Source organism: Ammodytes marinus, assembly GCF_949987685.1.
Source record: "Ammodytes marinus genome assembly, chromosome: 6".
In the NCBI taxonomy this organism is placed as follows: Eukaryota; Metazoa; Chordata; class Actinopteri; order Uranoscopiformes; family Ammodytidae; genus Ammodytes; species Ammodytes marinus.
In genome coordinates, this window is record NC_137235.1 from 32,889,490 (window position 1) to 32,955,297 (window position 65,808).

The 65,808-nt window shown below is 43.4% G+C and overlaps 1 protein-coding gene across 2 annotated transcripts; it reads right to left on the reverse strand.

Moving 5' to 3' along the window:
* Positions 1-13,053: 13,053 nt before the first annotated feature.
* Positions 13,054-57,062, reverse strand: mxi1 (max interactor 1, dimerization protein; the record flags this gene model as incomplete). Of its 2 annotated transcripts, none has more annotated exons than XM_080030059.1 (6): positions 13,054-15,442; positions 16,267-16,459; positions 18,495-18,609; positions 48,661-48,690; positions 54,133-54,235; positions 56,834-57,062. In XM_080030059.1, the coding sequence occupies 6 exons, from the start codon at positions 57,060-57,062 to the stop codon at positions 15,279-15,281; spliced, it is 834 nt and encodes a 277-aa protein (XP_079886185.1). In that variant the 3' UTR covers positions 13,054-15,278. The 2 variants fall into 2 exon arrangements, with proteins under 2 accessions (XP_079886185.1, XP_079886186.1); XM_080030060.1 differs by lacking the exon at positions 56,834-57,062 and adding an exon at positions 54,519-55,007.
* Between the last annotated feature and the right edge of the window lie 8,746 nt (positions 57,063-65,808).

Genomic DNA, 65,808 nt, shown 5'->3' on the forward strand with positions numbered 1-65,808 from the left:
TCCATTGTAATCTGTCAAATACTGAATGTTTTCCAATTCGTTAGCCTCATAGCATAATTGCCTAAATCATATTTACTCTACTATACTTTTACTTTACATCTATTCTATTCTACATCTACTTTACCCTACTCTCTAACCCTTAAAATATGACTTAGGCAATTATGCTATTAGGCTAACGAAAAGTAGATGTAGAATAGAATAGAATAAATGTAGAGTACAAGTAGAGCAGAGTAAATATGATTTAGGCAATTATGCTATGAGGCTAACAAATTGGAGGAATGCACAGTAAGAGAACATTGCATTTTTTCTTAATTAAAGTGTCTCAGGTATCCATCTTAACAATGTGTGATCACACAGCTGAAAGCATGCAAGGCATCTTCATCACTCATCCCAACGTTATGCTCTTTCAGGAGTGGACTGGAATGACAAGGACATAAGCTGTCAGCATCGACTGGCAGGGCTTTGTCAGGGAGAAAGAGAGACTCCATGTCAGAAAGTCATGTGTGATGATTTCAGCTGTGATATTAAATTGGTGACTGATCTTATTCTCTCCACCATGCCACAGTCTGTGGCTGGAACAGTCTTCAGATGGGTTTCCACTGATAACATTGAAGCAGCTGTCACTTCTACCCTGCATTCCAAATCACATACTCTTTCTTTTTACTAAACTACATACTAAAGTACAGAAGAGTTTAAGGGCCACAGGATGGGGAAAAAATCAGATAAGTAAGATTTTTTTTTCATCATGTCAAGAAATGTCAAGAATAAAGACAAATACTCCAAAATGCTATTGGAGTTAGTGGGGCATTTATGTATTTTCAGCAATTGACTTGCATGTATTGGGACATCCTAAATCTTTTTCTGGCATACTAAATAGTATGGAAGTATGGGGATTGGAACGCAGGGTTTGTTTCCCCATGTGCGTTTGCAAGGCCCGTCTGACACTTGCTTAAATAACCTGGTGGATGACTGAAGAAAGGGGCCGTCAGAATGCAAGGACTGCAACCTGTGTTTGTCCCAAAGCAACACAGAAGATGAGTTGAAAAAAAGGGAAAAGAAAACGTAAATTTTTCTCCTCAATCAAAATGTGTCACATAAAGAAACAAAGCACTTGCAGAGAGAGAGAGAGAGAGGGAGAGAGAGAGAGAGAGAGAGAGCTTCTCCATGCAAATATACTTGAGATGCTATAGTAAATCTTCCTGAGAGCAGTGAGGGAAAATAACGTGATTTAGATTTATGTGTGCTGGCATAACTCGGCTAAACAGGAAATGTATTTATGGGAGTGTAAATGGGCTACAGGTCCCGGTGGTGTTGCTAAGCTGCTGAGTGTCTCAGTGGTTCTCAATTATTTTCTGTCTAGGTTTTTATTTTTTCCACGCCCCCCCTAAATTTAAATACTGTTGAGAACCTGCTAATATTTATTTATTTATCATTACAAAACCACTGTATGAGTTTCTGGCATGAGCATTCTGCATACAATCACCTTATTATCAAATTAGATGTTAGATTATAAAATTAGCTTATAAAATTAGCTGAGATAACTTCTGCAGCAACTTAAAAAAATTCAAAGTTCAGTGTATTAGCTCAATTTGTAACATTTAAACAAGACTGCTCAGTCTGTGTGAATCTCAGGACAGAGAAACAAGAGCAAATGATTAACTGAGGTTTGCATTTCATTCAAAACATTTTTAAACTGTAAACATAGTTAAGGTGGTGTTTTTTATTATTATAGGCCAATATGCCATGATGCGATAACCTATAATTCATTATGTTAATATTAGTCTACTTGCTTGATTTCTTTTTAAATAGCATTCAGAGACACTTGGAGACACATGTGGACGTTTATTTACTGCAAATCGCGGCCTTTCGCGCGGTTATGACCATACACAAGCACACATCGTGTAAGCTAGCACAAAATTTAAAAAATTAAAAATTATGATTTTTATTTTTTATTTTTTTGAAAATCAAGGGCACCCGTGCCTGGGGGGGGCGCACCCTACAATTTGAGAAGCACTGGTTTAATGGATGCTCAAATTACAGATTTTCTTTTTTCTTTTTCAAGAAAATACAAATCAGCACCTTCTGTACAAGATGCTTGATTGAGCAACACAAAACAGAGGATAGACACAAGCAGTTTTAAGAAGTGTCTGGTCTGCTGTGTCTACTACACGAGGTACATTAGGTTCACATGCATGAGCTATTCTCTTAATTTTCTAAAGCGCGGAGATTCATTTTGGGGCCTACGCAAGTGAAACAATAGTATACTATACTGAAGTATATTTTAGTATAAATGAAGTATAGGTTCAAAGGTATACTTAAAGAGGACCTATGATACTTTTCGACTTTTATGACCTATAAACGTTGTTATAATGATTTATAGTCATGTTTAACCATACTAGAGTATTAAATAATTACGTACATGCATTTCGACGTATTCCCTGCTGACCGTCTGGGGTGGCTATGCAGAGCACTAAACACTATGGCAGCCGGTCGAGCCGAACTTGTTCAAATTTCCGGGTAGTTTCTGTCACGCTCGGGTAGTTTCTGTCATGTTTGGTAATGCTGCCGCTCAGGCAAGCTCCGGCTGCATGCCCCCACCTTCCTGAAAATCTCCCGCTACTGCAAGGAAGGTAACCAATCACAACGGAGTGGGGTTTGAAGCAGGGGGGGGGGGAGGGGCGGAGAAGCTCAAAGCAGTGTGTAGAGAGAGACTGCTGTGCTCGCTAGGGTAAGAGGAAGAGTGTCCCGAAAATCTACATAGTTTTTTGTGATGTGATTCGTGTCAGGTTGCTCTATAGCAGTTTTTAACAAGAAATTAAGACCAGAAAAGTAGTATAATAGGATCTCTTTAAATAGAATAGGCGGCGCCCTTTGCTCAGATGGTAGGGCGTCCCCCCCCATGGGCCTCGACCAGCAGCAGACCCGGGTTCGATTCCAGCCCGCGGTCGTTCTCTGCATGTCACTCCCCTCTCTGCCCCATTACAACTCTGTCTCTACAACACTATCAATAAAGCATAAAAATGCCCAAAATATATATATATAAAAAATAGTACAAAATAAGTTGTACTATTTTGGTATGCAAATGAGGTAAGAACGTGCTTAAGTATAACTTAAGTGCAACTTAAGTTGTTTCAATTTAACACAACTTAAAATATATCGTTCATAAACACACTTTAATATACTAAGTTTACTTTTAAAAAATCTACTTAAGTATTCTTTTTTTTCACTTGGGTATTTAAACATAAATGACCTGTGAGCCACTGCACAGAAAATCTATTCAAACACCTTCCTCATGAGTCACAGCTCCTTGTCAGACTGCTGGAGGAGCCCCTTGAGCACCACTGGTAACAAGCCACTGACCAGATCCTCACCTGCAAAAGCTCTCAAACCATTTTCGGTTTGTCTGGGTGAGTCACAGGTCACCGAGTGCAGCATTTTCATCCATGCGTTTAAGATTTGGTTCGCCACGGGCTGAAAGAGGATGGACTAGGAGATATGAGGGAGGAACCATACGTGCTATATGCCTGCTATAGGACTAGACCATGACTAACCCCACAGCAGAGATAGAGAGGGGGGAGGGAGGGGGCTGATTGGGTGCCCTGGACCAGCCTCCAAACCAGTCCTCCTTCCTGCAACTTCAATTACTCTGGCTGTCCGTCACACTGATCCACACGGACACACCTGCACACACACACACACACACACACACACACACACACACACACACACACACACACACACACACACACACACACACACACACACACACACCTGCCTCCTCTTTTGAGAATTACAACCACAACACACTTTGGGTCTCGACTACATCACCTCGCAGACGTGACGCCTAACTTGTGGTGCCGCCTCCCCCATCCAGTGAAGGACATTTGTGGGGAATTGCTTTTCTCCCCCTCTGATAAGGCCCGCTGTGATGTCAGAAGCAGAATCACCGTGGGGACGATGACTCACTCGCATCACTAGAAGAAATCCCCCCCCCTCCCGGTTTATCCCCACACAATCAGCCCTGCTTTATATTCCCCCTGTGGACTCTCTGTGCAGTAATTGGTTACATGGTTTTGCTTCCCTGTGAGGGGAGGTGGAGAGGGGCTGAAAAAACAACAACAGCTACAATATGGATATGAGGTCCAGAGAATGAGTCACAGCTCCTCCTGTGACATCTATCCAGCTCACAGTCAACCTCTCTTATGTCAAATCCAGGCACACACCAAAAGCCTGCCAGAAACGTTTTGATCGGGCAGCATAGACTGTTGCAAACACAACCGATGAAGAGCAGCGACACACACACACACACACACACACAGACAGACAGACAGACAGACAGACAGACAGACAGACAGACAGACAGACAGACAGACAGACAGACAGACAGACAGACAGACAGGCACACACACAGCCACACACCTGACCCCCGCGACCTCCGAAGGACCTTTATCTGTCAGTGGATCTGGGTGCTCTAATTTAAGCACAGCCAATTGGAACAGAAGCTGTCAGTATATTTAGCAGTTGGTCTAAAGTGGCCAAAAGATACTTTTGGGGCAACCCAAAGGACACAAGGACTCTGGGGTGTTTGAGGAGCTAGAGGTGACCTTGACTGAGGTGAAAAGCACAACCGCCACGCTTTCCTCAACTCACACTTGAATTTTTTTTTATGTCCAAATGCATGGTGCAGACTGTGAAGAAGGCTGTGTTACCATCCAGTTATTTGGTGGCATAAATATGAATGTACAGTATCTATGTCTCTGTGATTGGAAGGTTGATCTGAAGGAATCGTGCTAAAATCAGTTTTTAGCACAAACTGTCTGCGTTCCGATGGACTTTTTTCCCTCAGTGGTAAACAAGAGTCCTCTATGAAATAAATACATTTCATATCAATTTCATAAAATATGACCAAACATGACCAAAATGATAACGTAGTAGCTTTAGTTGCTATGGCAGCATTCAGCTCCGTGAAAACACTGCAGGGAAACAGTTCAACTCAAACTCAGATTTGAGGAGCTGCTGTGACACAATGTAACACGCACTTTGTTACAAATGAATGAGTTTTAGCTTCAACATGGTTCTTTACTGCAGCTCATTGAGTGGATTGTCAGCCTGAAAGGTGATCCAAAAATGTGTCACCTACTAAATGGCCTTTTTTCGAATTAACCGACAATAAGACATGAATTTATGATAGCCTATAGCTGCTTTTATTTTATTTTTTAAACTTTTTCTACTTGTGACAATGTGACAAAAATTCAGATGGCCATTCCTCTGATGTTCAGAGCAGTGGGTCCATCATGAAACAGAAGAACACTGCAATCTGTATTGCTCTTTATGATTCATGGTTTTTCTGTGGGGGCATAGAGAAAAAGTTTCCTTCAATAATCCTCTGATGTGTGATTTCAACAGCCGCTCTCAGTTGAAAATGCCAACCCACTGCTTATCAGGATTTATTTTTATTCGTTCAGCCATGAGATGTGGCCAGTGAAGTAGTGCTGTTGTGCAGCCTAGTGGTGCAATGAAATGTAGACAAAGACATGAAGCCAGAGTCAATCCTGCAGGTAGATACTTGTGAACATCTAAAACAATCTATATTCACAAATATGGAATCATATTTTCCATTTTCTACATTACAAGTTTTAATCATCATGTGGGTTAAACTTGCAGTTACTAGAACATTAACACTGCAAACATTGAATAACAATTCAAATGAAAAACGTCAGACTTTTTAGACCACCACGCTGTATGTGTTTTTAAATGTTGCCTGCATCTCAAGCTCAGATATGGCACAGCATCATGATGTCAATGTCGGCAATGTTTCAAACATACATTCAAACGTGATTTGATAGAATATGATGCATCGCTTGTAGAATAAACTACCAAACAGTTTATAAAATAGATTAAAAATGCTCAGCCTTAAAACACTTTTAGCAATTCAATTCAAAGTACGCATGAGTGCAGCAGGAATATTCATCCAGAAACATCAGAGAGAAACGCAATCAGTACTAACTTCTGCTATAGGCTACTGATAATACGAACACACTTTGAATTCAGAAGGGTTTGGAATGCTTTTAATTGCAGTGTTGTACTTTCCCTGTGTGGTATTGCTACACTTTGACTAAACTAAAGGATCTGAACAATTCTCCAACCACTAGGCCCATGAATCATTCCCAGGCATCTACTGCCTCCTAGTGGTGCATGATGTGTTGTGTGTTTAAGTAATAAGGCAGGTGATTCTGAAAAAAATATTTTAACAATTGTGATTTTATAAATGATGGCAGGTGGATGATTCTAAATGCTGGGTTCATTAATGTACTTGAGACCGTGGTTTAAGCACTTTAAAACAGCCAACAAGGTATTGCCTGTTTTTTCTTTACAAAGGGAGAAGTCACTTATTTATTTGGAACATGATCATTAACTCTGTGATTACATCTCCTTCATCTACCATTAATGATCATACATAGGCTACTTTTTTTGTTTTGTTTTTGTGATAGAATTAAAGCTTCAGTCAATTGGATTGCAGGCTGAGCAACATATTTTTGTATGTCCTCTAGGGGGCAGCAGGGTGTAGGATGTAGCCTGTGACACTGCCCCTACGTTCCAATCCCCATACTTCCCTAATATTTAGTATGCAAGAAAAAGATGAAGGTTGCGTTCCGAATCGCATACTTTCTACTATATAGTATGTAGAAAAAAGATTTAGGATGTCCCGATTCTTGTGGCCAGATTTAGGATGGTTAGAAGTACCCGGATGTCCTACCTGTTGATGAACTACCAACATATGAAACCATGTGATGCTGATAACTGAAGATTAGCCTGAAATGCTAAGAGAGGTAGTTTTTTCTCAAATTGTGGTGGTGGGGGAAAGTGAGCCACATGCTGTGGGGGAAAGTGAGCCACTGTCTCACTTTCCCCCACCATGAGGCACAAGTTAAGTTTAGTCTTCAACATATTTTAATGTAATATTACATAACATATGTTTTATTTTAATGTCATACACATTGTAGAAAAGCCATCATGCCAAGGAAATACACCAGGAAGACGACCTGGGGCAACCACACAGAAAGAGCACCTTCTCATCTTTCCCTGTAACCTTCAGGGCTGGAATGTAGAGAAGGCCTAGTTGTAGAGTATGACAGGCTGATGTTATAATCCAGTTGGGTCTTCTCCTGTGTTCTGAGTCCCAGGCTGATCTCGCTTGTTCTGATTTTCCTATGCTTTGACCCCCAGACACTAGCTGGCTCTAAGGGTCCTGTGTTCTGACCCCCAGACTGTGTTCTAATCTAACTGGTTCTATCTTTAATTTTAATCTTATTAAAACCTTTTGAATTATAATATGTTGTATTTGATTTTGTTCAGAGTTACTTTCAAGTGTTTAGAAAATTAGCTTTGCTTAATTGACCAAACTCCATCATTCTTTTACTAGTCCGACATAAGTTCTGGAATGTGTGGCTAGCTTTCAGGATTCTTACTGTTACAATATGTGTTGTTATGGTAGTTTCAGAGTGGAAAAAGTAAGTGGATCAGTTTACCCCACAGCTGGGGTAAAGTGAGCCACATGACAACTTTTTTTTAAACAATCGTATTTTCACTGCCCTTTGTCTTGAAAAAATTCTGCTAATGCCCATTTCTAGGAAACATCCTGAATTAATAGGACATGTGTACATTTGAGTGATAAATCATTTTAGCTCCTTTAGAGGGGAGTAAATGTAAAAAGTGGCTCAGATTACCCCGTTCTTCCCTACTTATCTGATTTTTCTCTCTCTCATGTGGCCCTAAAACTCTTCTGTACTTTAGTATGTAGTGTAGTAAAAAGACTAAAACTCTTCTGTACTTTAGTATGTAGTGTAGTAAAAAGACTAAAACTCTTCTGTACTTTAGTATGTAGTGTAGTAAAAAGAACAAGTATGTGATCTGGAACGCAGGGTATCTCCCAGAGTTACTGCACTGTGACTCACTGTGTCAACTAGCTTCATACTTTTCATACATTTCTGTTTCAAAATAAAAGTTATTTCCTTCATCTGTCATCGATACGTCAAGTCTAACGACCTATCCCTTTTGTATCCCAAAAGATGTGTAGAAGGTAAAGTCCCCCAAACCAAACACAAATGTCTAGATGAAATAATTACTGCTCTTAAAAAAACATGTGTCTATGTCAGAAACAATACACATTTCTTTGAGATTGACTCTCACACACATTATCAGATTTAATGACACTGATACTGCCTATTATGTGTTTGGGCATTCACTCCATTAAACCATTATAAAACATGAGATTGAGTGTGTTTATGAATCACTCATGAGACATGCACTTTGTATCCCATTTACAACACATCCATGTTTTTCAGAACAAGATTCAGCCAGTGTTCAGCATTTTTCATCATATTGTACATTTCATTTGAACTTATCTACTTTTTTTTACTTTCTATTCTATTTTATATATACTGTTTTATATTGCACAGAACATTCCTTTGCACTACCTAGTATTTAAAATGTATCTTGTGTAAATATTGTTTATGTTTATCTTATTTAACTCTATAAATATGTTTTTGTATTGTTCTAACTGCACTGTGGGCCAGAGATAAACGCCATTTTTAGATTATGATGTCTGTCTTGCATATATCAGAACTGACAGTAAAACTTTGAAAAGAAAACAGATCACTGTGTATCTTAGTGCTGTGGAACTCGCTGGTTTTTAGCACAACTTGGGAGGTCGAGCCTCGTAAGACATTTTTTTTTTCACAAGCTGCGATGGCTTGACAAGCATTCTCATGTGGTCTGTTAAGAGAGGTAAACAAGCCGTAACACTCACCACATCAGGGCTCAGATCACAAAGACCATCCCTGAGATTTCTTCAAAACATTTTTTTAATCCCGGTAAAGGTTTTTTTACTGGGAGTTTTTTCTCAGCCGAGCTAAGGGTGTAAGGGCAGGGTGTCATATTGTATCATGTTGTATCATATTGTATGGAATGAAAAGACCACTGAGGCAAATGTCAATTTGTGATATTGGGCTATACAAATAAAACTGATTTGATTAAGACATCATGTGATCCTGGACAGATTTAACACGCTGTGACAGTGTTGAAGGACAACACCTGAAAATACGTAGGCCTGAAATATGATTTATGATTGTTTTAATGAGAAGTGGTATAGCAGCAGACAGCAAGGAACAATAGGCCTGACTTTGAACTTTGACTCCACGCTCTTTAAAGCAGCTACGAGTAACATTTAAATATCTTTTAAACAGCCTCATGTTTCCTCTCATAATCATAAATTACCTTTAACAGCAAAGGAGACCATCAGTGCAAAGAAAGAAGTTTTTATTTAGTTTGTATTACTGCGTTTGGTCTGGTCGCACACCCAGTCCGATTTTAAGTTTGCGCGTGCATGCTCTATGGTCACATATTCGTATTGGTCGCAGATTTCAGTGTGGCGCTGCAACGCGATTTGAGAAGCCTATCCCTCCAGGTGAGGGAAGGGGAGCGGGAGCCTTGTTTGAGACAGTTATTTGTCGTTATAATGACTGATAACGGGGCTGAACCATCAAAGAAAAAAAAGAAAATGCAATGAAGAAAAGCTAAAAGGGAGTGGTAGACGGGCGGGAGGGCATTGCCGAGCAACTTCACGGGAGCAAACTAGACTGCAGTGTTTACTCCTAATGAATGAGCGGTAGCCTACTAAAACAAAGTTTACTTTGCCTCACCAGCATCATCAGCTGATGACCATTATTCATTTGAAATAGTCATTATTTACAACAACATAAACATATTACCTCATCGTGATCCATACTAACTGCCGTCTCTCGTTCATCCGCTTTGTGTGAGGACACGGAGTCTTTCAGCTCCTGAGAGTAGTTGGGTGACACTGCATCAACTCATTGCAATCAGGTGTGTGTGGCACTGACTGGCATTAGTTGATGCTGTGTCACTAACCACTCTCACGGAGCCGAAAAGAGTCCGGTGCCCTCACACTTTCAACACACTATATTGCTTCCTGATCATTTGAATCTTGCACGCCCGGCACGAGCTAGAAAACAGCTTCACGACAGCTGGCGTCGTAAAAATACTACCGCTTTTGTCCAAAGGGGCCGCCAACGGACAAAGTTACTCGTAGTGGCTTTAAACCTTCTGTGCATGATATTTCTGTTGAATGATATTATATTTCTAATAACAATTTTTTTTTAAAGAGAATTCAATATTTTACAGCGGAAAATACTTGGACAGGATTAAGATCTTTAAAAACAAAACTCAGTAGGCCCATCACTCACTACCTTCTGTCTGAATTGACTGATGGAATACGCTCCGTTGTGAAACTTGTCCAGTAAAGGCTGTTTTTATTATTTAATTATCAATTTGACAAACTCCATTTGCTGAATAGGACTTTAGAGCTCAGGGAAAACATCTTTTTGACTGCGTTCACTGCTGCTCATGTTGCAGTTTGAATACATAGCTACCAGCCTGAGGCAGTAAAACCATAGATATATAAAACGATGTACTTCATAATGAAAAATAAATGATTAGGGAAAGCTCTGGGAGGAAAAAAGCAACTTTCCCAGTTATCTTATTCTATCCATTAATGGGATCCTGAGCTTAATGCTGGGAAACACTGTGATATTAATTAAAGGGATAGTTCTGTCATTTTGAATTGGGTTTGTATGAGGTACCTAAGCATAGTTAGTCAGTAACCTAATGGAGATGGCTGTGAAAGACGTCAGTCAGCTGTTGCAGAGGGGGCCAGAAGAATGTTTTCCCCACATAATATATAAAGGCTTACCTTAAAAAAATCAGCTGTGAAAATATCTTAAATTAAGATTACAATTGAACATTTACATGCATTTACATGGCAAAACAAACGTTTTTATGGTGGCCCCCTTTGCAATGCTGACTTCTGCCACTGCAACGTCTCCCCCACACGTCTTAAAATGACTGCACAGACAATCTCCTTAAGGTAACTGACTAACCATGCATAAATACAACCCCCCTTAAAAATGCTGAACTATCCCTTTAAGTTCTTCACTGAAATGTTTGTGACATGGTCAATGGGAATAATTTGGCCAACAGATAACATGACAACTAATAGAAGTTCGATTTACAATCATTGGAGATTGAAACTTGGTACAAAGAGGCCGGTTGAGTCATTCAGGTTTGAAAATCTTGGTGTTTTTTATTGTAAGTATTGCATCTTCAACTTGACACAGCTAGAATCATCATCAGACTGCATGTTTTTACAAAGGATGGCCACAGGTTCAAAACAACAGGAGGACTCCCAAAAAGTGGGTCTGCTCGCTCGGTTCGAGGCCAACTAGACATCATGGACACTGGTTTGCTCAATGCCAACTTCCCGCGACACAGACGCGAATGGGCGTGGTTTACAAAAGACACTGCAACTTCCACTTTTTAAATCTGAGCTGGTATACACTTCTGGCCAAGCTGCAAAAAAAAACCAGAACTTGACACTGTGATGACCAGCTTTATGAAGATATGCTATAGTTGTGAATCTGCAGCCTAGCCAGACCTCCTGACTGACCTGGGCTGCTCCCGCAAAAAGTGAGCACTGATCTGCTGGTTATTGGATCTTACACTGGATACACTTTTCCTTCCATGACAAACCCCTCTCCAAAAGTCTGAGCCATTAGCAAATGGCCCAAACTGAACTGAGATCAGTGCAGACTATTTGGGGACCAGGTGCCTCTCTAAATTTCAGCCTCAGTAAGAACAAGGAGCGCACACGCACACACACTTTAAAGTCACATGAGAGAGAGGACACACCTGGCTTCAGTAAAATCAGTTCTTATACTGTAGTTTTATAGTTGGTTCTATCCCTTCTCAGAGTAGTTTGCCACATGCGACGACACAATGAGTGCCAGACAGTTTTCACACAATCTGTGATCAGTAACAGAATCAAGCACCGTCATCACCATCGTCCCAATGTGCTGAAAATATATTTGACTCCAAAGCAGGTTGAAACACTGCTAGGATAGGGATAGGCTAGGTTGTGCACGAGGAGTGGAATTCATTTGGACCTTTTGTCTGCCGTCAGCAGTGAAGGTTTCAATAAAAACCAACATATGAAGACAAAGAGACAAGGAGCGGTTGAAGGTTCATAACCTAAACAGGAGGAGAATAAATGTAAACTGTCCCTCGGAGAGAGAGAGAGAGAGAGAGAGAGAGAGAGAGAGAGAGAGAGAGAGAGAGAGAGAGAGAGAGAGAGAGAGAGAGAGAGAGAGAGAGAGAGGACACTGAGGTGTTCTGAGGTGGTTTTGGCATTTTCTTTTCTTTTTATATAATCAAGAACCAACTGAGGTGTCTTTCTGATTCAGTGCCAAGTCCAACAACCTCAACCTCAGCTTCGCCACAGAGCTCACACCAAACATCACACCTTCACAATGTCCTCCAGATTAACACCCAAGGATTTGTTCTGTGTATTTCTTTTCTTCAAGTTCCTCAGACTGAGGCCTTGCATTGTAAATGTAAGACACATTTTGTCAACTAAACCACAAGTCTAATAGAGACTACGATCCTCCTAATAGAGGACAGAGTGGAGTTTTAGACCCCTTTTATCGTGTAGTAGCTGGCTCAATATTAGCCAGTTAAGTCTTGGCTATGGATAAGCCTTGTGCAGGGATAACCCCTCTGCCCCTTCACTGGAACAGAACCAAAAAACAACCGGGCAGGAGAGTTTTAAAAGATGGTTCATTTCACCTTCTATCTATAGAAGGCTGGGAATGAAGGGAGAAGCCATTTTGTCCAGCAGCTTCCCCAGTTGTTTCAGGTCTGTTATCTGCAGTCACAGGCTAAAACGTGCTGTCAGGGGGGGGGGGGGGGGGGGGAGTCAGCTCCGGACAGGACTGGTGACTTTTAACAGGCGAGGGCTCAGCACTATGGGAGCAGCTTAGGGGCCGATTACATTTCAAGTGTCCATAGAATAAAACATCAGATAAAAATAAAAACAAAATGGCTACATTTCTCATTCCCAGGTCCCACCCACACACCCACCCTGTCCCCTCCCTCCCCTCCCGCACCAAACAGAAAATAATAACAATAACCCATAAAATATACAATTCTTAAAATAAGGAATGGCCATCAAAACGAGGAGTAGAGTAAGACAGAACCAAAATAAGTTAACTTCTTTCCCTCCCCCCCCACTGCTTGTGTTCTTTGATGGATTTAGAAATAAATATTTAAAAGGGCGGCGTTGTTGGCATTCACATACAAAAGGATTCATGAGAGCTTCATGAGAGAGAAAAAGACAGCGGAAGAGGGGAAACAAAAGAAAATCAACTGACAGAGACATGTGGCTTAAGTGCAATTCTTAATGCCAGTTGAGTTGGGATGGTGGACATTGACATCATAACACCCGTAATCCTATATTCACCCCACACACTGCACACCTTTCCTCCAGAGATCACCTGACCGCCAGTGGAATGCCACATACATCCCCCTCCTAATTAAAAGAAGAAAAACAAGTCTAATAAATAAAATCAGAGTGCCACACAAACTGGGCATTCTCCAACATGAAGTCCTAGTGGGGCTCTTTTTTCCATAACTGGATGGGAACTTTTTCTTAATTATTATTTTTTTTTTTAATCACCTCGAAGAATAGCTTTTGTTTTCCTTCTCAATAGAGAGTAACTTTCCAATGTTTCCACCGGCCAAACTGGACAACTAAAATAGGGTCCACCCTGCCGCTTACCACTCTGAAGACCAAAAAATCTTTTAAAAAAAATTCACAATATAACACAGGTCAAACAGCAACAGAGGCAATATTTTTTTTTTTTTTTTACCATGAGCTCTACTTTTTTTTTTTTTTTTTAACTCCTTTTTAAAGTTTGATTTATTAAAGTATTTGTATGTACAAAAAAATAATTAATTTTTGGACGGGCACACAGTCAGTTTAGGGTTGAAGGAGAAAATTAAAAAAACAGGAAGGAGATCAAACTGACAAGACAAAAAAAAAAGGATTACAAGAGTTATTGCTCGTTACTGCTGGAAATAGGAGACATCTATTCCAAAGTTTGTAGTTGTTTGGACTTTTTCCCATGTTGCCGCTTCTTGTTTTACTTCTTGGTTTGTGCTGTTTCTATGGACAGCTCTAAAGTAGGCGAGTGCAGGAAAGCTTGTTGTAGCTGCTTGTTGAGGGAGAAGACACCAAAACAAAACACACACACACACACACACGCACAAAAGTTAAAATTGTCAACTCTTTTGACAACGCACTGAGCACCCACATTCAACAGGAATGCTTTTTTCTCCCCCCACACACACTCCATTCTTCTGGTAAGTTTTTCGTCCGAGCTCACTTTGGAACCAATCAAGGCAGATGCACTTTGTTTGCTTTGAAAGCTTTAGTGGTGGTGTATCTGACCTGCTTTCTCCGTTGGTATTGTTTCACAATAGCACCAGTTGGAGTGTCTGAGCTCTCTGAGGTGACGAAGAAACAATAAGACAAAGGATTCAATTGGGGGGCGGGAGAGAGGGGGGAGGGGTTGGGGGGACGTTTTGTCAGGGGCCAAGCTGTGTTGATATGGCAAAGTTCACCCACAAGTGTTCATTATAGTCCAGATAACATGTGCTCCCGTTTATCCAGGCCCAACACCAGAACCTTAAGATGGGACACACAAGGTCAGCTCTACACACACAAACACACACACACACACACACACACACACACACACACACACACACACACACACACACACACACACACACACACACACACACACACACACACACACACACACACACACACACACACACACACACACACACACACACACACACACACACAGGGTAGCAGAAACGCTGAATTCATCCAACATCATATGGATGTAAGTGCATTTTGGAATCAAATAAGGGGTCGTGTATCTTAAAAAAAAATCTGACATTTCATTTGACAGTTCGAGGACATAAAATAATAAAAAATGTATTTAAATTGCGTTGGTTTTAAAAATTATGATGATTATTATTATTATTATTTTTTAAATCAACCATGTCTCTGAGCTGCCTTTTAAATTGAGATTCAAGCTGATTGGCAGTCTGGCATCACTGTGTTTGGGGGTTCCCTGGTGTTGTTTTTGGGGCAGCTCAAAGTTTCGGGGGGGTGGGGGGGGGAACTCTTAGTGGAGCTTCTCCAACAGTGGCTTCATCCTCAGCGCTGGAGGAGGAAGAGGTGAGTAGATGTATATGTGCGTAGTAGGCATGGCTGGATGGCTGAGCGGACAGGTGGGCAGGCGGGGTGGGCAGGGAGAAGGTGTTGGAGAGGTGGTGGTGGTGGTGGGGCTCTAGGAGGAGAAGGCCAGTTTGACACTGCAGGAGGAGTAGCCCTCATCACTGGCCATGCTCTGCAGGCTGCTGTGGTCGTCCAGGTCGCTGGTGCTGGCTGTGCTCACACTGTCCAGCTCTCCATGGGAGAACTCTGTGCTTTCCACATCCACCTCGATCTCCTCTGCAGCCACAGGACCCAGAGATGGAGAGAGAGAGAGAGAGAGAGAGAGAGAGAGAGAGAGAGAGAGAGAGAGAGAGAGGTACCAAAAGTTACCAAACAGATTCTGTGAAGTCCTCAGGCAATGCTCGACATTAGATGGTTGACTTTACTGATGCTTTAAGGAACAGAATATCAATGCAGATTGGATCCTTTAAATCATACATTATTAAATGGATAGATAATGATTTATTATACAACCATATGATTAAATAGGAAATGCTACAGAATGTGTCGTCTAATAGTCAAAACACTCTAGTTTAATCACTGTATTGCAGCAGTGCATGTCAATAAAATAGGGATGGATTTAACACTGTGCAGTTTGAGTCATTAGGACCGGGATGGATTAATAAAGTTGACTTTAAAGCCCTATAGGGAGTTTTTGCACTTTGAACCTCTATCCAGTAAAATGTGTGTTGATTATTTTCAGCAACACCTCACTCTCCACATACGGTCCCAAAGGGGCTCTGACCGGTGCCTCCTCCATGTGGTGAAGGAGGGTTTGATGGCCTTGTAGTCACTCAAATAAAAAGCCTGATTAAAAGCCTGCAGCCTGGGGGCACTCCGGTGGTGTAGTGGATAGAGCGCGTACCATATTGGCTCGGCCTTCGTTGCAGTGGTCAAATTGGGTTTGACCGCTGCGGGTTCAAATCCGACCCGTGGACCTTTACTGCAGGTCATCCCCCCTCTCTCTCTGTCTCCCCATTTCAACTCTGTGTTATCTAATAAAGCTTGAAAATGCTAAAAAATAAACAAAAAAGAAAAAGAAAAAAAGCAGCCTGGCTCACCTTGGTCAGAGTCGGAGTGGTCTGAGCAGAGGGTGGAGCCCACACTGTCCATGCGTATCCTCTCCCCTTCCCCCGGGCTGCTCTGGACCACAGCGCTCCCACCCAGCAGCTCTAGCTGGCGCTGGAGGTGCCTCTGCTCGCGCTCCAGGGACTCCAGCTGGTACTGGCTCTTCCTGTCCGCATCTTCAAGTTTCTGCACAGAGGGAAAGAGAAGAGGGAGATGGAGAAAAGGTTAAAGGTGAAGTAAGCGATTTATTTATGTTAATATAAGTGTTAAATCGCTCTTTATTCATGTGGATCTGAGATGATGCTAGATAACTCGCTGCTGTAATACAGTGTTTTGGAGTCATCGAGTGGTGAAAGTTCTGGATTGCAACGCTTCTGTGTCAATCCCGTCCCATTCAGAGAATTTACAGAAGCTACAGTGACCTTCAAGGACAAGAAGCTAGTTACTCAAGTCTTTCCACAATATCTAGTAATGAGGTGAAGATGTATCTAGTTATTTATTCTTTAGTACTTCTTCTTTGGCTTCCAAGAGATGAAATTCCAGTGGACACCCTCTAATAAGGTGTTAGGCTGTTAAGTTTGTATATTCTGTACTATTGTAGAAGCATGGCCGTGCAACATAGCAGCTTCCATGGAGGGTGCCCCGATCCTATGTAGATATAAAACGCTCATTATAAAAGGTAAATAAGGAAATAACTACGTGTAACACTAACTAAGTGTTTATACACTAGTTAAAACATACATGATGATTATTACATTCCAGTTCTACCAAGTCTGTTCTGAAAAAATGCCAATTTCCTTTACACACTGCACCTTTAAGAAAAAAGGTGAGACACAAGAAGAGATGTGTGAGGAGATTGAGAGGCTCGGAGCAAGACAGGGAAGACATATGGAGGAGATAAGAGTGAGAGACGAAAGCTGGTAGAACAACCTAAGCAACAGTGCTGAGATACTGAAGAGATAGATGTTGGTAGTCTGGAAGGAAATTCCTTTCATATCAAACGTCCGTCAGAATACAAAGACAGCAGCCATAAACAAACACTGTTGTGGAGCTCCGGTGGCGTAGTGGATAGAGCACGTACCATTTTGGCTCCGGCCTTCGTTGCAGTGGTCACGGGTTCAAATCCGACCCGTGGACCTTTATTGCAGGTCAACCCCCTCTCTCTCTGTCTCCCCATTTCAACTCTGTACTATCTAATAAAGCTTGAAAATGCCAAAAATGTATCTTTAAAAACAAAAATAAACAAACACTGCCCAGCGTTAGTCCACTTAACCTGCTGTGTGAGCCCTGAAGCCCCCCCTGAAGGAGTTCCCCGTCCTGCCTTGTTTACAGTGTGTCTCCTCCTTATCTCAATGTGTCTGTTTAGGCCTGGTGTCATTAGAGCCAAGGCCGCGGAGGCCCCTGACACAGACGTGTCGCGCTCTAACCTGGTGTCACAGTCGCTGACAGTGACGAGCGTGACTCCCCGCCAACCGAGCGAAACAACAGGCCATCAATAAGCCATGGAGAGACTGGACTTGACAGCAGCAGAAGTGTAGAGTGTTGGCGGTAGTAGGGGTTTGCGGGGGAGGGGGAGGGGGGCTGAGGCTGGGGAACAACAATATCTGCTTTATTCCTCCCCTCACGTGAATGCATGCAACGCTAGGCTTCCTCACATGCACACAGCTCAATCTGAGGCAGTCACATGCCTCTTACTGAAGTGGACGGGAAGGCGTGAAGCAGAATAATGTCTGTTACATGCTCCTTCTCAACTTGATGATCATCAGGCAGGGCAAACGATTCCCCAGTGACCAGCTGGATACTGATGACATTTGTTTTGCTGAAGACAATTTTTATATTCTGTGTTGAGATGTATTATATTAACACATCAGCAATATGTTTGAGGACATTTATGATGTGGCATCCATGCAACACAAAGTAATGAATAGCATGGGGAGAGTGATCCCAGCAGCAGGTAGTTCAATCTGGCAATACATCAAACACAATCCAAGAGGGGACATACAGTAACACATCTTTATCTGCTTTTCATCTTTGCTCAGTGTTGTGGCAAAATACTTGCAAGTATAAATGCGTGTATCGTCGTCATATGGTGAAAGGTATTTCAGGTGCCGCTGGTCTGGCTACTTTGACTTTCTTCTGTCACGGTGTGGTGGATGTTTCTGTGTTAAACCGTGTCAGCGGGACCCACCTTAGCTCTGGTAGGGCTAGTTATCCTCCTCACCTTTATATGTGCTTTGGCTTTGTTGAGCAGGCCCAGGGTGGTGTGGCGGTTGCAGTCTGGTCCCAGGGGTATGAGGGCCTTCAACCGCTCCAGACACAGTCGCAGGTGAGCTCGTCTGCAAAGGGAAGACAGCAACAGAAAAGATTAGAGACATTAATATATGGGAACCAACAAAACAATCTCTGATTTTAAGCACATTTTGAACATTGAAACACAATTTGAAGTACAGCTAAAAGGTTCTTACAAGGTAAAGTTCGCCCTAAAAAAAGGCTATTGGCGATACACCTTGCATGCCTCCATGTATTCTGACATCTGGGACTGTAGGCTTATTAAGGCACACTGTTTTCTTACTTTGTGAGAATCCACCAGCCACAGACTGGCTCATGAATTGTAAATCCCCCGGCTTATAGTGCAGCTACACAGCAGGTTACATACAATTCACGTCATAGGGGCACTTTACATGGTGAAAACGTGACAGTTTTCACATTTTTGGTTTAAAAAAAAAAAACCTGTTCAGACGCAATTTATTTGAAATATTCACTCGTACACAAGTTTTCAGAAATCAGCCGAAATCGCTGTAGTAGGCATGCCAAGCCAATAGTTAGCCTGCCTAGTAGATAGCTATTCCGGTACAATTTGATGCATAAAACCTTACTGTAACCGAAAATGAATGCCACTAACGTTCATAAAGCGGTTGGTGTAAGCATGGGGTTACAAGTATTGTAAATTACAAGCTTTCTGTCCTCTTATTTCGAGTAGAGTCTAGCTGCAGCCCCGGAGAACAATACTGAGTCGGGCGGGAGTACTGTGGCGGGGCTAGTAGCCTATCGGTCTGCGGTCTTTTTTATTGTTTGACGTGACCTTCTCAAGATGGCCGCCGCGGTGTTCCGTTAGCCGAGTGGAGCTAGCGCCGTGGCTAATCTAATGTTCTATCTATATTCTAACCTCTCCCTGTCCCCTTGCCCTAACCCTAACCACCCAGCTGTGATGCCTGAACTTAATCTAATGTTCTATATATATATATATTATAACCTCTCCCTATCCCCTTGCCCTAACCCTAACCACCCAGCTGTGATGCCTGAACATAATCTAATGTTCTATATATATATATATTATAACCTCTCCCTATCCCCTTGCCCTAACCCTAACCACCCAGCTGTGATGCCTGAACATAATCTAATGTTCTATATATATATTATAACCTCTCCCTATCCCCTTGCCCTAACCCTAACCACCCAGCTGTGATGCCTGAACTTAATCGCCAAAACAATATAATTTGTCTAAATAACGTTCGAAATGTATTTGTAGGCTATTTTCTTCCGCCCCGACTCAGTACTCCCGCCCCGACTCAGTATTGTTCTCCGGGGATGCAGCTGGATACTATTGCTTATTTCACCGCATTGAACTTGTGAAAACTGAAGACTTGCTGATAGTGAAGGGGCTTTGTGAGCGGCTACCTTCCTGTTAGGCGTACTTCAAAATAAAAGTCAACTCACGTTTGTCCAGTGAAATGTTATTAATGTTTAGCCAGTGAAATGCTTTTACTGTGAAGCCGTAGCCTTAATGCTCCTTTTGTTGAACAGTAACTTAACTGCTGCGCGCTGAACTATGGATAGTGTTTTTTAATGTAGAGAGAGACGTGTCCCTGGCATATAGAAGCTACACACGTTTATTTTGCTAGAAAAACCGGCAGAGCACAAATCTTTCCCCAGACAAAGTGGCGGGTGGTCTCAATAACTTACTAATCGCTTAGACTAAATTGGCGAGTGTTATATTTGAGCCCTGCACGACACTCTCGGCTGATCACAGTGATGGTGCCGCGGAGACACCTTGCATGTTATGTTGTCTTCTAACTTTATAACTAGCGTGTGGGTATTTTGACAGCAAATGTTATAGACTACGCATCAGCTACACATACGTGAAGTGGAGCCGTGACGTCAGCGTTACCAGGGAAAATGGTTTCGGTGTTTACAAGAAACCAAAACCGTTGTGTTTTCCAAAAAATCCTCCCTGGGAGTTGATCTCAAAAACTTGAGGTTTCATGCCTGCGTTTGCTGTTTTCATGTAAATGATATAGTGCATCCGCGTAAATATTTTCACGTATGCACCGTTTCGTGTTGTCGTATAAACAGCCCCTTAGTTACTCTTCTTGCCTACAAGTTTACACCTTTCTGCTGAAAAAAGGGGAAGGGGGTTGTAATGGCCTTTCCCGGACCTTGCTCCACTCGTATGCTCCATCATCCTGACAGTTGCTTCTTCTGTGACTGCAGACAGAGCCGGGGTGCTATCTATCCTGCTAATGGCCCCCCGGGTTGAGAGGTAAAGAGAGATAATTGTGCCTATAACACAATCAGCGCTCCATTAGCAGGAGCTGCCCTTGTTGCGGCCTGAAGGGAAACAGTGTAGAGGCTTTAAAGGGCCAGTGGAGTGACCCAGACTCAGGGAACTTTCTTTCAGGGGGCCCAAAGGAGACGAGCCCAGGGGAATTCTGTGCACTGATTCCACTGGGCTAGACGGCTCTACGCTATGCTCTGCTGCTTTAAGGCCGGTGGAGGCATGTGAGCGCTGGCTATCTGCCTGCGTGCATGTCAGTGTGCGAGTGAGCAGGGGAGGTTATGCCTCAGATATGCATGGATGGTGCTGATAAGAACACGAGAGTGGAGCAAGCCATTACACCGGTACTGTATGCGTGAGTGTGTGTGCTGCTTTGACTACGCAAACAAGACAAGCGCTGTGTGTCTGCGCGGGTGAAAAGGGAGGCGCCCTTATTAGGTCTGCAGGGCACAAAGTTTGGAAGCCACAAGACAGATAGAACACACACACACATTTTCAGTCTGGGAGTTTGTGGTGATGACTATCTCTGTCTGTAATCTGTTCCATTCACACAAACAAGCAGAGTCCAAATACACACAGTCACACACACACACAATAGCATGTGGCAAATAATCACATTCCTCTCTTTGGCAGGGAAACACGTAGCTCCACCTGGGAGCTGTCTAGGACATGCTACAGAGAGAACAACATGGCAGAATATAGGCTGCAGCAAATTGCAATGCATGCAGACCATTCTGTTCCATGCTGCTATTGTAATCATAACTTGATCATGTGGGAACAAGGCACTATGTGTATTTTACCGCAATTTGCCATGTTTGATGTATGACCATTTTCATATTAAGTAGGCCACGTACAGTACATGGAATGATTCAACATCCCTAATATGCCAATAAATTATTTATCGCGCAGCTGTAGCCAGGGAGCTGACGCAAATATAGTTTCAGATTACATACAAGGACAAACCCATACATTCCCATTAAAAATCCTAAAACACTTTCACTACTCATGTGAGTGTACACGACTGGTGCTGAAGGCGATAGCAGAAACCATCTTCACCAGCATCACTCAGAACAAGCCTCTCCGACCAGCAAGGCAGGCCATTGCTTTCATTGGAGCAGGGGAGAAGCCTAAGCCCCAGCCAAGGGGGGCAGGGGGGACTCCTTGGAACCGCACCGGACTGGCAGATGAAGGCCGACCTGGGAGAGCAGCTCAGAGTCCCAGAGCACATCGTGGAAACCACCCTGAGACCAGACACACTTCTGCTCTCAGATTCAGCAGAACAGGTGGTCCTACTGGAGCTGACAGTTCCCTGGGAGGAGCGCATGGAAGAGGCCAATGAGAGGAAGCGTGCCAAGTACGCCAACCTAGTGGAGGAGTGCCGCAGACGGGGGAGGCGTGCCCGGTGTGTGCCAATAGAGGTTGCAGAGGCTTCGCAGCGCCATCTCTCTGCAAAGCATAGGTCACAGGTGCACGCCAGAGAAAGGCCATCAAGACCACCACAGAGGCAGCTGAGAAGGCCTCTAGATGGCTGTTGATCAAGAGGGGTGATCCGTGGGTACATGCTACTTAGACACAAGTTGGGACTTGATCAATCCCGGCTGGGTGAGGGTGTATGATGTTGAGAGACCCGAAACACCCAATGACCCCAGGTTCCACCACTGATGATGTGTCTAAGTGCATCAATAGATGTATATTAAACTGAGTGTACAATGTAAGGACATGAAACACAAACAAAATCTTCCCCAAGTGGGCCGTGTTCTGCATGATAAAGAAGGGCAGGGCAGGGCATGCTGGTCATGTTAGTAAGGGCTTGTACGTCCGGGCTGGTCTGGTCTGTCAGGCGTCAAGTGAACAAACTCCAGACACCAATCTTCTCCTCCACTCCCATTGAGATTAAAAGGCCCAATCTCGGGCAGACAACCCCAGATAACCCGTCCCCACTTACAACCACTCCTGCCTGTCTGCCGTCCTCCCCTTCTCTCTGACCCAACTGACTGAAATGATGAATGTAGGGGGGGAGGGTATGCTTCTGACTGCGCACAGTCAACCCATTGTATCACCACACCTCCCCTGGCCATGACTATGACACAAATATGGACCCATTGTGGATGGAAGGGCCAACAAATCTATTGGTGAGTGTGGTGTGAGGGCTCGTTCGCTGGGCTGACCGATCACCACTTTTATCCGAGTCAGTGTCAAACCACATCCAAAACAACAGAGTGATGATGATGATGATGATGATGAGAAGGAGTATGCCTCCTCATTCAGACTGTTGAGTCTTGGCTCTGTCCTCTTCACAGTTACCTTGTGCACTGAGTGACCTGCTCTTACAGTGAGACATGCTGCTAGCTGGCATTCAAAACACCCTCCCTGCGTCGGCCCATTGATAGACCCACACGCAAGACATGTGCATTTGGTCCTAATCTTTGGGTGCATGACGCGCTGTACCGCAGAGCCTTCTGATAAATACAGATGGCAAAGAGGCTCTAAAAAGGCATACGAGGGAGTGCCTGGGGAACTGTGTGTGTGTGTGTGTGTGTGTGTGTGTGTGTGTGTGTGTGTGTGTGTGTGTGTGTGTGTGTGTGTGTGTGTGTGTGTGTGTGTGTGTGTGTGTGTGTGTGTGTGAGAGATACGGAGAGTGATATTGTGTAATTCAAGGCCATCACATTGGACTGCCTGGTAACAGGAAGTCAAATGGGAGGCATGTATTTCAGAAATTAAATACATGAGACCTTCTTCTTCAGATTGCGTCCCCAGAGACACAGCGCACTAAAGATAATGGGGGAGACCGCTTTATCATATCAGTTTGCACCACCACTATCTCTTAACTGTCTCACTAAGAGGTTAAAGGTCATAAGATACTAGCTACTGGTGATGATGCCCCCAAGACAGGTCCCTAATCCCTGTGAAGGAAGGCCATAAATACCTGCGTGCCCCCTCCTCTAGTAGCCACGTGACACAGCCACAGAGGGTTTCCCCAGTTATCTCAGAAAAGCCTGGTGCTAGTCACATACACAGCTTTGGGTTTGCAATGCCGCCCCATAACTTTGGAGAGAATCCTGTAATGTGGCCATACAGGATGACAGGCAGTGTCAGTAGATTGCTGTTAGTAGGCTGATCATTTTCTTCAGGGTTCAAACTGCTCTCCTGAGAGAAGGTGCTCACTCACAAAAAAAATCATAGATAAAATGATGGATGTGTTATAGAATGTCAAGTTTAGATCTAAAGAAACTTAATGATATATATACACAGTACATGTATAAAAATAAATCACACCGTTAAAGGTGCAGTGTGTAATATGACATCATCAAGTGGTACAATTCTAGATCACAACAGTTCGTCTCTATGGCTCCCGTTCAGAGAAGCAACAGAAATTCTTCAACAACATTCCAGCTGGTAGTTCTGATGGACACAGTGTGGCCAACTGTTCCATTCTGTGCTTCTGTAGAGCTGATGACATTCCAACTATGACGCTTCCAAAATGGCGGCGCCCATGCCTTGGTCCATGGTATGGAGAAATATGGAGACATAAGACCCTTTCTAAGGGAAATAATAATAATTAAAAAAAAATCAGTTATTATGCACTAAATTAAACGTACTTGTGGATATAATAATTATTTTCTACCAAGTCTGCTATGAAAAAAATCCCAAAATTCTACACACTGCAGGTTTAAGATTTAGAAATAATCAGCCGAAGCAAAACAGCTAAAAAACAAATCTAAATGACAGGATCAAAACCACAAGAGACAGGATGGACTATTTCTGGAAGGCCAAAAAGATCAACAAAGTGCTGAAAATGTGAACATGAATTCAAATATCCCTAATGCACACGTATAGCAGTGGAAGCTGTTGCTATGCATTTTGTATTTCCAGTGTCAAATGAATGGCACAGCGAACTGTATGTTAGCTGCATGAAGAACCACTTCATCTGTAGCAGATGACATAACACATGGCCAGTTGCTACCAGGACCTGTGCTCTAAACTGTCAAGGGCCGCGTTTCCCAGAATCGTTAAGAGCCTCTTTGGGCTAAGTACTTCTTTGGAGCGCTCTTAAGAACGCTGTGAAAGAAGAATGCGTTTCCCAGATTCGTTCTTAGCGAAAGTAGCTCTTTCACTAAGATGGAACTGTAAGACGGAGCTGACCCACTCTTTCAACCTTCTTAGCGACCAAATCGTCAGTGATCATGCCGCGTCAGGGAAATTTATTTCCTCCACTTTTCGAAGTAATAAAACAATGCTCAATGCGGACCTGGCGCAATAAACATAGACTAATAGTAGAGAAAAAAAATGTTTTAATGAATTAGACGTTTACGTTTTCCACACACATGTGAGTTTATAGTACTACTACACATACAAAAAAAAACATCAACAAGCCTGTGGCATTTCACAGATATCAAAGAAACAGATTTAATTGAACTCAGCTGAACGTCATTCAGAGCGGCTCCACCTGCTAAAGTCCGCGCGTGTGAGAAACCATGGCTGCAATACAACACCTTCTCGCTGCGAACCAACAGCCTCGCCGTGCGCGAAGCCAGACGGTTTACATAAATGCATACGTGCGTCTGCACTTCTCCCCACTGGACGTGCTATCAGACCGGGCCGTCCAGGCAAAGTACCGGCTGCCCCGTGCGGAGATCCAACGGCTGATCACTCTGGTGTCTCCACACATCCAGAGCAACCCGCTGCAATTTTGCCTTCAGCCCGGTCCAACAACCCGCAGCCCCTACCTCTTCACCACCAGTCACCAAGCACTAAACCATAAACCCACAACCACCACACATCACCCATATCAACTCTCAGGCCTGAAGGCTGAAATAAATAAACAGAACCAGCAGATGTAGGCTACATGTAACGTCCTGCACACTATGATTATTGCTGCAGTGTCCGGGTGCTTTACCTGAAAGTCTGGCATTGGAATGCTGTTGAAAGGGTGCACAATACGCACACGTCATTAACCTACGCTTAGATACATTACAAATTGCCTGGGACTTTTTGTTGCTATAGGTTTGACACCCTCATTTCAATGCAAAATGATCCACACAATACATGGTTGAAAAGAAACCAAAATTGTTTATTGAAACCATATGGGGGAGGGGTTACTCCGCGCTGTCTTTACTGGGCGTCTGCATCACCTGCAACGAAGGGAGATTGATTAGTGAAACCTTCTCACTCTTCCTTTTTGTTTGGTTCTGGAACTCCTGCCACTTCTTCCTCACAGCACGCCAGTCACGCAGGCCACATGGGCTGGAGGGGGACATCTTTTCGGCTATGGCCTGCCTAACACGGTTCTTTTTGCCCTTTGTTCCCCCGAATAAAACTCCCCGGTGCTGCCAGACCTCGTCCACTAGGACGCCCATCTCCTCCGCGGTAAACGACGGTGCCCGCTTGTTTCTTTTGCTGCCGCTTTCTTCCATTCTCACATCACATGTGTGTGCCTATATCCACGGGGTATATATGCGCTAATGGGCTTGATTACTACTTTGATACACTTGTTGCCACACACACCCGCACCCACACACCCCCCCCCCCCCCCCCCCCCCACACACGATACATGCGTAGCCTAATTCCACCTGTGTGGGGGAGACCACGGGGCGCTGTGTGTGACTTATGCGCTGATAAAGAGGTGGGTGATCGATTCGCCTGGCATCGATTTATTCAGTTTCAGCACGACCGCGGTGGACAGCTCCCACCAAAGAGCTTCTTTCGCTTCAACTTACGCGTTCTCCAAAGATGGCACTTAAGAAGCCATCTGGGAAACACCCGTATCTTAACGCTCCTTCTTTGGCGAACCCTTCTTTCGACCCTTCTTTGGCCCCAAAGAACGATCGATTCTGGGAAACGCGGCCAAGCACAGCAGTGATATCAAATCCCAAAGGACAACACAGCAACACAGACAGAAAATACATGGGTTTTCCTCGTATTCAGCCGATGGAGACTCCTGGATTTGAAAGCGAACACACCCTGCGTTCCAATTACCGTTAGCTTAGCAAACAGCTGCCTTTGAAATCCCACACTCTCTCTCTCTGGTTGAGAGCCAATGAGCTTCAATGTACTTGAGTCTTAATACAGATCGATTTATAAAAGGAACTGGCTGTTCAAAGGAAACCACATCTAAAGCTGCTGCTGATCTCCCACAAGTTGATGGGAGTTACCTGGAACCCACAGCGTGAACGTGTGCAGCCTGGAACACAGTCCCTGCGTTCCAATCCCCATACTTTCCTACTAGGCCTATTTAGTATGCCAGAAAGGGATTTAGCATGTCCCAATACATGCACGTCAATTGTAGTATGCTGAAAATACATAAATGCCCCACTAACTCCAATAGCATTTTGGAGTATTCGTCTTTATTCTTGACATTTCTCGACATAATGAAAACAAAAACTTCCTTGTCTGACTTTTTTCCCCCTCCTGTGGCCCTAAAACTCTTCTGTGTAGTATAAAGAGAAAAGTATGTGATTTGGAACGCAGGGAGTGTATCTAAAAAAAGATGCATGGACAGGAGATTTGAGTTCCTTTACTTGTTAACCCATTGATGACGGCTGCTGCGCGATGCCACATTGTATCTCCTGCCTGATGCTGCGTCGCGCAGCATTGTTACTTTATCTAATTTTCATGGCGCACCATCATTGGTTCAAATACACATGAGGTGGGTTTTATTGATTTTTTAAGACCACGTGACCAACCAAAAAATTTGTGGTTTGCCGAAAATCACGCCAATCAAAAAATTAATAAATAAATAATAATAAAAAAAATACCCCAGCTGTGTCGGCGATAGTGTATTACAGAACAGTTAGTGGCGTTCTGAGCACAGAATCAAGGTCTAGGCTACTGACGAAAATCACACAACACATTGCATCTATTTATTAACACTATTTATGAATTTAGGCTATATTTTGCTGCTCCAACTCAAATTCAGCCCAGCCAGGCGATAGTTAAGTTTCAGTTTCGTTTTCATCTCCGTGGTATACAGCCGTTTGGACCAGCTGATCGACAGCAGGAGTCAGTCTGCTTTCCAGTTGTACTGGGAAGTCAGATTTATGGTGCCAGTGATAACTGAACTAAATAATAAAATAAAGCTATCTTCTCCTTCCTATAAATGTCTATCTTTATCCCTCCACTGCACACTCAGTCACTACTATCCATGCTAAAAGGAAGCAGGATTATAACCTCGTTTAGCACATTATTTTTAAATATTTTATATTATTTATTCTTTTTTTTCTCCCCCATCTAATTTTGACGATTTTTAGAAAAATGTGTTGGTTTGTAAGCGCTAAGGGAGCATGTTTAAATAAAACCTGTGAACCTTAACTTTTAAATGTATTTTATTTCATGTTCGACTGTGGCTCAGGTGGTTAAGCGGGTTGGCCAACGATCCAAGGGTTGGCGGTTCAATCCCCGCCCGGCCACCTGTGTCATGGTTGTTGTGTCCTTGGGCAAGACACTTCACCCACCTTGCCCTGTGTGAATGTGTATGATTGCTGTATGTTTGAGGTGGTGGTCGGAGGGGCCGTTGGCGCTGAATGGCAGCCACGCTTCCGTCAGTCTGCCCCAGGGCAGCTGTGGCTACTCTCATAGTTTACCACCACCGGTATGACTGAGTGTGAACGAATTGAACCAGGAAATGTAAAGCGTCTTTGAGTGCCTAGGCAATAAAGCGCTATATAAAACCTATCAATTATGTTTCTATGTGCTACACAGGCTTAGATATTAAGGTTTTGGTAGACTTTACAATTCATACTATTTTTTCAGAAAACCCTCAGGCATAAAGGACATGCATCCTAGATTGCCATAGTCATCAATGGGTTAATAAAGATGGCTGGTTTATTCCCAGACTTCTACTTAATGGATGGATACTTCATTAATGTGACTTTTTTTTCTTTCTATCATTTAAAATTGGGACAAATAAAACGCCCTTATGAGGTATATGCATATAAGCTCTTCACTATATAACATGTACAAATGTATAGTACTTGGTTATATAATATTCAAGACATATAATTGTGCCATACATCTTCATTTGTTCATATGGCACATCTTCAGTTCTGCTGAAAACTAGTAGATACACCTATCTGCAGGTCATCATGATTAGAACAATATTCTCAGAACATGCAAGAAGCAAATCATAATTACATTTTGCCCTTGACGTTTCAATACCTGTCCATTCACCAACATTGAAATTCAAAGATTCCACTGGGAATCACGGGTGCAAAATCTGGGAGACACGGAGACATCTTGCCCTCTCTTTCCTCCTGAGACAATGGGGAGGCTTCCACTCAACCAGTGTGTGTGTGTGTGTGTGTGTGTGTGTGTGTGTGTGTGTGTGTGTGTGTGTGTGTGTGTGTGTGTGTGTGTGTGTGTGTGTGTGTGTGTGTGTGTGTGTGTGTGTGTGTGTGTGTGTGTGTGTGTGTGTGTGTGTGTGTGTGTGTGTGTGTGTGTGTGTCTTGTGTTCCTGATGGTACACAGGAAGGCAGCTCTGCCTTTTGGCTTTGACATGTGAGTGAGCAGCCAGCCCGGGTCACTTTTTTTTTCTCCCTCATCCACCCTTCTCTCTTATCCCTCCTCCAGCTATGAATCACATGCAGGACTTGCCCTCCAACAACTTTCATTCTTTTTTTCCTCCAATTCACTGTTATACAAATGTAAAGCTCTGCCGCATGTTATACTCCCAATGACAAAGAGGAAACACAGAGAAGTGGTTCACCAATTATATTCCAGATTGGTAAAGGATGAATATATACACTCAACAAAAATATAAACGCAACACTTTTGTTTTTGCTCCCATTTTTCATGAGATGGACTTAAAGATCTAAAATTCATTCCAGATACACAATATTACCATTTCTCTCAAACATTGTTCACAAATCTGTTTAAATGTGTGATAGTGAGCACTTCTGCTTTGCTGAGATAATCCATCCCACCTCACAGGTGTGCCACATCAAGATGCTGATCTGACATCATGATTAGTGCACAGGTGTGCCTTAGACTGTCCACAATAAAAGGCCACCCTGAAATGTGCAGTTTTGTCTCACAGCAAAATGCCACAGATGCCACAAGCATTGAGGGAGCGTGCAATTGGCATGCTGACAGCAGGAATGTCAACCAGATCTGTTGCTCGTGCATTGAATGTTGTCCTTTCCTGTCATTCAAAGGCGTTTCAGAGAATATGGCAGTACATCCAACCGGCCTCACAACCGCAGACCACGTGTAACTACACCAGCCCAGGACCTCCACATCCAGCAGGTTCACCTCCAAGATCGTCTGAGACCAGCCACTGAGACAGCTGCTGAAACAATTGGTTTGCATAACCAAACAATTTCTGCACAAACTGTCAGAAACCGTCTCAGGGAAGCTCAACTGCATGCTCGTCGTCCTCATCGGGGTCTTGACCTGACTCCAGCTCATCGCCGTAACAGACTTGAGTGGGCAAATGCTCACATTCGATGGCGTCTGGCACGTTGGAGAGGTGTTCTCTTCACGGATGAATCTCGGTTTACATTGTTCAGGGCAGATGGCAGACAGCGTGTGTGGCGTCGTGTGGGTGAGCGCTTTGCTGATGTCAATGTTGTGGATCGAGTGGCCCATGGTGGTGGTGGGGTTATGGTATGGGCAGGCATCTGTTATGGACGAAGAACACAGGTGCATTTTATTGATGGCATTTTGAATGCACAGAGATACCGTGATGAGATCCTGAGGCCCATTGTTGTGCCATACATCCATGAACATCACCTCACGTTTCAGCAAGATAATGCACGGCCCCATGTTGCAAGGATCTGTACACAATTCTTGGAAGCTGAAAATGTCCCAGTTCTTGCATGGCCAGCATACTCACCGGACATGTCACCCATTGAGCATGTTTGGGATGTGCTTGACCGGCGTATACGACAGCGTGCACCACTTCCCACTAATATCCAGCAATTTCACACAGCCATTGAAGAGGAGTGGACCAACATTCCACAGGCCACAATTGACAATCTGATAAACTCTATGCGAAGAAGATGTGTTGCACTGCATGAGGCAAATGGTGGTCACACCAGATACTGACTGGTTCTGAGTCCCCAGACCCCCAATAAAGCAAAAAAATGCACATTTCAGAGTGGCCTTTTATTGTGGACAGTCTAAGGCACACCTGTGCACTAATCATGATGTCAGATCAGCATCTTGATGTGGCACACCTGTGAGGTGGGATGGATTATCTCAGCAAAGCAGAAGTGCTCACTATCACACATTTAGACAGATTTGTGAACAATGTTTGAGAGAAATGGTAATATTGTGTATCTGGAATGAATTTTAGATCTTTAAGTCCATCTCGTAAAAAATGGGAGCAAAAACAAAAGTGTTGCGTTTATATTTTTGTTGAGTGTATCTTGCTGCAGCCATTACACTTCAACTGGCTCCAATGTGATTGAAGCCGTCCTCTTTAAAGAAACACTTTGAAGCTCTCCCTGTTGGTATGGGAGAGCTGCCCATCACAGCTCTTACAGAACCTACGCACATCATATGTACATCTCTTGCCGGCACAGCTAGCACTCAACCTCCCTCGTCCTTGCATCACACACACACACACGCACGCACGCGCACGCAGGCACACACACACACACACACACACACACGCAGAGCGCATGTGCCTTTGAGTGAAGGACACACACAGTTCTGAAATCAGATATCGCTGTGGTGTGAGAAAACTAGTGTCAGACACAAACTGACGGACAAACATTGCGTTAAATATCTGTCAGTCAGAGGTTAAAACAAGTGTATCGGCAGCTACAAGCTGTAATTGGGACATGATACATAAAGCCACTTTTGAAGCGTTGTGTATTGGGCCTTTTACTATCACCAAAACTTTCCAACAAATCAATGATTCTTTGTATGAACCTCAGTCACCTCACCTGCATGTCAGTGTAGTCTACACTGACATGCAGGTGAGGTGACTGAGGACAATTCATGTAGACAATTCATTCATTCTCTTCAGTGTCTTTTGCCAAACAGTATTTCACAAACCTAGCCATATGTTTTCATCCCTAAGCAATTTTCAAAATATATATTTTGTAGGACAGCAATGCACATGGAACAAGGACCTCGGGAAGAGCATATAATCTTCCAGTATTTGATTTTATTTTCCTCCATTTGACTAAATACGAGCACATTCCCTAAATGGTCCTTGTCTTGTTTAGTGATGTCATTTTGTAGGTAACTCAGGTAAAGACGTAATATAGTCCAAAGGGAAATGTAATTTACTTTCAAATCTAATACCATGCGCTTCCTTTTGAGTATTGTGATGGCAAAAGCAGGGGAGCATAATAAAGGAAAATGCATATTCATGTATGTGTTTGATGTGTGTAAATACACCTGAAAGAACACCTGGGCCTGAAGAGTACAGAGACATAATAGTAGTTTGGCCTTCTATTCAGGAAACAAGAGGAGCTGAAAACCCGCTCTGACAAAGCAGCTTGAGTTCCTGCTCATTTTACATTCAAAGTCCTGTTGAGCCAACAGCATTAGAGTGGAGGCGAGAGAGTGGTAGAGAGTAAGAGAGAAAAAAATGGCTGTCCTAGATTCCAAACTTGTGATTACATGAATAATGGATAACTTCTCAGGCCCATCCAAAGACGCCTGACATAATTACTGGACATGCTCTTAAAGGGCCGGGTCAGATTTCCCCAGCCAGATACCAGTCAATATACTTCACTTTGGCCGATCCCACACTCACTCTCAAACCCATTTAAACACACACTCCCGATTTGACCTACTTCTAATATGTGCATATAGGGGGGGAAGGAAATCTGACCCTTCACCCAGTTATTACACTAATTACATGTCGCTGATGACCGTCTCAGTGGTGAATCCACTAAATTGACACGCAAAAGGAAAGGAAGGCATCATTATACAGAGGCCCTCTTAGGGAGGAAAAAAAAATAAGAACTTGACTTTTTGCGAGAGGGCTCTATTGTTCCTCTTCTGCCTCACTCAAGTGTAGCCGCCGCAGATCACAGGGATGTCAAAGATTATTGGAGTGATTAGAGAGTATTTTGTAATGCAGAGCCTCATTTAAACTAGACTAAGCCATGTACGCGCTGAGAGCTACATCAAATCAAAAGGCAAATGAACTGACTACGTGGAGGAGGGTAATTCAATCACTCACAGACAATGTTAGCACACATTTTTTTTTTTGCGCTTTGAGCATTATATTTACAAATGAATTATTCCAAATAAAAATAGCAAGTGCAGGTTCTGGTCGCCAACATGGACCAGACTGGGTCCAATACTCAAATCGCATGTTAACGTACATTTGATTTGTTATGTGTTCATATAGGCACGTTACTGTCGTTTAATTTGTACATAAACACTTTACTTTTATATATGTTCATATTCTCTTAATGTATACCTTCTTTTTCAGAAGAGTTATATTTGCTTTTGCCTATACTATGTGTGCTTCAAATTTTATTTTTGTACTACAACATTTTTATACTTGCTAGAACTGGTTCTAACACAACATAAGCATTGAGCCCTCTGTAAGGATCCCCTGTCCACAGATTACATATAGAGAAACACCATGTGAACATGTGGCACACTGATCCATACTCTGCAGATGGCGACATACAATATACATGGGGAGGGGAGGGGCTCTCCACCCATACATGTCTAACCCCCATGGTGTGACAGTAGAAATCACTGTTGAACAAACTACAGGAAACACAACAGCTCTCTGTGTTTGTATACTGGCTCGCTGAGTAAACACAATGAGCACGGTTGGGTTTTGTGCTAAAGCTGCCTCTTCTAGGATTCTCTATTTTTTTATGTCCCCTACGTCTTTCTCTCATCCTCTCTTTTATGTGAGAGGGGGGGGGGGGGGTTGTCATTCTCTCACTCCCTCTCTCACATGACCAGGCTCACATGCTTATCCATACAAACAGTGGCACCTGACTGAATAGTTCTTTTTCATTTTAGGGGGAAACTACCACTCAGTAGGTTGACTGCTGGAAAAGTCATTAAAGTGCCAACCAGCCTGGCTACAAACCTGGCGCCCGCCGTATGTGTTCTAGCCGACCAAGCTTTATGATGTGGGCTGTAAACGCTGGCTTGAAGAAATGACAAATGCAGATGGAGACAAGCTTATGTGTTAAATGGGTCTGGAATACCATGGCGACAAAAACATTATTCTAGGTTTCCCTTGAAAGGTAATGATTTAGTAGGACTCGACAGACATGTACCAGCATCGGCTCATGGATGACACGTGATGGGACGTGTAACTGGTGTAATGATGCCACTGATACCCACTGGACAAGACAATGCATGGGACTCCATCTCTAACTGTTGAAACATTTGGGACTTTACATGTCATCCATGTCACTTGAGCTGCACATTTAAGGTAGTGTGCTGAAAGTTAAGATTCCATCCACTGCTGATGGTTCTGTTAATGCGTCACGTTTCTACATGCACACACACAACCACACACACACACACAACCACACACACACAACCACACACACACAACCACACACACACACACACACACACACACACACACAACCACACAACACACACACACACACACACACACACACACACACACACACACACACACACACACACACACACACACACACACACACACACACACACACACACACACACACACACACACACACACACACACACACACACACACACACACACACACACACACACACACACCAAAGATTGCTCTAATCTTTGCTGTAGGCTCCCTCCTTTTCTGACAAGCTGATGCTTCCCTCATCTCCTTTATGAAACAACGACAGATGGGATAGACGCAGAAAGTCAGAGTGAGATAGAGAGGTAGAGAGGGTGAGAGATATAGAGAGTGGGGGAGGAAGGGCAGTGTTATATCTGTGTAATCTGCCCAGAAACTAGCCACAGACCAGAGCCACTCTGTCAAGAGTTCCACTGGGTTAAGCCACGACAAAAATCTGCACGTCATCGTGACAAAAATGTGTATCCTAATGTGACATATTATGAACCACTAGGAAACACAAGACAGACATGCATGGTGCAGCATTCATTTAAAGTGACAGGCAGGGGCACATGTATGTTCTACATGTGGGCTGCCACCCATGGATATTTAACCTCTAACCCTGGAAGATTAAAAGCTATACTTTACGAGGGGCTAAGTGAGCTAAGCCAGGAATAGTATGTTGTTTTTGTTTTCACGGGGAGAGCAGGTAAGGGCACATGAGGCTGCTTCAGTGCTGAAGAAAAGTTGTTGTTGACTGTCTACACATCTTAATCTTTCACCCGGCAGGGAACATGAAATGAAAATAAACAAGAGGACAGGAACATACTTTAACAGAAGGAGCTAGACTCCATACGGAACAATAGGAAAGCATCTTTGTGCTTGTATGACAGCAAGTGGCCAACTTCCACTGAGGGAATTACAACATTGTCCAACCTGACAGCACATTGTGAACTTTGGCAAACAGGGCGGAGGAATGAGGGGAATGCTAATCTCAACAGAGAGAGAGTGCTTTTTCGTCTGAGAAAGGAATCAAACAATTATTAAAAAGTCTTGGGATTCCATGGGAACCATGCAGGATGATGATGACCCATATTCTGCTAAGATGGAGAGGAGAAGGAGGGGGATACATGCTGAAGGGATGAAAGTGCATTTCTGCATGTGGGTGGGTGGGAAAGGCACTTCAATATGTCTGAACATTCAGGCAGTTCCCAAAAAAAGAGATTTGGTGTGTGTGTGGAGCATAGAGATAGATAGAGACAGTATATTTCCGACTGTCAGCAAAGCTTACTGTAAAGAACGCATATGGATTCACGGTTGAAACCACACTGGAAAGTGGTGGCGATAAAATGCAAATGAGGGTTCGAAAATCAATTTGGACTCGCCGGGGGAAACCCTCCCCGACCAATCCTAAGGCCACAGGCAGTAAATAAAGTGACACACAGTTGATTACTAGGCAGACCAATGCTGTTGTCACGCTAAACCCGCCGAAGCCACTCCAGGCCACAACCAGCATCAGCTATGACGCATAGCAACAGAGCAGAGGAGGGGGGGGAGGGGGGGGCCGAAGACAGAGAGGGGAAAAGTCAAGAGAGACGGAGACCAAGAGAAAGACGAGTGAGTTTGAAAGGAAAGACATAAAAGAATAGTGCACAGTTATTTGCCCTCTACTAGCAGCAGCCACATAAATGTGCACACACACACACACACACACACAACACAGTTCACTGAAAGGCAGGGGGGGCACACGCTAGCTGTGCGGCATGACCAAAAGACTCTGGGGCGGATGTCCATCACTAACACACGGATTAGTTCACACGTGCACACTGCCTTTTAATCTGCTCCACTGACACAGGTTGGAAGAGAGAGAGAGAGAGCGAAAAAAGAAGGAGAGAAACAAATAAATGGCATTAACAAAAAAAAGATGGCCATAACAGAAACAGGGCCAGAGAAGGGGATGGAGCTATAGTGGGACAGAGGGGGAAATGGTTAAGAGGACGGGACATGCCTTTAGGTGCACTGTAAAAAGATGAAGAGGGACACAAACATGTCATTTAATCAATACACACATAGAGATAATCATGTACCTGGTAAAAAAAAAAACAGTCCTAATCCATCAGGCCAACTCTCTTTTTGACTGCATGTTGGCTTTATTATCACGGGTGGAGGGATGACATGCAACCAATCAAACTGGTCAAACTAGTGATTACACATCAGTGTCAGTGTCTTGAAGACCCATGGATGTCCCCATCTGTTCAGCCCTCCTTTTCTTCTCTTTCTGAGGGACACACAACACAGCCCAGTGCTGCTGACTGACCCACCTAAAGCCCTCACTTTCCCCTTTTGCCCCGAGGTGCCACTCCAGACAGAGCTCAACGATAAAGGTGCGAACACACGCGTTACACGCGTACAGACGCGTATAAAATCGTCAATTTTTCCATAGGGAACCATTGGTTTACGAGCGTACATGGCGCGTAGATGCGTTACTCGCGCTAAAGCAACACTTTAGGCGTGTTAGCCGCGTATATACGCACCTAACACGTACGACAGCAGCTCGGAAATAGAAGACGTGGGGAAAGTAAACCAGGAGAATGGACTTCCTGGTTAATTCAGTGAATATGTGCGGCTGTGCTTTAGCCGATAAAACAAGTTAGCGCCGTATAGCATTAGTTAACTCACCCGGTTGTGTGCGGGCGGCTAGCGCCTCATATTATAAACCCAAACATGACGACTGTCCGCGGGACTTTCACGACAAGTACAGTGAAGCACAGGTGTTGATCTACGCCAGCCACAGTCCCCAGTCACAGCCAGGTAGGGTAATGTTGGCTACTTGCCTTTATTTTGTGCCGCCGTGCACCGATGCTGCTGTAACTGTGTTTGTTATGTAGCTGCCGTGAATAGGCAATGCTGTTTTAATGCTAGGCTATTTGTGCTGTTCAGTTTGTCTTTTGGCACAGTTGTTGGCCGTGTTGTTGTTGTTTTTGTGCGGACATGCACGCTGTTGTGTCGGGTCTGTTCTGATCGCAGCCATGGTTGATTAGGGAAATACAATATCGGGAGGGAGACTAGGCACGTTACGCGCGTAGAACCATTTTTGACACAAAATGAACAAACAACATTTTAGCTGCGTTACCCGCGTAAAGCTTACGCGGGTAACTCTTACCTTTGTTGCATTTTTACACTTTTTTTGGATTAGGTTAAAATGGTATTAATAAGGTAATTACACTCTAAAATGCAAGACAGACCCACCAGGAGTAAAAACAAACAATGATTTCAATCTCATAATATTATGAAAAATATATATAAAATTCAACCAATCAAATCGTTCGGTCCGAACGATTTGATTGGACGACAGACCTGTCTGTTTGCGGTCTGCTTCTGTATTGCGCATTCTCAACTAGAGGGTTTGTTTTGATTCCACGGCAGACAGTAGCGAGTAGCGACCATTGTAGAAAAGGCCCCAACGTTCATAAGTTACAGTGTTGTTATTTCTTACAGTGTGTTAAGATGTGTTTTGTTCCGTGTGGATAGCAGTCAGTTAGGGCCGTGACGTCAGTCGGACAGAGAGCCTGTTTAGTTTCCTTTCTCTTCTCCCTCCGTCAGATGTGTGAGCGTTGCCGCAGTAAGCGATCATTCCACATGGAAATGTGTTTATCTGAGTTTAAATGTGAATCACCCGTGTGTGAGTATGTACATGCAGTCCCGATCGCTGTTATAATATAGTTTGCATGTTATTAACGGCTGCGATTCGCGGGTCGCAACAGCTGTTTAACGTCTCGTCACGAGCAGAATTTAAACCTTTGTTCTTTTCCCGCGATCTATATGCGACTGTGCCTGTGAACGAAGGAAAATAAAGAGCGGATAAAACCCTACTCCTCCTCTCCTAGTCTCATGCTTATAATCTGACGCCTTTGGCCATAAGTGGTGTTCTGGCCGACACCTCTGAAGTGAAACCAGTTATACAAGCATGGAATGAGGGTGTGGGGGCATTGGAGGGAGGCGGGATGGTATGATAGTGCTGTAATTCTCAATTGCAGGATCGGTAAGAGTCCCTTTAAGGATTGCCCGACGTCCCGGGGCAAGTAAAATGCCATGTTGGGCCAGTAACTATGAAAAGGTTCCGCTGAAATTCTTGAATAATATTTAAAAAATAATATATCTATGGTCTATTTTCATATTTAACTGGTGCTAATTATTACATTAACGCTTATGTTATTTATCTAATTTTTGTGCGCGTAGTGTCTGCTACGTTCTCTCCTCTCCTATCTCCGTTTTGTGAAGGGGGGGCGGGGCTCCACCGCCGACACACACACATACACACGCAGACTCGGCACAACACCGGTGAGCACACGCACACACACACACACACACACACAGTCAGAGAGGTAGAGAAGAGAACTATACGCGTTACGTTAGTGTGACAGAAAGTCCAAAAGCCAACGAGTAAATTATAAATGTAAATGGAGTGGAGTCGACCACAACCGTCTGAAAATCTGTGAAAATGTCCGCGGTTTTTAAATGCATCATGCACCCAAAGTGAATCTAGTAGTAGCGAGGATGCTAACGTTAGCTCTGCTGCTAGTAGCCTACTACCAGTTAATGTGCAGTTCAACAAAAACATCAGCCACAGTTAGCAGAGGAACATCTTTACAGCCGGCATGTAGATCTCAATAAATGGGCCAGAGGTGTCTGACTTCACATACCAGGAGGCAGTGGAAGCTTAAAAGTAAACTACTGGAAAAGTGTTCCAAACAGCCTGTCCTTAGCCAAAATCTAAATCAAAATCACTCATAGACACATTAATATAATAATAGCCTATAGTAAAAACATTTTTTTAAACAGATTGTTGTAGGCCTAACAAAATGCAGAAAGAAGTTTGAAAGAGTTGCTGTTGTGAAAGGAATAATGTAAAACTAATGAAAAAAGGGGTTTTAAAGTTTTTACATGATTTTTGTTTGCACAAAACGTGTCTCATTTGCAGCTAATTAGCATAAACTGAAAAACAGGGTTTTAACCACAACTTTCTAAAAATGTACTGTATCAACACCAAATTTCACACAAAGCCCCGGGGGACTATGACGCACGTCTCCGAAAAATATTAGTAGGATAGCTTGAAAAACATGGCCGCCATTGGCCAAAACGTTTACGCAGGGGCGGGGTTTATCAGCAAATTTATCATCATAAAACTTGCCCGATATGTGCAGAAGACATGTGGTAGCATGTCCCTCAAAGCTTGTCAGGATTAACCCATAGGGGGCGCCACAAATGCAAAAAACATAATTCAAAAATGCAATGTTTGACAGGCCACGCCCCTCGCCCCCTGACTCTGATTGACTTGAAATTTCTTACACTTGTACAGCTCATGGTGCTCTACAATAAAGCCTCTTGGACCATAGGGGTCAGCCATGATTTTTTTCTTCCCTAATTTACATGACCTGAAATACAATCAAGTGACATCTACTTTGTGGATTTCCAACCTATCATCACCAAATTGTGCACACAGCATCAGGGGACCAACATACACACATGTATAAAGTTTTAGCGAGATAGCTCAAAAAACATGGCCGCCCTTAACGAAAACGTCTTCGCAAGATTTTTCTGCAGATTTGCCACGATTGCAACCTTCAATCGGCCACAACTCGGGACTCGAGTTTGGAAAGCGCGCAGCGGCGGTTCGTAGAAGCGTTCGAGCCCGGCCGACGGGAGGGGCGCCGCCGATGCGGGGCTGGCGGTCGGCGCCGGGCAGCCCGTACTTTCAAAATCTCTGCGGGATTTTCTAGTTTGAATATTAGCCTTCCACTTTTAGTATGACAATTTAACTCATATAATACTGTCCATGATGCATAAACATTGTCAATAAAGAGCAAATATAAAAATTATTTGAACACGCCTAATTGAAAAAAAATTTGTATAGGGGCCAGTAAAAATTGACTTTGGGCAAGTAGAATTCAGACCCACTTGCCCGACCGGGCCAGTGAAAAAAAACCTTAGCGTGGATTAAAACACCAATATGGCCTGGCTTCTAAAATGGGCCTGGGGTAAAGCCTGGGAGATCCAGCCAGATGTTGGCTCTCTGGGTGCAGGGAAGGGGGGTGGTGGTGGATGGGGGCAGGGTGTTGCCCTGTCAGAGCATGTCCTCTATACAGCTATGGATGGGTTTGAATACATAGATGGTGGGGGGGTGCAATCCAAAATGATCTACAACAACCTAAAATGTGCAAACACACAGAGGCACTCACTATCTCACTGAGCAAAAAGTGAAAGTGGCTAAGTTAATTTGCTTAGTCACATAACATGAAGTAGGTCGTTCCACTGGGGTTGACCTTCAGTTCTCAACACAGAAATGGTAAAAAAAAAGACATTGGGTTTGTTGTATATTTTGCTGCTCTCTTCGTTCGACTACTCTCATTGGTGAGAAGCTAACCTCTATGATTGGTCAGAAGGCAGCAGTGTTTCCCCCTTTTTCCCCAGCTGTATGGCTAAAAATAGAAGCCATAGTCAGATTTAACCTAATTGAGTCTGCCTTCAACAAGCATCCTATTTTCCCCCTTCCTCTCTCTGTCTCTCTCTCTCTGTCTTTCTCGCTCCCTCCTTAAGGGACAGATTAAGTTAGCTTGACTAACGTGACAAGGTGCTCCGTGAAAGTGGACGGAAAACAGGGGAGCATTTCTTCCCTGAACAGTATGCATTCACGCAGCCCCATCCATTTGCTCCAAAGTGGGCTTATCAGCAAGCCTGACACAATGCCGTTAATGGCACCGGTTAAACGGCACACTATGTGGTATAGCAACAGAATACTGCAGTCCAAATTCAAGATGATTCATTGGAACACCGACATAAACATTTTTTTGACTGTTTCAGTCATTTAAAAATAAATACAAGTCTGCTGACTGAGCCCATCCGGTCCTTGTTCCGTTTGGTTACCCTGTCCCTCCACACAATGCTGTGCTGCTGATGCACTTTTGCAGGATAGGGGCACAACAAGAAGGCGCCAAGATAACATGAGTCAAGGGTCAGAAGAGTGAGAGCAGATTGGAGTGATGGACAAACCTTCAAGTGCACACATCCGATCCCCCGTGTGTAGGGTGACCAGATCCCAATTCACCAGATGTGGGACAAAGACTACGTTTGTGCGGGACAATGCGGGAAGGTGTGCCGTTTTTTTTAGCAAAATAAACTTGTGTCACCACTAGGGATGTAACGATATGAAATTTAGAGTACGATACGATATTGCGATTGATATCACGATACGATATTAAGCGCGGAATTCATTTCTACCCCCTTAAATGAAATGTTGTACCGCTGATTTAAATAAAACACACGTGAATAATTACATTTTTTTTTTGATTTCTGAGAGATTTAAACAACTTATCACCAAAACAAAGACACTGCTTCTCTACTATTTTTTTAAAGAAGCATTACACCTATAATTTTAAAATGAAATAGGAATTTTAAATCTAAACTTTAGGCACTTGTCTGTAACTGTAAAAGTATGCATAAAATAAAAGAATTTAACAATAGTGTGATAATTTTCCCATGTCTTATTTGCTTATCAACTCTATTTTATTCAACACCTTAATAGACCTACATTATGACAGGCACAATGAACTCAGTAAAATGTTAAATTATGATTTTCATTTGTTATTAATTAAAACTGTAGTCTCAAAATCAATGTTTTTGCAGTGCACTCCTCTCCCTCCTCCCTTCCTCACACTTTTGCAACGTCACCTATGCTTGACAGTAGTGTCACCTAAGTTTGACCTAGTAGGGATTCCATAGTATTGCGCAACATGCCGGTGTTACGCCGAAAGCTGTGACCTGCCAGAATGTGTGATATTCTGGCAGGTCACAGATTTCGGCGCAACACCGGTATAGCTCGTATAGCTGAGTTCCTATGCTAGTTCACGTGAAGTTGTGATGAACATATCAAGGATCTTTGGATTTATTTCCTTCATCTGCCTTTCACCGAAGTTCGCCGACTTTACCTGGGATTTAACGCGCGGTGGCGGTGGATGTTTTTTTTTTTTGTATCTCATTTCCTCACGTTCACCTGGATTCATAATATAACTCACCCGCGAGCAACTTTCTCTTCAGTCTGGTAAGCTACTATGCCGATCTTTTTCTCTATCTCTCCCTTTTCTCTTTCTCTCTTCTTCTTTGCTGCTGCGTGACTCAATGTTGTGAAGCTGCACGTGCTGGTCTGCGTAGTGTAAACAACGGCCCACGTGAGACGTGACTGTTCAGTTTAAAGTTAGAAGTCATGTTTCAGTGATAAGTTGTTGTGTCAATGTGTTATTGTTTGGTTTCCAATGTTGATGTGACCCATACAGTGTTAGATTGAGTGCTACGTTTATGACAACGTTGCTTACCAAACTCTCCACAATGACGGAGCGCATTTACCATGCACGCTCGCCTCAATACCGTGACACGGTATAACAAGAAAAAACGTACGGTTGACGTTCGTGGCCTTTTCATATCGCGAACGACCGTTTTGCGGTATATCCCTAGTCACCACGGGTAATGCCAGAGACACGGCTTTCTATATCTTTAGATCAGCGCGCAGCAGTTAAGTTACTGTTAAACAAATAGAGCATTAAGGCTGCGGCTTCAAATTAAAAGCATTTCACTGGCTTCACATTAGCATTTCACTGGACAAACGTGAGTTGGCTTTTATTTTGAAGTAACAGGAAAGTAAACGCTGAAGCAGGCAGCACCTTCACAGAGCCCACTGAGCCCAGCAGCGCGACACAGACAAACGGAGACACACACAAACGGAGACACACACATACAGACAAACGGAGAGAAGCACACACACACACACACACACACACACACACACACACACACACACACACACACACACACACACACACACACACACACACACACACACACACACACACACACACACACACACACACAAACGGAGACTGCTGTCTCCACACAGCTATCCGATAAATTATTATATTATTATAAAACACGCATTTAAAAAGGGGGCTCACTGTCAATAACAATGCGGGACAACGTCTCAATTTGCGGGACGTGTGAAAAGTAATGGAAATGCTTGACTGTCCCGCACAAAGTGGGACATCTGGTCACCCTACCCGTGTGGGGCCGTTTTAAACCTGTCTACAGTCTGAGGGTGGGAGGCAAAAACCATGGCCACCACATATTCAAAACTGTCTTCTACCAGCTGACGGACAGCAAGCCAATGGGGATGCTCTACCAGCTGACGGACAGCAAGCCAATGGGGATGCTCGGAAAAAGTCAACAGAACTGTACAGGCCATCCTTCAAAGTTATCACTAGGTACTTCTCTAGAAGCTGATGAAAATGATAGCATTTGACACTGATACTACATTACGAGATGATATGTCAAACAGGATGCCTACATTGCTAGATGTCTGCTTATTCTTCCTTTGGCAGTGCTCTACTCCCTTGAGGTACACTGTTTCTCTTACGGCAGATAGATTTTTCAATTTGTTGATGTTAAAGGTGCTGTAAGCCGGAATGGTTCTTTTAGCTAACTTCCTGTCAGTTACTGCAGTTAGCAGTCCCCTCCCTCGTCCCCACGTCACCACATTAATGCACTGCGGTCTTCAAGCAGCGAGTTATCTAGCATCATCTCAGATCCATAAGTGTGATAAAACATGATAAAAACCATCAAAACAGACATTGGGAAGGATTTTTACCTGCTCCGCCATTGTAGGCGCATAAACATTCACCCATCTGTTGCTCTGGCGTGCACCGGCAGTGAGACCATGAGTGAGACGGGTGTCTGTTTGTAGCGTTCTCTCTTCTGATTGGATAAAAATTTCGGGATCCTCCAATACGTTTATTTGCCGATTACATGCAGAGCAGCTGAATGAGAGATCGGCTTTATGAAACGCGCACATTATGTAAGTGATCACTGTATGAATAAAGAGCCATTTAACACTTATATTAACAAAAATAAACCGCTTACTTCACCTTTAAGTGCCTTTCTTATAAAAGGTAATGTGACTGCACTGGGCTCCTGACAGTCACTGCCAATCCCCAAAAACACTTTCCATCAGCAACCTGGCAACCCAGCTGGAAGGTTAAAAAGGAAGCAAGTCACTCACACGGTACAAGTGAAACTACAAGTATTGTGTCTTGGCTGCTTCTGGGTTATTCAGTACACAGCTTAAGCAATATGCTTTCATTATCTTTTCCAACGCTTCCTTTGAACATTAAACAGAATAGGAGCTCCTAGCTGCACCTGCTATACTGGTTGGTGGAGGAGGCAGATGTCTAGCCACAGACGCAATTAGTCACCACCTGATTGTTTGTGGCTGTTCCACCCAGATACCGGCTGGAGTCTCTTACAGAGCGGAAGTCCTTGCTGTGTGCACACTGACACAGGGTCAGGCTTTGAGTGCCTCTCAGGGCTTCCCTTAGTCAGGTGTGTTTGACCCTATCCCTCTGCTCATCCCATCAGCCTGTCAAGTACTTCCCCGTCCTCGGACACTCTTGCTAGCTAAGCCAAAGTCAAACTAGGCTATTAAAGAGTGGTTCTGGTTGAGGTGTGTGTGTGTGTGTGTGTGTGTGGGGGGGAGGGGGGGGGTGTAACGTGTGCTTTCTCTGGCTGGGCTCACCAGACCAAAGATCAAGTCCCTTAAGCTTTTGTGAGCCAAGAAAAGCTTAGAAGTCGTCACGTTGGTCAGAACAAATGGTCCCAGTTGCAGGCCCTGCAGCAGAGCCTGCACTCACTGGGAAGACAACAGAAGGACTGGTGAAGCAGTTTGGCTTTCTTCTCGGGAGCATCAGCACAGCCGGTAAAAAAAAAATGTGGCCCAGGCTTATTCATGTTTGACTGCTCATCCAACCCTAAAGGCTGGCAGTGGAACAACAGTACTGAGTGTATGGCCCACTGGTTAGAAAGAATGGAAATATAGAACAGTCTTCAATCTCGACAGAGATGTGGACCATTTGGAAAACATGTGACACCTAGTTAGTTCAGTGGTGTGTTTTTCCTGTATCACATGTTTCTGGTCCATCCCAAGGCCTGTAGTTGCAATTCAATAGAATACTTTGAATTAGGGTAAGTTGAGTAAGACCGTAATTCTGACCATACATCTTATCAAGCCTCTATGCGACCCCTCTCACGCAACATACCACACATAAAAACAGACATCCGTGAAAAACCCACACTAATCCAAAGTTGATGGCAGAAGAGGTGTAACTATCTTCACATACCAGTGAGCCAAAACAAATCCCAAGAGGGCAAGCCTCACTGATGCTCCTCACATACCACCCAAGAACAACAGCCCCCCCGACTCTAATGGGCCTTTTTAATATTCCACCGGCACACACTAAAAGGTGTGTAACCTACACTGTTTACCCAACTCTGCTCATAAAGAATTGAGCGGAAAAGCTAATATTGCTTCCACCGCCTAGGCCAGGGGTGACAAACATATTCTATTGTCCACAATAATCACACAACACCTGTATAAAAATAAACCAGTTGTTAGGGGGCGCCCTTAGCTCAGTTGGTAGGGCGTCCCCCCCCATGGGCCTCGGCCAGCAGCGGACCCGGGTTCGATTCCCGCCCGCGGTCTGCATGTCACTCCCCTCTCTGCCCCATTACAACTCTGTCTCTACACTATCAATAAAGCATAAAAATGCCCAAAAAAATAACTTAAAAATAAAATAAAAAATAAACCAGTTGTTAATGAAAGTGAAAAGCATTTCATTTTAATTCCTTTGGCCTCTTTGTGGTTAAATGTGTTGTGCTAATATAGATCCCTTGTGATCCGTGATTATGTAGGCTACAAATGCAGGCTGAATGATAAAGCATAGTACTTTTGTATGTGTATCATAAGCCTGGATTTTATAAACCATTTCAAATTGAATAGCTCATGGCAGAGGAGGAGGGTGTATGATAAGTTTGTGTGGATTTATTGTAGCAAGTAAAAGCCGGTTGCATTGATTTAACATAATCAATTCAACCGGTCAAACAATTCACCTGAGACGGGGGAATTTATTATCAATGTTTTAAAAGGAAAAAAGGACAAATAGGCAGAAGGCTTTGAGATCAAAGCGGTGAACCTGCTACGTGCATACCCAGCCTTTACTGTTAAACCTTACTATGGCAGTGTAGTTTAGTAGTGCCACGTGGAAGGTAAATAGGGCTGTTAGGACGTACATGATCAAAGCGTCAGAGTCACCATGTTATCTGGTCCCGCCGCACAGTGTGAGAATCTGGAATGTGGATCTCTCTCTCTCTCTCTCTCTCTCTCTCTCTCTCTCTCGGTCCCTTTTATCCCAGTCCTGTGCTCTTTGCTGTCAAGATGAGTCTATACGTCTCCAAAGGTTATCAGGTAGCCATGCAAGGCAAATCGTCTTGCCAACAGACGGCAGATAACCAGGGTTGATAAGTGTAAAAAAATAAAAGGTTTTTAAAAAGATAACCCCAGTCAGGCTGGAACATAAGCTGCCTCCAATTTACAAGACTTCTGCTGGGATGGAACCAAAGCTGCCGCTGCTGCCTGTCACACTCGGGCGAACAGCTATGCCTGATACATATAGCTTACAGTACAGTGAGGCATGTGCTTAAAAGGGAATTGGATTAACGGCAGGCAAAAAAAGGAGGATTATAACCGATTTTGACTTTAAGAGTGCTTCTAAAAGGAAAAGATGGATTACCATTTCAATTTATTTTCTAACCTCTTTCTTTGCTAATGGATAGTGGAATTAGCCTTGTACTGGTCAACTACAAGGCAAGAACATCACGTTCACTATCCTCAGCTGAAAATCAAGCCGAGAGTTGGGGGAGAAAACGGTGTCAGTATCTGTGTTTTGGTGTGGGACAGGACGGCCTGATCCTAGCACACACTGCTCCACTCTCTCAACTCTCTCCCTGAGTCTGCACCAACAGGCAGGGTAGAGCCAGGAAGAGGGGGAGGCAGAGGATGCTGTGCTCAAGTTATGACGGGAATAACAATCATTTAAAAAAACACAGTGGTTAAAACTTAAGCTGTCAGATGAGTGGGTCAATCACCTTTGTAGTATCCTTTTTGATTATAAATTATTTATGCATGAAGTTCCATTTCACTTGATTCAATGCATTAACCATAAATTGGTACTAAAGCAAGTCAGAACTGATCCCCTCGCTCTGTCATCCATTTCTATTAGTCAAATGTGATGAGCAGATGAGTATGACTATGGTCCACCATAAATGGCCACACTACCAAGTGGCTGGCTGCAAGAATGTGGAGGGAGTCACACAAAAAAAAACAGCCTTCATACTGTGTTGTAGGAACAAACAACTTGTTCTGAAACGCACTGTATCTGTGTGGGTGGAACAGAGGAAAAAATGCAGCCCCGCATGGGTGCCGCAATCTGCCGAGGCCGATCAAGCCGACCGTCCAGCCTTCGTGTGGCATCGCGTATGAGAGCACCGAGATGACACATCAACTCTGGTCTATATTTAACTCCACTGGACGCTTCTCCTTCCAATGTTCCCATCCTTTGAGAAGAGGCTGCCAGGGAGAGGAGCGCGAGAAAAAAACAGGCCGAGGTGATATGTAATTACACTGAATGGATACAGCCTCCCCCCCCAGCCTTTCACTGTACAGACACACCGTCACAAGATAATGAAATGGAAGGCAAGCTTTTCTTTTCTCTTCCATTTTCCATAAATCCTGGAAGTCTAGCCATTCTTATTTACGGTGTCTGAGAAACCCCTTTACAGCTCGACTCTTGGAGCCTGCAAAGTCACGGAGCATAAACAGCGGGCAGGGCACCCTATGTGGGTGGTGAACTCCATCTGATAAGGGCTTCTAAGAAACCAGTGTTTGGCTTCTCTTAAGAAAAGCGTGCGGTAAACCACCACCAGCCAAAGTCCCTCCAATACCCCACATTTCTCCCACTGGAGATACTATCCTGAATGCACTCATTATAGAACTATGTTCCAGCTGGAAAGCAGTAGGATGTACTACTACACATACCGATCAAAAAACATTGTTTGTGTCACAACAAGCGCTGAACTTTTGACTGTGCCCTGCCTGCATGGACTCTTGCCTTGCCCGTGTAACTCAAAACCCCTTAGCCTGGAAAGCAAACTTTTACATAACTATTAAAAGGGGGTTAAGGGTGTTCGCACGAGAGGGGGAAACAAGGGAGATGAAAAGAGGGAAGGGAATGTCCTGAACTGAGCACACTTAACTTTTGGCTTTAAGGACCTGTTGCTTACTTGAAGAAAAGGCTCCATTAAGAGTGGAACATGATGGACTTGTTCACATGGCAGGGTGTGCGTGTGCTTGCAGGCTGTGCCCTGTGATTTAAGGGGGAAATTTTTTTGAAAAAGCGAATGCCGACTCACCTATTCTTCTCCAGCTCATTATGTGTGGACCTGCAAAGACAGAAAACAAAAGGATGTCAAATGAAGAGCCAAAGTAGACAGTATGCATGCTTACGGAGCAAAGCACATACCTCCTGAAAAGGCAATGCATTATGTTCACGGAAATAATATTAAAGCAATAATAAAGTAAATAACTAATATGAGATAGACAAACAGGGGCCGAGAGAAGCACAGTGAATAATAACCCTGGCGAAAAAATGTATTTATAATTGTATTAATTAGTCCCAAAAGAGACCAACTCCAGGCCCTGTGCACTGGAGCCTTTACATCAACAAACATCATGGTGACAGCCGGGCATTTACTGTGGCATCACACAGCAGCCTCTCCCTCAATAATGTACAGCAAAGCTGGGAGGATATGTGTGTGTGTGTGTGTGTGTGTGTGTGTGACACTGCATCAGCCACTTATACTCACTAAAGCATTTGCACACACACACACACACACACACACACACACACACACACACACACACACACACACACACACACACACACACACACACACACACACACACACACACACACACACACACACACACACACACACACGCACACGCACACGCACACGCAGCAGTCAGTGTTCAGTCCTCTGTTAATAATGTAAAGTGAATCAGCTGGTTCTTGAGAGTCTCTTTGTGTGGCAACATACTGAAGGGAGACAAGCCCTCCTCCCTAGGCATAAATGGCCAAGTTCCCGTCCACCCAAACTGCACTCACACACACACTGCTTGCCTGAGAAGGGGGGGGGGGAGCTGATGATGGACACTCAACCCTCAACCTCTCCTGAGTCATGTACACAACAGCACTTCTCTCAATTGTAGCGTATCAATACTGCAATATGCTCTCCTCGTCTGTTTCCTCTTTCTTTCAATAACTGAGCTCAGCTCACAAAACCAGCAATCTCTTTCATTAAGACGGAAGAAGGAAATATGGAAAAGTTGGAGATCAAAATGTGTGGAGGAAGAAGGTAGAGAGGGAGGGGGTTAAGAACAGAGGGCCTCACCACTGTCCAAGGCTGACATGTTCTTTCCCCCCAAGTTGAATTATTTACACCAATTAAAAGAACCATATGTTCCTATTTGAATCCATTACTGTTCATGTAGTTGGGTCAACTGTGGCAGTGCATTTGATTTAACATGACAAGGTTCTATGGACAGGTTTGAGTATTTGATATCACAGCGTAGCATGTAAGCTGGCCTGGGCAATTTCCTCCAAACCTGAGAGAGAGCCTTAAGTGCTCACACGTGCATGGTCTTGACAGGCTTCAACTTACATATTCTACAACCCTGTGCTAGTCATGCATGGCTGTGTGTGCTCTCTGCATCAGCCGACTAGTCACACAGAAATCAAAAATACACAAAACTGATAAATGTAAAACCAGCTTGATTTCTTCTGTTCCTCCACGTACTGCCCTTATACAGTAGATGGCATCTTGTAAAAAAAAAAAAAGACAAAATTGTTGTAGGGAAAAGGTGTTCAATGCAGGCTTTTATGTACGCAATAACTACGTAATGGCGCAGTGCCCAACCGTGCTGCTTAGAAACCCTCATCCCCGATCTGTAATCCTTTCCCAAACTCTGAGCATTTCACCACAATCGGGTTCGCTGTATAGTGTGTAAATATGACAGTTTGGCTGACTATCACTCTTTTAAAGGTGCACTATGTAACTGTCACTGTGTCAGAGAAGTAAACAGTGTCTAAGGTACATTCTCATACATTAATAAACACACTTTCCTCACAGGAAAATTGGATCCTTGGAGCACTCAGAAAGCTTCCTTAAAAGTTACTGTTTCACTGTGGTTGTTTAAAGCAGCAGGACCCATAGTTTTTGTTTAAAAAAATTATTCTAGTCTTACATTTAGTTCCAGGTTCCTCAAAATAATTTGTTTGACTTATGATAGTGTAATTATTCAATATTGAGAATATATGTTTTGTAAACTAACTGCAGGCTCCGCTAATTTTTTAACAAAATCCCCCTCCCCTAAACTGCATAGATACTAGTGCACCTTAAATATAATTGAAAGATGTATTTTGGGGGACTATTACAACTGTGCCCACATCAGATGATGTAGGAAGTGTTTTGCACAAGGATAGCTTCATCTTGAAATGGACTGCAGGAAACCAAAGATCAGAGTGTTATTAAAGATTAGGGCCCGACCTATATTGATTTTGGAGTGCCAATGTCGATCCCGATTATTTTCAGAGAAAAATTACGATTACGATTAAATCGGCCGATTAAAAAAAAAAAAATCCCCAAAATATATATTGAAAAAATTAACTTTTTTGAACCCTTAAAAATATATATACCTTTTACTGTTGAAAATATGTACAGGAACTTTTTCTTTATTGCAATACGCATTGTCTAAAAAAAATAAAGTGTAACAAATATGTCTAAATTCAGACATTATGCATTTTATCTTACTGCACCCAACCCTCTGGAACTCCCTCCCCCCAAACATCAGCATCTCACACTCAATAAACTTATTCAAAAGTCAACTCAAAACTCACCTCTTTAAGGAAGCATAATGACACCTGACTCCACTTCAAACCTTATTTAATTTTTTTCTGTATTTTGTTTTCTTTTTCTACATGTATGATTCTCTATGATGTAAAGTGTCTTTGAATGACCTCCAAAAAAGCACCATATAAATTCTATCAATTATTTTTATTATTACCTGTCAAGTGATGACCAATGCCTCTATTGGTTGCAGGGGGAACTGTCAAGTGTAAATTAATGTAATGTATTACAACACACCTGCTGCTGCTGTAAATAGGCTATAGCATTAATGCTATTCATTTAGGCTACCTCCAGGGCAGCAATACATTTCACACATGATTGCTTAAAAAAAATAAAAAAAACGGACGATGCCGATAATTCCGAAATATGCAATAATCGGCCGGCCGATAAATCGGTCGGGCCCTATTAAAGATAGCAATGATGGGAGGTAAAAACCCTTAAAGTTTGAAATGCTGGAGATAATAGGCCCAATGGAAAAGAAATGTATTTATTTTCCCATGGCAAAATAACTTAAGAATAGTAAGTCCATTTAAGGGCAATGCTGATGTCACTTCCACATCTATTACTATGAAAATGAAAAGGGCCCTGTGGTCAGCCCTTGTTCAAGCCCCCTATCAAGGAACAAACAGACACACACAATAGATTTTAGAATGGCCTCTCATTCAGAGAGATTGATCTAAGTCAGCTTGCTTTAATCATCACAAGGCCCTTTCCCCTGTCTCCTGAATCAGATATCTGCCTGTCTGCAGCTCAACAACAATGCAATGCATATACTAAACCGGCTCGACGCAGGCACAGTTCCTTCTGCAGGCTTTGCAAATGTGTGTTAATGTATACGCACACACAGAGTGGGTCAAGGAGATAAAGCACCACAGCTATAAATGGTAGGCAGGCGAGGACAGTCAGATAAGTCCATCACTTTAAGCCTTAACACGCCACGGCGAAGGTATACAGCTGGAGCGGGCTAGGGCCAGCAAACTGTGTCAGGGACTGTTACAGTTATTCTAATAATAATCTGGATTTCCATACTCAGTTTAACATGCCTGTCTGCCCTCTTCAGTGGACACTGTAAAACGTGCAATGACATTGCGTGGTGGTGTTGAAAGTGGCTCACAGCTGTAATTAACAAGGTGTCTAATGTGTGCCTGCGGGCCATGAATGGAAGTGTTGAATAAAAGTAGGTCCCTAATGATGCAGATGTGTGCCTCATCAGTGACCTCACCCTGACAACATTGGGGATAGACAAAAATAATAATAATGCTGTTTTGTTTTGTTGGTTGGCAAGGGGTGTGCAATTCCAGTGGGAATTAAATAAAGTAGATCACAACGAGGCGTATAAACGGTGTTAAATGCTTAATGGTGTTACCTCACTGAGCCACTTGTGAACATGTATCTCTGTAGAGAGCAGGACAAAACAGCAATATTCTCTGTGACATTTTCTCTTTAACGGAGATCTTGGTAGCAGTGCGACCTCTCACTCCTTACGAGTTGTGAGTTGCATTAAGAGTCGAGAGGTTTCTTGAAAAGCTTGAGCTCATTTGACATTGAGGAGGACGTCGTATCGAAAACGTCATTATTCTACGTAATAACAAAAAGGTATTTCCCTATCAGGACCGACTCTTATGAAGCTTTATGAATACGGCTTCAGACCTATATCTGATCATGACTGTTGCCATGCAGAAGTAGGCAGCGCTCTTGATGAGTAATGCGCAGTTCCTGTTTGTGGCCCGCTCTTACATTAATATTAAACGGCTTAGAGAGAGAGAGAGAGAGTGAGACAGAGGGAGAGAGAATGGCTTGCTTTGGATGCATCGCTGTCAATGCACAGATTAATGTAAGCAGCCTAAACACTGAGAAAAAACACAATTCCAATGGGTCTTAACTTTGGAGACCCTTCGCTGCTTCTCCTACTAATGCAGGTTCCTATCAATGGTGAAAGCACTGTGCTTAACAACAAATAGCCTTAATCGTAGGATAATGGTGTAACACAGCATTGCATCCAGCTACACAATAGGATAAACTATTAAACATTTGTTCCATACACATATATCTTGCTGTGTGTGTATGTGTGTTGTGTGTTCTTGATGCTGCCAACATAAGCAGAGAAGACATGTGGTGTACACACATGCTTTTCTTTCTAGGACAGCGTTTATAAACCGGTAAAACAGTGAATAACTCTCTACAATAAACATCCTCAGTCCTGAAGAAGGATCCACGCTTTCACCTTTGGATGTCTGCAAACAACACTGGCCATAAATAGCAGCCTTTTCCACCTTAGGGCCAAAGACAAAACTACACACCTCTCACAAAGTGTAGAATACCTTTTAGCATGGAGACATTTTTTGCAGGACTCGCACAGATACTGAAAGAATAACTCAGTTTTAAATAAGATACAACCCTATGGGGGTTGATTTAACTAGGGCTGAGGGGTATGCACAACGTTACGAATGACATTTTTCGTTTCGACACCGTCACTTTCGCCACGATCCCTAACCCTCTGCCACTGCAGTTTGTTTGACAAACAGCTGATGAAAAAAAACCAGCAGAGCCTTTGGAGCTTCCCTCAACCCCCCAAAGCCAACTAAACAGCGCTGTGGACGGTCATATGTGTCCCTATCGAACACCGTTCTGCAACTTCGTCAAATACTATCAAACCTATTGTTTTTTTTACGAGGAAAGTGTGTTTTCCGGACCTCGAAAACGCTGACAGCTCGCGTGTTGTTTACCAAACGTTTCAATAAAGCCGTGGCAGCGGGTGTGCAATCACATGTCCCGCAACACTCACCAACACAATGCATCACATGTTAAAAGGACAGTTTATATTACAAACATCTGTCAGCAAAAGCAAATGTAGGCTATATGCGGTGTCAACATCAGTACAGCCACAAGGAAGAAGTTACCAGCGGTCCTTCTTACCTGTTGTGGTTACTGCTAAACTTCTTATTTCGGAATTTTCTTTGCCTCTGGTAGTTCGTGTCCTGGTTCGACGGAAATGTCGAAGCATATCCGTGTTCACACTCTGTTGGATAGAGAAAGAGAAATCAAATGTAGGCTAGGTTAGTTATCAGTTCAACACGAGCGAGTTAAGACACTTTTTCTCTCCTTAACTGTACACCACACATTCCCTTTAGGTTGAACATAGCCTACAGATGACACGTTTGTGATCCTGATCGAGGATATTAAAAAAAAATGTCTGACAACACATCCATAGTGTTTGCTATATTACAAATCAGTCAACAGAGCAGTCACTGTCACTTATTTTCCCAGCTTCACACACATTTGAACGCGTAATTTTTTTTTACCTCTGTCTCTCCTTTCTAGATAATCCGCAGCTTCCAATAACCGTTGGATATTGATTAGCTGAACAGCCGTCATTCTTCCCTGAGGCTGGCTGCCCGTTGACGTTAGCTACGCTCTCACAGTTTCCCCTAAGGTTAACAGCAATTACGACGAGTCTCTTTTTAAATATAAGGAAGACAGTGCATCAGCTAAATCTACACTGAAATGTACTTTTAAAAAAACTCGTCGTGTTATTATCTTGTTGAGTGTCTTCGCTGGTTTATCGGCAGCCTGTGTCGAAAGGAGAAGGAGAGAAAAAAAACTGTGTTTCCGAGCTGGCGAGCTACAGTCAATCCTTGCCAGGTTTCGCTTTTTAGAAAATGTGAAAACCAGTGTATCAAAGTACTAAAAGTTCGTAGGAAACACGGTATTCAATGTTTACAAAACGAGATATAAACAATATAAAATATCTCCGAGGGAGCCCGGAGCCAGCAAAGTGCCCGCTGCTGCCAGTTTCCTCTCCCCTCCTGTTTGTTTACCTAGCTGCACAGCTGAGAGGCGGTAACCCAGCGGAGGAGAGGCAGGTCCGCGCGCGGTGCATTTCGGGAAACAGAGTATTTCGGACCATTTTTATAAAACAGTCAAACATGCACAATTTCACCATATTATATAATTGTTCTCATAATTTAGCATACCTCTGCTGCGGTTTATCTTGTCATCGTCCATAATTAGTTTTTGATTTTAATGTAGCCTAAAGGCCATCATGTTCAGTTTATGTGGGACAGTGCTACAGTAGCCTACTGTACAAATCAGTACAAATGATCTAAAGATAATGTGGCGATTATTATTCTTACAAAGTTTATGACAACATTGCTGCTGATTTAAATGAGGAGAAAGCTTGTTGGAATATATAGGCTAATGAAATATTAATTATTACTACATCACAGTAGTAGGCTATCCTTGGCATAGGCATAGCCTAGGCTACTGTAGGCAAAGACGGACAAAGTTAACTAGGCCTACTATCTGCCATCAAATCACTAACGGATCGACCACAAGTGTTCCTGACTAAACATAAACACTCATTGTTGGTCACGTATTCCCCTCAGTCATTCCCTTCTTTCTGCATGTGAAACAGAGTCCTACATATCCCATAGTTCACCAGGGCTGTGGGCTTGTACTTGCCTGCTGAAGCCAGGCCCAGCAACACATGACGTAGCTACCGACCGGCCGTTTGATTGGCGTATGGATTTGACAGGCGTCGAGGGTTGAGCTCGACTCTGACCAACCGCAGAGGAGCTTCGCGCCATGTGGAAGCCAGTGCGACACGCCCACAAATAGCAGGAAGCAAACAATCAAGAGAAGAGAAGAGTCGAGCCGCTGCTGCAAATGTTCCCACGTTACATTCGCCTTTATTAGGTGATATCATTCAAATGACTTTTGCAACGCACGTCAGCCCACAAGCTCGGCCTTTCTGCACAAAACAGTGCTGCGCGGAAAGACGCACGCGGAAGCGATAGAAAAACAGCTCTTTTTCCAGTGTTTTCAAGAAGAACCGACCAGCTTACATCACCAATAATTGTTTTTTGAAAAAAAAATAGTTTTTAATTTTTGCATTTATTCAAAAATTAATACAATTGTAGGCCTATGTAGGTCTAACTGTAAATTGAGAGGCTATACCAACTGCAAGCATCCCTACATCGAGTTGGCCAAGTATTCAGGCTAAAACATATGCTATTATACACAATCAAAACAGCAGACCAGACATTGCTCTATTTTATGAATGTCCGATTCAGCATTCTGTGTCGTGCCCTTTGCGTTTTATCTAAAGTTAGGCCTAGAGGTTTTTTTCGATCGAGTCTGCGGGGGCACCATGACATCATCCTCAACTGAGTTTGAGGTTCTCTGCAATGTGGTCAGATTTATTACACCGGGCTGGTGGTCAGCATGCGCACCCACGCACACCATCATTATGTCATTCTGCTTTAACTGTGCTGTAATGTGCGAAAAACAAATCACAGATTCCTAGTTGCAAGACTTGTGCAGACGCAAGGCAATGCACTGTACCCAGGATGCACTATAACACAGTAAGATAGTCCATACAATAATTATGAGCATCTATGTTTATGCACCCCCTTTATAATCGCAATGAGAGCAATCACCCATATTAGTCTGGAGCAGGCACGGGCAGGACTCATGGGCAAGGCAGTGGGGCTTAGTTGAATGAACTCAGCTCTTTGTTGTCTGAGTCTGTTGACAATGAAGTCAATTGTTTTCCTGAAATTCAGAGGCAAATGAAAAAAAAAACAGGATCAAACGCAGCAGCAACAAATCAACTCACTTCCGTCCTTTCTCTCGGCGCTCTCCAGAAACCTCGCAGCCTCCAGCAAAACTTGCACGTTCGTCAGAAAAGTGTTGATCTGCTCCATGTGGGAGTCTTTGGAGTTGAAGACGTCATTGAAGGCGCAACTAGACATCTCGAAATCCTGCTGATCCAAGAGAGACGCCTCGGAATCAAAGAAGAACTCCTCACTCTTCAGACTTCTCCTTTGCGCCTCACTTTTGGCCATTTTTTGTAATGCCTCTGAAGTTAGTTTGGCGTTCTGTGTTCTGGCGACGGCACTGAGCAGCAGTAAACAGCGAGGCAGTGGATGCTGCTCTTGTCAGATGGTTCCTCTTTCTTTTTTTTCTGTTATTTTATGAATGCGGGGTGTTTAATGTGGAGCAGTGGCCAATGTCAGTAGATGGTGGTGCATGGGAAAACCAGAGCCCGGCCCCCTAGTCTGTTTGAGGAGTCTGCATGGTCCTTGTGCCCGTCTCTCACACTTTTCTGTTGTAGGCTATCTATATGGAATAAAAGTCAAACGAATTATAACGAAATGTAGTGTATGGTTATAAAATATACAATCTAAGTTTTATCAGAATAACAGAATACGCAATGGCAATAGAGTTATAGCAGAATATAGTATTATCATTATTATCATTATTATTATTATTATTATTATTATTATTATTATTATTATTATTATTATTATTATAAACGAGTCATTCTCACTGTGCTCATAAGTTGGAAAGTTAAAATGAAAAAAAATACTAAATATGATCAATTTAAATAATATAAATCCTGGATGTTTTATTGATATTGTAGGCTACTTTAGACATGGTATTTAAGGAGCCTTAAGAAGTGGAAAAACTAGAACTAACATTCTGCGGTGAAGCCACCAACACCAGTGCAGATGTAATAATGTAGATGTTATTGCAGCAGAAAAGACAGTAAGGTAGGCTATACGTTGTTGCAGTAGTACAGTAATTCTTTGACATTTTAAGGCTCATAGACATCAAGCCCGAGATTGCTTTTTCTACAAAACCCAATTCCAAGCCCAGAAGAGAGGCGTGTGAGGGGACCTGCAAAAAACGATGACACTAAAGTGAGTCTACAGATCCTTCATTATGTGACAGGAATGGTAACAGAGAGATAAGTCCTTAGCCTTGATCTTGTGCATTCTCAGACAGAGACCTTTAGCTGAGCTGTTTTTGCACTGCGGCACAGTCCGTTTTTGAACCGGAACATGTCGAGGCAGAGGCCTCTGCCACTTCAAAGAGCCAGCAGCAGCCCAGGACCGTTTGATGTTAAGTTCACAGAGACAGAAACTTTCAAGTCCAACGCACAGGGGAATCTCTGAAGGCCCCCCCCCCCTGCCCCATCTCTCCCCCCACAGTGAGGGGTATAGCTGGAGAGGAAGGAAACCCATTTGAGAGGGGAACCCTGTTTGGAGTTAGGAAGGTGCCACCAAGCTAGTGGACTTTGAGAAGGACTCGGCCACATCCTCTTTAGGATTTAAGGCCAGCTTCCACATTATTAGGTTACTGGGTTCAGCTTTGTAGGCTGTGCTTTTTTAGGTTACATTTGCCCCCTGCAATGCATAGCTGCAGGGGAACATCCCCTCAATACACAGGCAGTATAGATGCGACAGCAGAGATTAAAAGTCCAATGATAAATTGCCAGGGCTTGATCATAGTATTTTCACAGTTAAAGGTCCCAGGGGGTCACAACAAGCCAAACTGGTTGTATAAGCCACTGTTGGAGCAGTCAGCTCATGTGCTGCTGGGAGGGAGAAAAGAGGATTGAAGAAAAGCAGGACAGAGTCATGTGTCCCAGTAGGGAATACTGGTCACACTATGGAGGTAAAGACCAAAGAGAGACAATAGCTGCAAGGAATGGATGTCCTACAGACACATTGTTTGTGACCTCCCCCTCCTACACACACACACACACACACACACACAGGTCAAAGCATTCCTCTTCACGCTATCATTCCAATTACAGGAGCTCAAACATTTTTATTAAGACAAACCCATCTTCTCTGAGCCTAGGGGGCACACCACAACAAGCACCAGCTCATGTGTGTGTTGAAGGAGGGAAGGCAGCTAAACGGGGCTAAAGAAATGCTAATGTAACCCTAATGGAAATGAAATGCTGTAACAAGGATCGTCCATTAACTGTAAAATGATTTCATCATCTGAGAAAAAAGAAAGGGCCCCATTTAATGAACTTTTAACCTTTTGATCATTTTGAATTGGAATTGGAATTGCCCATCACAAGTTCCCACAGCCATAAGCAGGGCCGCCTTAATGCACAGGCTTACCTGGGCTGAAGCCCCAGGGCCTAATGGCAGGTAAAAGCAGCCCTGGCCATAAGGTGATGTTTTCAAATGATTGCTTAGTCTGACTTATTGTCATAACACCCAAAAGTGTTCACGTTAAAATGATATTAAACATATAATCAGTGAATCCTCACATTGAATAAGATGAAACCAGGGAATATACTGTATGCCATTTGCTTCATGTGTCATAGGGATGGCAATGTAGGACGGGTTGATCCTACACTTAGTCCAACATCTAGGCTACAACTACTGAATTGATTGACATGCCATTTTGTGCAATCTTGTAACATCATCCATTCAAAATGGCCATTATTCCCCCAATACTTCTGGTGATGCAAAACTAAGGACATTGGGTTCAGTGCAAATTGAAAATGAAGGCGGAGGATATGGCAAGCATTTTACCTGCTAAACATCAGCATGCTTGGGATTGTGAGCACGTTGGCACGGCGACGTTAGCATTTAGCTCAAGTTATTTGCCTTATAGTTCAGCCTCTTAGAGCAGCTAGCATGGTTGTTTTCTTCATCTTTTTACTTGGTAAATACAGTCAAACAAAACATGTTTTTGCAACATGTGAAGATTAAAGTGTGTTTTTTTCAGTTGAGTATCATATTGACAGTTTAAATGAATCGCAGCACAGCTGACATTGCGGCTGACAATGATGCTGACATCAACTTAAAGACCTACTTCACTGGTGGAAATATGAAGGTGTATTGATCCTATGTAGAATAAATGTGCAAACAATTTTAGAAATCGGTTCAAGAGCGTTTTATGGTCTCACTATCTAACCTTACATTTTCCCATGCATGACATCACACATGGTAAAATGTAGGGTTAGGTTTAACAGGACAGCTGGGCCAAGGGAAGACTGAGGGAAGAAAACCTCATTCATTATATTATAATAGCGATTTTATAATTATAGAACGCCGGTTCCATATGGGTGAAGTATTCTTTTAAGCCCAGGATTTATCATCAGCAACTAGGCCTTTTGTTTTCCTAAAAATAAAAAATAATACACATTGGGGCACAGTGAACACTGTTCTAACCTCAATTCGCCTGGGAGACATTTTTAAAGTTTGTTTTGCAGTATAGCCAATCTACATCATCCCTGAGTCAACATCATCTATTCAGTCTGTGGATTGAGGATATATTGTAAGACTTCCTCCCACAAAATGAGACTCTCAAATCTTCTGAAGGTGGCAAACGTCGCTGCGGTAGACACATTGATCCAATAAAAACCCTGGGCTTTAAATGGCTCCTTCTCGCCCGTTATAACTTCCACCAGGAAAACTCACTGACATTTTCGCAAATGCCGCCGATTTACATCATTGTCTGGGGAGCACTTGGGCTGATGGTGTTCATGGGGTAATAAGAGAACGTCCACCACCAGCTCCTACGCACTTGGGGAGACAGAGAAATTGGGACTGGAGTGATATGAAGAGGTGAAAAAAAGGGTGAAAGGAATAGAGTGATAGAGAGAGAGTTTCATCCAATCATCGGAACATGCCCAGACGACCTGAGTGAAACCTTTGTCCGTAGAGATTTGAAGAGTGGCCATTCATACTGCTGACCTTTTATTTACAGCCTTGTGTTCCTGTCTGTTTAGCTTTCAAAAACACCTCAAGCACCCTTCTGCTTTCCATTCACACAGTCAGCCGTTTAGATTAGATGCTGTTTCCACAAGGTAAATGAGTAAAAGTATCAACCTGTAATTGTAAACGAATCACAGGTTAAAAAATAAATAAAAATCTAAACTCAAATAAACAAAACAAGACCACATGCTTAAAATGTGACATTCTAAACTGTGACATCATGTGAGTGCCAGCTGCAGGGCACCACTACCCTAAATCACCCTCTCCTTTGTTTTGGCCTCTGTCCACTGGTGTGGTTAACAAGGCCTCTGAAAGAGACCCTCATCCTTAACCTTTATGTCCTCTCCTCATCAGTCACAAAGGCTATTCCTTCTCCATGGGAGGTCAAGCCTGATCACTCCAGCACTAAATACATGTCCTGTCTGCCTGTTTTCTTTTTCCCCCAGCCTCCACGGATCAATGACAGTACTTCTTGGCTTACATGGGAAACAGCCATGGTGGCTCTTTACATTTACATACACACAAAAAATCTGCAGATCCCATTGAATTGTCTCTGCTTCACAACAAATACCTTCCCCTGTGTTTCTGTTATTTACCAAACTCCCTGAGCAAACTGAAAGCAAAGCGAGCACAGGTGCCTGAGCGTAATAGCCGCCTGCTCAAAACACACCGTCCATCAGATAGAGGGAGTGTCGGTTCAAGAGAAAATGACTGGGTGAGAGTGACAAAGCATTTCTTCTTTTCTAACGTGGGAGCGTCTTGGACTGACCTCGTGTTGACACCGCGGGTTACGCTACTGTCAGTGTGCTTATTTTCCCAAGGGCCCCCGAGCTGTGCGGTGCTCTGCTTTGTCAGGGCTTTCTAGCCAAAGATCCTAATCTAGTCTTCCATCAAGATTGCAGTCAGGCTTTTTCTTTTGTTTGGCTCTCATCGTGCGGCTGCTGGGGAAAGGCTTCCTGGGTATTATCTCCATTCCAGGATATTCTCAGCTTTTCCTTGTGATACAGTATCAAAACAAGACATTATCCAGCCACACCCCGCCCTGTTCCTCAAAGCAGTCGCTGCTGATGCCACTATACTACTGCACCTCTCAATCTCAATTCTCACGTCCGCTCTCCCCTTGTGCACATGTTGCCTATTTTGGAAGAGAAGGTCCCTTCAGTGGGAGAGGAGACACCCTCAAACACTCGCCAACATGCTGATGAAACGAAACACAAACCTGTTAGGCGACTGACTGGTGAGGACCCTCCCAAGGCGATTGCCCTTTGGCTCTCGGTGACCATTGTTTGCCTCTGTTCCCAGGCAGTGACATCTGGTGACAATGGCCACGTTGAGAAAGAGGAAAGAGAGCCTGCGAGTGTGCATCTACATACAGTACATACAAACACACAAAGATCCACAAATTAAAAAGAAATATCAAACTTTGGTGCCTATACAGAACTGAAAGCAAAGGGCAAAACTGAGTGAACATTCACATTTGTACGAATTTATGAACAAACACAGCTCAACCAAATCACTGCACTGAAAACAACTTGAAGGCGAGAGCTGGATCATAAGTGAATGATAATGCCAGTACACACATTCACATTGACAGACGATTACACTCACAATGCCCCAGGCGTGGGAAGGGGTGCACTAACACACAAACACACACACACAAGCAGGGGGTATACAAGCAGAGCTAAACAAGTCAATAATCCACAGACAGGTCAGATGTGTAAATGCTTATTAAGAGTTTAAGGGCTCATATAAAACCAGCATACACACACACACACACACACACACACACACACAGTTCTCGGGGGAAAGTCAGACGGACTGACAGACAGAGTGGGGGAAACATGCACATCCAGCATGTCCTTAATCTGCTGTCAGTGGCAGCAGCGAGGACACACCAGTGAGAATAGTGTTTTTCTCCAGGTCCCATGCTAACCTGTCATTTATCCGCGGGGGCCTCAGACTGCTGTCTCTGTGTCTCCACAGCCCCCGCTAGAGGTGTGGCACCATGTGCCCCCTAAAACATTCAAAAACAACCCCCTACTCCAGCAACCGTTTCTCTGATGTCGAGGGGCACAGCCAAATTAGCCAGGAGGGCCTTGGGGCAGTGAGTCTCCTCTGCAAATTAGAGGGGAAAAAGAGAGAGAGAGAGAGAGGGTTGCACGGCACACACAGACAGACAGACATACAGACAGAGAGAGAGGGTTGCACGGCACACACAGACAGACATACAGACAGACAGAGAGAGAGGGTTGCATAGGACAGACAGACAGAGAGAGAGAGAGAGAGAGAGAGAAAGAGAGAGAGTGGGTTGCACCGGACAGACAGACAGACAGACAGACAGACAGACAGACAGACAGACAGACAGACAGACAGACAGACAGACAGACAGACAGACAGAAAGACAGACAGACAGACAGACAGAGAGAGGGTTGCACGGGACAGACATACAGACAGACAGACATAGAGAGAGAGAGAGAGAGAGAGAGAGGGTTGCACGGGACAGACAGCCAGAGAGAGAGAGAGAGAGAGAGAGAGAGAGAGAGGGTTGCACAGGACAGACAGACAGCCAGAGAGAGAGAGAGAGAGAGGGTGGCACGGGACAGACAGACAGACAGACAGAGAGAGAGAGAGAGATGGCAGGTTCAAAGAGCTAATGACCTGCGTAAGAGGAGAGTGGTAATGGGAGTCGTGCAAAGGGAGTATACGTGGAGAAATAGGATGAGAAAGAGACATGACCTCATCCCTGTTTGCTTGTTTAGTCTGCCGAGACCAGAGAGCTGTTACAACAACATTTGTTTATGCATCTACTCACAAGAAAGTATATAACGGAAGCTTATCGACGTGTGCCTAGCTCTGGCTCACTAACCAGATAATAATACTGATCATATAAATATTTGCACTAACTCCAGCAGAGGTTATAACAAAGATGCCTTGGTGTGATAAGCCAATAGGATAGCTTTCTTATACAGTAAAGGCCACAACTGCGATTTGGTTCAACGCACATTTTTAAAACCACACAAAAGTTGAACTCAAAAATCTTAAATCATATATGCTAATGTCTCTGAGCCTTAAAACTGGTTTAGTATTTTTTAGGATTTATCAAATAAGAAATGTTGACTGCATAGCTGAAATGATCTTTAATACTTTTTATATTGTCAGAAATGACGTCGAATAGACATTAAGTATCAATCATTTCCTTAAACAGCTGTAGTTTTTTTTAAATCAAATGTAACTCATAGGAGTAAATAGTGCACTATTTGCAGCAGTGAATTAAAACAGATTTGGTGCAGTAGGGAGTAAGTTACAGCAGCCGGATGGTGTATGTTTGTAAGTTTATCAAAAAACAAGTGGACAGGTGGATAAATGATTTATTCTCAATAGTTGTTGGACAACATTATAGATCTAAGCACAGCAATAAACTACATCTTATCAGGACTTGACTACACTGACAGTACTTGTCAGTTTGATAAACATGTTGTTGGTTTTAGTCTTTTTATGGTTTTGTTTAGGAAAAATATGGGTTGCGTTCCGAATCCCATACTCTTTCTTTTTTCTATTCTACATACTACATCCGACGATAAAAATAATCTAGTTAGGATGCAGTAGGCATACTTTTGGGACATACTTTACTCTCTTATTTCATCATAACATTGCGCCTTGATCTTGCCTCTTGCTTTTATATCCGTCGCATCCCCGTTTGTTTTCATATGGAGGCTTCGTCGATGTGACGTCACTTCACGTGCGCACTGGATTGTGGGTCAGAATCGCCTAAATAGGATGCAGTTTTCAACACTAACAATCTTGGCCGCATGAAGTAGGACATCCGGGTACTTCTAACCATCCTAAATCTGGCCACAAGAATCGGGACATCCTAAATCTTTTTTCTACATACTATTTAGTAGAAAGTATGCGATTCGGAACGCAACCATGGAATACGATCTCCCTTCAAGTATTTAGAAAGGAGAAACATATTTTCTTCCTGATAATGAAATCAAATGCATGGTGGTTGCCTTACATCTTCAGATTGAAGTATTTAACATGGCCAATATCAGCTTATCCTTGTTCTAACACAAGGGCCTTTGTCCACACACAGTTACAGTTGCTCTCAACTTTCCTGTAGGCTGAAGTAGAGCGGCCACAGGACCCTGGAGACCCCACGCCACCACGGTTGGGTGATGATTGTGTGCACTTAGAGAAGCAGTAGGGGAGGTGAGAAGAGGAGGCAGAGAAAACCAAGAAATCAACAAGGAAACAGAGAGGGGGGGTTGGGGGGGGGGGACAAGAGCTGGGAGGGATGCTGTGGGAATCCTCCCTCTGTCGTTTTCACACTGGCTTCCTGTTGTCTACACTACCATTTCCTGTCCCAGAGGAGCTCCCCTCATTATTCTGTTAGCTAAAGCACATCTCACACAATCTGTGTTTATTTCCCCTCCTGGTCTGTTCACGCAATGTTTTTTACTTTTTTTCTTGGGGGGGGGGGGGGAGGGGGGGGGGGGACTACCGGAGGAATTTCAGTCAGAATTCATGTGTAAAAAAAATAGATGGTTCTTTGTTGCGAGACCTGAAATGGATTTCCATTGAGCACAAGATGAGCATGTTAAAGTTGACATATCTCTTCTTAAAGACCTATACATTAGTTGAACAAATGGATTGATCTGATTTGATCAACATTTATCTTATCTTTCCTTTAGCCATACCTCTAGCAGCAGTCTCTTTTCTCTTTTTATTGTTTTGTTTTACTTCTTCCTTTTGAGCAGTAGCTGTCCTTTTCACCTTCCTTCCCCCCCAGAGTCTGTCTGTGAATCTCCTCCTCTTCTTCCCCTCCTTCTCCTCCTCTGTGCTTTTCTGTCCGTCTGTTTTTCTTGGGTGGGGGTGGGTGGGTGGATTGGGAGGGTTTTGCTGTCTGGCTGAGGAGCAGTATAACCTTTTCTTTGGGTCCTTGCTGATTTCATTATTTTCATTATAGAGAGACTTCCACCATGGCAATCCCATTAGGATGAGACGGGGCCCAGCGGGAGAGGGGTTTGCTGCTTGAGGGGTGTCGTCTGTGTGTGTGTGTGTG